Source organism: Lactuca sativa, chromosome 2 (assembly GCF_002870075.4).
Source record: "Lactuca sativa cultivar Salinas chromosome 2, Lsat_Salinas_v11, whole genome shotgun sequence".
Classification (NCBI taxonomy): domain Eukaryota; kingdom Viridiplantae; phylum Streptophyta; class Magnoliopsida; order Asterales; family Asteraceae; genus Lactuca; species Lactuca sativa.
In genome coordinates, this window is record NC_056624.2 from 230,190,614 (window position 1) to 230,260,282 (window position 69,669).

The 69,669-nt window shown below is 37.9% G+C and overlaps 8 protein-coding genes across 8 annotated transcripts; 2 read left to right on the plus strand and 6 right to left on the minus strand.

Annotated features, from left to right (window-relative positions):
• Nucleotides 1–598: 598 nt before the first annotated feature.
• On the minus strand, nucleotides 599–3,839 carry LOC111888456 (protein SGT1 homolog B). Its single transcript, XM_023884627.3, has 10 exons — nucleotides 3,554–3,839; nucleotides 2,943–3,012; nucleotides 2,618–2,742; nucleotides 2,282–2,441; nucleotides 2,087–2,183; nucleotides 1,894–1,959; nucleotides 1,611–1,749; nucleotides 1,261–1,337; nucleotides 1,065–1,169; nucleotides 599–959 (listed from the first exon to the last, which is right to left on the minus strand). The coding sequence occupies exons 1-10, from the start codon at nucleotides 3,711–3,713 to the stop codon at nucleotides 852–854; spliced, it is 1,107 nt and encodes a 368-aa protein (XP_023740395.1). The 5' UTR covers nucleotides 3,714–3,839; the 3' UTR covers nucleotides 599–851.
• A 5,189-nt stretch (nucleotides 3,840–9,028) lies between these two features.
• On the minus strand, nucleotides 9,029–10,346 carry LOC111888461 (probable NADH dehydrogenase [ubiquinone] 1 alpha subcomplex subunit 5, mitochondrial). The gene is made up of 2 exons (XM_023884632.2): nucleotides 9,934–10,346; nucleotides 9,029–9,449 (listed from the first exon to the last, which is right to left on the minus strand). Exons 1-2 carry the CDS (start codon nucleotides 10,259–10,261, stop codon nucleotides 9,268–9,270), a joined length of 510 nt encoding a protein of 169 aa, XP_023740400.1. The 5' UTR covers nucleotides 10,262–10,346; the 3' UTR covers nucleotides 9,029–9,267.
• A 2,954-nt stretch (nucleotides 10,347–13,300) lies between these two features.
• Nucleotides 13,301–15,127, minus strand: LOC111888454 (probable WRKY transcription factor 27). Its single transcript, XM_023884624.3, has 3 exons — nucleotides 14,612–15,127; nucleotides 14,162–14,272; nucleotides 13,301–14,043 (listed from the first exon to the last, which is right to left on the minus strand). The coding sequence occupies exons 1-3, from the start codon at nucleotides 14,971–14,973 to the stop codon at nucleotides 13,617–13,619; spliced, it is 900 nt and encodes a 299-aa protein (XP_023740392.1). The 5' UTR covers nucleotides 14,974–15,127; the 3' UTR covers nucleotides 13,301–13,616.
• Nucleotides 15,128–23,968: 8,841 nt separating this feature from the next.
• On the minus strand, nucleotides 23,969–26,129 carry LOC111888455 (pentatricopeptide repeat-containing protein At4g21190). The gene is made up of 6 exons (XM_023884625.3): nucleotides 25,889–26,129; nucleotides 25,528–25,627; nucleotides 25,049–25,147; nucleotides 24,830–24,973; nucleotides 24,525–24,737; nucleotides 23,969–24,416 (listed from the first exon to the last, which is right to left on the minus strand). The coding sequence occupies exons 2-6, from the start codon at nucleotides 25,612–25,614 to the stop codon at nucleotides 24,087–24,089; spliced, it is 873 nt and encodes a 290-aa protein (XP_023740393.1). The 5' UTR covers nucleotides 25,615–25,627; nucleotides 25,889–26,129; the 3' UTR covers nucleotides 23,969–24,086.
• Nucleotides 26,130–27,332: 1,203 nt separating this feature from the next.
• Nucleotides 27,333–30,328, plus strand: LOC111888464 (uncharacterized protein At3g49140). Its single transcript, XM_023884634.3, has 10 exons — nucleotides 27,333–27,554; nucleotides 27,788–27,980; nucleotides 28,216–28,318; nucleotides 28,406–28,473; nucleotides 28,566–28,739; nucleotides 28,825–28,950; nucleotides 29,064–29,390; nucleotides 29,658–29,810; nucleotides 29,907–30,002; nucleotides 30,079–30,328. The coding sequence occupies exons 1-10, from the start codon at nucleotides 27,454–27,456 to the stop codon at nucleotides 30,181–30,183; spliced, it is 1,446 nt and encodes a 481-aa protein (XP_023740402.1). The 5' UTR covers nucleotides 27,333–27,453; the 3' UTR covers nucleotides 30,184–30,328.
• Nucleotides 30,162–31,555, minus strand: LOC111888465 (protein SAR DEFICIENT 4). The gene has a single exon (XM_023884635.3). The coding sequence runs from the start codon at nucleotides 31,351–31,353 to the stop codon at nucleotides 30,334–30,336; it is 1,020 nt and encodes a 339-aa protein (XP_023740403.1). The 5' UTR covers nucleotides 31,354–31,555; the 3' UTR covers nucleotides 30,162–30,333.
• Nucleotides 31,556–55,569: 24,014 nt separating this feature from the next.
• Nucleotides 55,570–56,964, plus strand: LOC111888458 (40S ribosomal protein S10-1). Its single transcript, XM_023884629.3, has 5 exons — nucleotides 55,570–55,679; nucleotides 55,784–55,832; nucleotides 55,928–56,207; nucleotides 56,282–56,420; nucleotides 56,748–56,964. Exons 1-5 carry the CDS (start codon nucleotides 55,677–55,679, stop codon nucleotides 56,832–56,834), a joined length of 558 nt encoding a protein of 185 aa, XP_023740397.1. The 5' UTR covers nucleotides 55,570–55,676; the 3' UTR covers nucleotides 56,835–56,964.
• Nucleotides 56,965–59,374: 2,410 nt separating this feature from the next.
• Nucleotides 59,375–62,476, minus strand: LOC111888460 (heat shock protein 83). Its single transcript, XM_023884631.2, has 3 exons — nucleotides 62,090–62,476; nucleotides 61,234–61,514; nucleotides 59,375–61,132 (listed from the first exon to the last, which is right to left on the minus strand). Exons 1-3 carry the CDS (start codon nucleotides 62,367–62,369, stop codon nucleotides 59,579–59,581), a joined length of 2,115 nt encoding a protein of 704 aa, XP_023740399.1. The 5' UTR covers nucleotides 62,370–62,476; the 3' UTR covers nucleotides 59,375–59,578.
• Nucleotides 62,477–69,669: the final 7,193 nt, after the last annotated feature.

A 69,669-nucleotide genomic window follows, 5' to 3' on the forward strand; every position in this document is an offset into this window, starting at 1 on the left:
TATATATATATATATATATATATATATATATATATATATATATATATATATATATATATATATTGCCATTCTCTTACCTATACTAGAAAAATAATAACATTTGTTTACCTATAATGACAATCTATTTACGATTTTCTTACAAGTAATAAAGAATTTCATCTCCTATATTGGAAGATTGGGTAAAGTAAGTTGTTATTCTTTGCTATTTGCCCAAAAAAGATGCAGTCATATTATTGGACGATATTACCCCTGTGAGCCATATTATTGTGTTTTTTCATCAAACTTAATTTGCTTGTAAGATAATTGGATAGCTTTCAAGTAAAGTTGATGAAAGTTAACTAAATTTAAAGAGAATTAGTTTAACATTCTGATTCCATTTTTTCTCATTAGGTCGTTATACTTTGTAAAATCGCCTTATTTTAGTTGTGAAACATGTTTTGTATATGGATTGCATTGTATGGTAATCGATTGCTATTCTTTTTATTTTATTGTGCTTTAATGCTTTTTTTTCATTCATATGTTGTTTATTTGGGTAGAATTATAAGTAGAAATATATGTATATAGATTATCAAAAAGCAAATGTAAAAACAAAAAGATATGATAGGGACCACTAGAATTCATGAAAAATAAGAAAACCAAACAAGCAAAACAATCAAGCAAGTAAAGTATATGGAGTATGGAGTGAAAGCAGAGTTGGAAGGTGAGAGAGCAAATATAGATAGCATATCATGGTACATGACGAGAGAGTAAAAAAAAAAAAATAGCTCAAAAATCAAAGACAAGGCCAAAAAGACTTGCTCTATAATCTATATATAGACAGACAACTTGAAACCAAACCAAATCAAATCAAATCAATGCTCCCATTTTTTCAATTCCATGCCGTCTGGAGGGGTTCCTTCCACCATCTTTGATCCCACCTCTTTCCAGTTTGTTGACAACACTGTCCCATTCGACTCAACCTGTTGTTTCATTTTCACTTTCATTTATATCCTCTTTTCATTATATATCTATCTCTATAGAATATAATATAATATATACCACTATAAAGAATTAAATGATCTTACAAAAGATTTTCTCATGGCCCTTCTTGTATCATCATCTGCATCTTTGTAAATATCACGGAAAAACTTATTAAGAGCTGCATCCCCATCCAGTTTTTCATCTTTTTCCTGAAAACACAAAACCAAAAAACACAAAAGTTGAGAGAGGTATTGAGTGTGTGTGTGTGTGTGTGTGTGTGTTTGTGATCAAAGTGTATACCTCCTTTTTCACTTGGGCTTCAAGCTTATCCCAGTCTTTGGTTGGTTTGGAGGAAGGATATGTAGGTCTTTGATTACCTACACAACACAACACAAAAATTAACCTCTTTTTTTTTTCCTTTATTGAATTATCGACACCTATAAATTAAATGCCTTAATCCATTCAGCCAAAAAAAGATAAACCCCAACTTACATTTTACACATTCAGCAACACTACCTACAAACAACTTTATGTGGTTTTTTTTTTTTTTCAAAAAAAGAAGAGACAACATATTTATCTCCGAAGGCTATATATGGGTGTTTCTTTTTTACTTAATGCAGAAAAATCATTTATCCAGACAGCAATTTTACCTGAAGAGACATTGCTCCTTTGTGCAACCACATTGTTATTACCATATTCAAGAGATGTCCACTGAATAGGTTCAACTTTTGCAAGCCGGATTTCAACTTTGGTTGACAGAACTTCATATCTACACCTTGCAGGGACTATCTGTGAATTATCACAACAAAACATGCATATTAGTTATTATAGTTAAGAAAAAAGAAACAAACAGTGTTTTTTAATAAAAAAAAAAAAAAAAAAAAAAAAAAACAACAACAACAACAACAACAACAACAACTTTATGTGCATCACCTTCCCAAACAAGCGAGGCTGGAAAATGTAAGCATCTTCGCCAGGGACATCAATAGTTACACTTATCTGGAGAAAGCAGCAAGGAGTCAATTTAGTCAAATATCAGACCCACTTTTTTCTTTATGAAAGTTGTAGAAAAAAAAATCATGACAAATATATAGGAATAAAAAAGAGAAGTAAAATGGCAACATACTATTTGCTCTCCATAATTGATATACACACGGTTAGCTGCAATTCCCTTGGCAAATATGGTCACAACAACCTCCTCTGGCTTCTGATAAAATTCATGCCTGCAGAAAATTGAAGCACAGATATAAATCTGCAAGAAAACAAACACTGAAGGATGTTTTGAAACAAGTGAGGAAGATTTTGAGAAATAGATTCAGACCTGTATTTGGGTTTTGGTGGTGTTGTTGTGATGACCTGGCTAGATATATTCTTTTCTTCCTCAGCATCTTTTGTATTTGCATCGGTTTTTTCTGGTTGATGAGAATTAGAAGTCACAGAGGTTACATCTGATGACTGTGTTGTTAGCTCACCATTTTCCTCTGTTGAAAAAGTGAAACACAAATCAGAAAGGCAACAGCATGTAGATGTACACTTAAAGCTTAATAAGTTATGATGTAATCTTGTACCAACAAAACAATGTCCCTTTTATTGATGATATCAAAAATCAGATTCTATCAATGTTAGCATGCCTATGAAATTATGAATATTAAATTACCTGCAATGCACTTGTCACACTTTTTAATCCAATCTGTGAATCTTGTATCTTCTGGGGCAAATGTAGAGCCAGCTTCAAAGGCTGATTTTGCAGTCTGATATTCTTCAAGACTGAAACATGATGTCCTGTAAAACAGGAAAGAAAAAGTTACCACACGTTCAAAGATACAAAAACAGGCATGGGTTAGCAGCAGGGGCAGCATTGTGGAGAATGCAGTTAAATCCTTCTATTTAACCAATACAAGTGAAATACAAATACAATAAACATAAATGTCGTGTTTGAGAAACTAGATAGGAATTAACATCAGCTGTTCAAGCAAACTCACCCTTTGCGTAAATATGCCTTAGAATTTGAGGAATCCAGTTCAATTGCTTTGTTTGCATCAGCAACAGCTTCTGCTCCCTCGAAGAAAAAGAAGAAAAAAGTAATTTGTTATTAGGTAAACACCAAATACATACAAGTTAAACCTATTGCAAACCAACCCATGGTTCATATAATATTCCAATCAATTGCATATCCGAGCAAGTCAGCATACCATAAGATGAAGTTTCACAATAATATTAGTATGTGCCTATAAAGGGCGCCCAATATCGTAATGAACTACCAATCAATTGCATATCCGAGCAAATCAACATATCATAAGATGATGGTTCACAATAATATTTAAGAGCGCCCAATGTCGTAATGAACTACATACAAAATGCATCAAGTGAACCTAATCTGCTATCTCACATGCTTATAAAGCAAACACGAACACGAAGAAAATTAAAAGCAAGCGCACTCAAGTGATAAGCAAAAACGGAATTCAAAGGCATTATCTGAATTAGAAATCAAACTATAGACGATTACGAAAATCTCAGATTAGGTTAGAATTAACCGTAACATGTGATATCAGTGTGCTCTTCTCAATAGGATCATAAAAGAGTAGAGATATACCGGTGAAGTTTTTGAGTTTGATATTAGCCTGAGAACGATCGGAGAAAAGCTCGGAGTTCTTAGGATCGATGAGGATGGCTTGAGAATAGAGTTCAACGGCTAGTTCGAAATGGTCGTCGATGAATGCCTCCTTCGCCTTAGCCGCAAGATCGGACGCCATCGGAGTAGTAGCAGAAGCCTCTGGAAGATGATGGTTACTGGTTTGTAGGGGCAAAAAGCGAATGAATGAACGATGCTTGACTTGAATCGTTAACCAAAGAATGATTGGGGTATATTATTGAGAAAAGGGAACCCGAGGCCTTGATCTAAATATCTATGGCTTCGTTCACACAAGAATAACCAAGTCTACGTCAACGCTTAAATTATAGTAAATTTTAAGGGTTATCACTTATGAGTTATGGCCATTATCAAAAGAATATTCACAATAAACAAAACATAATCTAAATCGATATTTATTATAGAGATTTGAGATTTCTCTTATATATTAGATTTGAAATAGGTTTTCTTTCAATTATACATTTTGGAAACGTGATATCTTGATTTCACTTACATTATCCTAATTCAAACTTCTAGAACCATCTATTCTAAACTTCTAATTTAATCTAAACTTGTTTAAAAAAAAATAGTTGATTTTATACTTAAAAATAGCGAATGTAAACACCTAAATTTATTACTATTTTAAATGGTTTAGATTTCATAATTAGCACGACACCATATCTTTCTTTTTAATTAATGTTTACACACACAATATATTACAATTTTAAATGATTTTATAACTTAAATATTTTCTTTTATAGACATCATCATAGTATTAAACATTTGCTTATGAATAAATACAAAATCAATTCTCGTGCGTTCGTTTAGCGATAAAAATAGGAAAACTCATTAATTTTAAAACCAAAATCAATTTTCTTGTTTTGAAACATCGTTTTTTTCATATTGGTTGTGAAATAAATAAGTATTTGTCAACGAGTTTTTATATATATATTTTTTTTAAAAAAAAAATTGAAGAGTTTTTACCTTCAAGTTCTTTAAAAAAAAAAAAAAAAAAAAAAAAAAAAAAAAAAAAAAAAAAAAAAAAAAACTGAACAAAAGAAATGTTTTGGACACCCTTGATCATGAAATATCGATTGCTTGTTGAACACTGTAAACTGTGTGAAAGTAAGATACTCCAAATTTGGGAGTCAAACCCGACAGACTCATCATATAGATTTCGGCCCCACTAGCGAATAAAACCCTCGCAGCAAAACCAATCAAAAAAATAATAAAACCGGAACACCCTACTTTAAGTAAGAGTAGCGAGAGAGATTCGAACCAATACAAGCTTAAATATTTTACTTAAAACCAAACTATTCTAATCAAAAAGTTATTTTAAATAGCTTGCAAAGGTTTTAGGTTATTTTCCATGTAATTTACAACTAACTATTTTTATCAAACATACCATAATACAAAAATAGAAAATAACATTTACCTTTTTAAAACAATACAAAAAGAAAACGATGGATACATCAAAAAGACTTGGTCCGTTTTAGTCAAGTTGGCAACTTGTCTTCAATAGAAGGTAGGTAACTAGGTACCAAACAAAAAAAAAAAGAATGAAGGTTCGACGTAATCCCCCCTGTTCCTATGTAGTTTCGTTTTATCATCATCATCATCGAAATATTGTCTGCATTTCTTCTAAATCCTTTTAGTCACCTTAGGGGATGTTTGAAGGCCCGCCCCTAATATTTCTAATATTTCCGATGAGGTCAGAGATCTTTTACAAAAATTAAATTGAAACCCCATAATTTATTTTTTTGTAAACTCTTATTAAATAAATTCTATACCGTCATTTTGAAGGCCCGGTATGAAATATAAAAATCAGCTCTAAATATAATTTTTTAATATATAAGAAAAATCTGTTAATACTATGATAAGTCGATAAATAAGAATTAGTTTAGAGAAAAGACATATCTGCATTTACGACTTGCTGACAAAAAAAATAGAAATTAAGTTTCTGTATACGACTTTCTTTACAAAATACAAAAACACAAAAGTACCAAAAATAAAAATAAAAAGCTTGATGGACTCGTAATTGAGTTTAATGGGAATTATGTTAAAAGAGAATAAAAAAAAACATCATGGTTAATGGGACATGAATTAACAAAGAGGGTAGAAGTGAAACTTATTAGCAAAAAAATAAAGCATATGATGGACACAGATAGATTCGATCATTGGTGACATGAATTGGGTTAATGAAATTAACAAAGAGGTAGAAGTGAAACTTAATGACATAAAAAATAAAGGATATGGTGGACACGGATAGATTCCATCATTGGTCTACTGGACTTTAAAAATATAGTAGATTACAAATAAGATTTTAAAAGTTTCAGTTTTGAAATACTTCATTGTGCTGAAGCAATGGTAACGAGAACAATCAACAAAATTTTGTACGGTAGACAATAAACTAAACAAGTTTGTATCCTTATACGAAATTTATCATTCTGTTAATTGTATTATCTTCAATTGGCAAATTTTTATAACAAATTCAAGTTGGTGAATAAGTTATCATCGCCAACATCTAAGATATAACCATTTTGTAACTTTTCTTAAAGATTTTTATAGTTTGTCTTTAATTCGTTTGTATTCAATGTCCAATGAATGCAACTAATATGTTGTAAATAAGAACCCGAAAATGTTTTCATACTAATTGTATTGGTCAAACGTCCACTCTAATAAACCAATAGTTTGATCAAAAATATTAAATTTGCATTATTCTTGAAGTGAAAGTTTATGTACTAATTCCAGTAACTTAATGTCGCTCTTGACAAAAATGTTTTTCTCTCGAAAGTTTTCTTTATTTCTAAACAAATATTACATCAATTTCTTAGTCAGAAGCTATAACTTTTGCATAATTTAAAATCTTTTCAAACTCATGTTTTCGATAGTGGCATGGATATGAAAATCTATTTATATTGGTATCTAAATTCTAATTGATATCAATAATATAAACAAATTAATTTTTATCGTTAACCAAACATGAATTAGATTAGTCGAATGCAACTATTCTTGTAACGAATGTATTATTGTTTTGTCTTCTATTTTCTTTTTTGTAACATGGTATTAAAAGAAATTTTCAATTGGATGTCTCTTACAATGGAGGCTACGTGCGATCGCACCACCTACACTCCCTCCCCGAGGGGCCGCCACCAACTGTTTAGTAGCTTTTTAATTGAAAATTTAAGAGACACTCATAAATTTTCAGATTCAATGTGTTTGGTGCATTGTTGCAAAACTAGGCCTAGACGGCCGATTAATTAGAATCGAGTAGGGGCCGAAGCGCCTAATTAGGAGTCATCTAAAAAACTCGGAAATGGACAAACTCAGTCAAATTCGGTTAAAATCGGCTCCAACTCATCAAATCAGAAAAAACCAGAATGGGTAAAAATCAGTAAAAGTCGGAAAAAATCAGAAAAACTCTGAAATTTCGACTTCTTTTTAAAAAAATCCAAGATTGTGAAAATCGTTCGACGGTTGACTGTTGTCAAGCAATTAATCGGATTGGACGGCGATTAATCGATGATTAATTAGGGACCCTAATTATTAATAAAATTATTTAAAAAATTAATACATTCTAAAAAGTAAGTGTTTGAAAATTTAAAAGTTTAAAATTTTGAAATTTTGAAAATTTAGTATAACATTTTAAAATTTTGAAAACATAAAATTTTAAAATTTTGGTGTAATATTTGACCAATTTCCACCAAACACCTTAATTGTAATCGGTTCAAAGTTGATTAATTGTCGTTTTGGTTTATATATATATATATATATATATATATATATATATATATATATATATATATATATATATATATATATATATATATATATATATATATATATATATATATATATATATAATTTTCTATAATTAATTTTATATAATTCGTCAAATTCGAGTACTTCTCGAATACTCCCCGCCTAGACCGAATACTCGCTAGGCGCTAGTCGGCCACATTGAGAACGCTTAACGTGTTTTGCAACATTGGCTTGGTATTAATTTATTAAAAAAAGTTAAAAATTCAGATGTAAAACTATATGTGAAATTAAAAAATAATAATAAATAATTTTTTCTTGATAAATAAAGATCTTTTTGCCACATGTTACATTCTCATTTATTCTGTCACATGTAATTTTGTGGTTATTTTAAATTTATTTTTATTCCACATATCATTTTATGTTTTTTTTTTCATTTCATTAAATTATAGATAGTATTTGTATTCAATAATTAATGCATATCAATTTCATCAATTAATTTTCCTTCTAATTTCCAAATTACAAAATTAAAGATTCATTACTTTTCTTTATTTATTTATTTAAATTATTTGTTTAAATTATTATTAAAAAAAAAACACTTTAAGTTTTATAATTCAATATTTTCTCATTTTTCTTAGAAATTCATATTTTTCAAATGTTTAGAATTTTATATTTAATTTTTTTTAATAAGCTCATATAATAAATGGGTCTCATACCTAATAAATAATAAATTCATGTTTCTTTTGGGTGATAGATGACTATAAATAAATACATGGATTTTATGCTTAATTTGTCTTTCCCTCCCCTTTTTTGTTTAATTACAACGCTTTGTCAAACAAATACTCCATCACTTATAGTTTCTTTGCCCTCGTATAAGTTGAAACCAAACATTTTTTTTAAATTGTTTTGCTCTACACAAAGCAAACTAAAAACATGTAGTAACCTTGCTACAAAATTAATTACTTTATAAAAAATTAAACACAACAGAAGAGGTGAAAAATAATAAACAAAATGACAAAATTTAAAGAGAATTAATCGATCATTCAACATTTGGATGTGTAGGTGGGTTTTATGTATTAATTAATTTATTTCTTTTAAATCAAAAAAATATAAAATAAATAAATAATGATACAAAAATCATTTTACATGCATTAAGGACGAGTCATGCAAGAAATTAAAACAACATGGACCAAATGCATAACATTTTTGATCGTTGTCATTATCATACGACTTTTTGTAAAGAGACCAATTGTGAAATTGACTTAATTTAATAAAATGTAGTACCCATTTAATCTTATAATTTTGAATCATTCTTCCTTTTATTGTACATTTCGCTAGCAACTAGCTTTTATCTATGGCTAGTTAATCTCTCAAACATAGCCTAAGCCTAGTTTGTGATTTCTAGGAGCAAATCAACAAAACAAATGCAAGACTATTCTATAAAAGTAAATATGCCTTACTTAATTTTAGTTGATCGTTATTGTAAAGGGAAGCTCTAGGTTACTTTATTTATATATATGTTTTTTGCGTTAATAGAATTTTGGGTTTTCAGGATATAAATAAAATAATCCTCTAATCAACAATGTTTCAAAGTAAATTGTATTCTAGCAATTAGTAAATCCATTTGTTCAGTCAACAGGGTCAAACCATGGCGGGACAAAATTTTCAGTCTCAATCCAATAAGGAATATATAACTATATAAGATAAATTAACTGCCCGTAAAAGTACACTAAGTTTTTATTTGCTACAACAAACACAAGAAAATAGCCCATGAACAAATAACAGTAAGCCAAATGGCTGGAAAGCCAGAATGAATGTTGGGCTTATTTTAACTCTTATAACGAGTGTGTAATTGGCAGATAAAATCATGCAAAATGTCAAAAAAAAAAAAAAAAAATGATTATTCATAGTACATGGTGTCATTGTGAACCTGAGGAGGGGATTGCTGGTTCATCTTTTTTAGCCATGACAGCTTCAAGCGTCTTGTAGAACTCTTCAGGAAGAGGACCAGGCCGGTGTAGTGGCACGTGTTTTGGAACCGGGGCATCGTTTTCCACTACTTCACATTCATACTCATCAGGTACACCCCAAGGGTCCCACTCTAAAATCCAACACAAACAAACAAACATCTCAAATTGGTAAATTTGTTTGAAACATCTCACAAAATATACAAAACTAGAACTTGCATCCATTTTTAATACACAGACACATACTCCTAATCCCTGATTATCCAACAACCAATCACTTGATGTACTATGTACAACAGAATTGAAGGAAATTGAGTCAATATATTGAACTAAAAAAGCTTCGATTCCACTTCGAAACCCTGAATTTTATGATCCAAACACTACCTCTCACTCACTTGATGTTAGGGGATTTGTAATCTCGGTCTAATAGTTCTTCGGAGTTCGGGAGGTGAATCTGTAAGTGGAAGTGTTACACTTGCTGTGTTTATACTCTATACCTTTAAAAACTCCGAAATCAACAACCTAATTATTTCAATTCCAACTCGTCCAAGCTAATATGTGACTGAAAGATCCAGATTGACAACAAAAACGGAAGAGAGAGTAAGAGGTGGGGCGAACCGATCATTTTGTCGATGAGTTTGAGCTCATCCTGAGCCTCTTCGATGAGTTCTTCAACTTGCCCACAACCGAGTCGTTTCTCGATAGCTTCCCAATCCTCTTCCTCTTTGCAGACCTTGAGACGGTGGCGCGTGAAACTCTCAACGGCTTTTCGGTAACCTTCGTCTTCAGGTACACGCTGGATCTCCTTTAGGGTTTTATCATAAAGACCAATTAGTACCTCCCTAGCGTTTGGGACCACCTCGAGACCGACGATCCCCGTTGTTTCCTTCACTTTGGCCATCATCATCATCAGTGGCGACGGCCGTGCAAACCTCCGAAGAAACATCTCTCCCCGGCGCTCTCTCCGACCACTTCCGTTTGGTATATGTGGGACTGGGAGTCTGGGAGTAGTCTCTTTTCAGGAAACCCGTTGCCGTTAAGTCAGTTCAATAATCTATAGACTATAAATGATTAAATGAAGACAAAACTGCACAAATGGTCCCTATGGTTTGCTGAAAATCGACACTTTGGTTCAAAAAGTTTTAGACTAGCATCACAGATCCAAAGTTTTTATTTTGTTGTGAGTTTGGTCCAATTTACTTTAAAAAAATTTGTAATGACGACTCTACCCTTCTTTTTTGTTTGTTTTTCTTCAGTTTTTTAATTTTTTTATTTGTTTAAATATTTTCATAATTAAAAGAAAATAATTCACTCCCTCTCTCTTCTCTCTCATCTGAATTTTTCCTTTCACAATCTAAAATGAACTTAGGGCTTTTAATGGCATTTCCGTGTTTAATGTATGATCGGGCAATGGATAAACGCGTATGAACACAAGACAATAGAAGGAACGGAAACGTCATTACAAGTAAAGGAGAAATCGAACACCAACTTCGATTTTGGGGGGTTCGATCCTTGGTTCCTTGCTCGTCGCAGGCCAGAAAGGGGACCAAGGGAGGTATCGGTGATTGCAGATCGTGAGGAGAGAGAAGTCTTCGGATTAATGAGAGCGAAGCGACGTAGGTGGAAAGAAGCAGCGACCGGCTGTGATTTCGGGGCTGCTGGGTCGTGGATGAGTAAAGGGAAACACCTCGTTGTTTGAGTGACCCGAAGAAAGGAAGAAGAACGGAGCAGTAAGGTTGTCGTCGAACTTGGTGGGTTCAGCAAGGGCTGCTAAAGCAACTCTTGGTTGCTTGTTTCTGCTCCAGCTGTGGATCTCGAGGGGGAGGAGGCAAGGAACAATGAAACATCGGTGTAGGTGGGGAGGCTCGTGGGTTGGTCGAATGCTCACATGTCGTTTACTTCTTCTTCTTCTTCTTCTTTTGATAAAAATTGCTAGGTTTAAACAGGTGTTTGGGATTGATTCTTGACAAAATTTTATGTATGCAAAGGATTTTTGGGGTTAATGTTTTACAGGGGATCTATGGGAGTTTGTTTGTTTTGCTTGATAGAATTCAATGGGTTTAAATCAATAGCTTTAGGTTGGTGTTTTGCTTTGCTTGATAGAAATCGATGGGTTTAAATCAAATTTTGGTGTTTGGGAATGTATGAAGTTTGAAGAACAGCATCTGAGTTTCCAAGAAGCAAAGAGAGGGAAGGGTGAATGTTGGAAGTCTGGAACCCTTGATCGAGAGAGAGAGAGAGAGAGAGAGAGAGAAAGTGTGTGTGTGTGTGTGTGTGTGTGTGTGTGAAATGTATTTTCTTTTAATCATAAAAATATTTAAATAAATAAATAAAATTGAAAAAACAAAAAAGAAAGGTGAAATCATCATTATAAAAAAGTTTAAAGTAAATTGGATCAAACTCGCAACAAAATAAAAACTTTGGACTTGAGGTGCTAGTCTAAAACTTTTTGGACCAAAATGACAATTTTCAGAAAACCACAGGGACCATTTGTGCAGTTTTGTCTTAAATGAATAAGATGAGTAGATCACCCGTCAAAAGTTGCAAGCCCAAATCCAGCCCGATTCATTATGTGAAAATTTTAAAGTTAGTTTTAAGCCCATTTGCTTTCACTTATTTAATTATATGGTTAATGAATTGTAATGATTTTTTTTTGTCTATATTTAGTTATGTAAGTTTTTTTTAAAACATATTTTTACCATTAAACAGTCATTTTTATTTATGAAACATCATTTTGATCAAGTATTATAGAACTATGACATTTTTTGTCACATAGATTTTCTAACGACTCATCCAACCTGAAAAATTCACTTCTCTTTCTCTTTCTCTCTCTCTCTCTCTCTCTCAAAAATCACTTTACATGTTTTCTTCATTCTCAATACCACAAATCTCGATTTTTTTCTCTATATCCCTCTCTCTCTCTCTCCCAATACAAGAACTTGACTAATGTGTCAAGAATGATTTTTTAGGTTCATCATATGTGTATGAAGAGGGTTTCACTCAAGAACGTAAATTTGATTGGAACCTAGAAATATGATGTGTGTTTATATGTGTGGTTTCACTCAAAAACAAAAATGTGATTAGATGCAAGAAAATATGATGTGTGTGTTGTCATAAGTGTGTGAAGAGGGTTTCACCAAGAACACAAATATGATTGGAACCTATAAAACTAATTTGTGTGTATGTGTTCATGTGTTTGTGTGAAGAGGGTTTCACTCAAGATCTTAAGTACGAAAGATTTCTTGAGTTCTTAAGAAAATTTACGAGATTTGAGATTTAAATAAAACACACATACATTTGAACCTCAATTCTTTTTTAGTTCTTAACAAACCCGCCATAAATTTGGGTTTATTATGGAACACACCAAGAAGATTACTAGATTCTTGATAGAGATATCAAGGTAGTCGGAGATGCCAACCAAATAAGCATTAACTTAAAATACCCAGTCATATTAGTATAAATATGTATACAATGAAAAGTTTATTACCCTTACAAATCATTAACCGTTTATTGTAAGTTCATTTAATTTAGGTCCTCGTTTTTATGAAAAAAACATTCATCAAAAAGCAAGGAATTTTGTTGATCAACTACTTAAATAATGTCATTTTGTCTAAAACTCATTATATCATATATGTGAGGGATAACTTAGGGCGCAACACTCCTTGGCTAATTGCTCTCAATTCTAATCATTACACTCATTGTATAGTCACTTTGAAAAAGCAAGAAACTTTTTTTTAACAGCACATTTAGTATATGTCTGAAATTGAACACATAACCTCTTAGTTAGAAACTTATATATTGTGATATCATGTGTTATATTGATGTTATCTCATCAGTCATCACCCTTCTTTAATCAGTGAGTCAACGATTATGTTTATCGGCTTCTATTGGGAAATGATGCTATTAATTAATCACGTTAATAATACGATTAAGCATAGAATCTATATCAAGAGTGCCAGAGATTCTCATACAAGAGTGACAGATCTAATTGTGATTACTTAACCTTACTAATATTTTACATATATATTTAGACTACAAAATGTTACAGAATGTTGCAAAGTCGGTGAAAAAAAGCATTCATTACATAAATTGAAAAAAGTGAAGTATGAATAAAGAAATTTGCGTTTTAACCCTTTCTAAAATCCTTGTTGTTTGTAAGAAAATAAAATCTCTTCAAAAGTTATTTTTTAAATATGATAAAAGTAAACTATTATTTAATAGGACCTTTTTAAGTTGAAAGTCAATTTTCCAAATACTCAGTCGTCACCCTCCTCCATCGAACCTGGTGGTAGAGGATTAGATTAAAAGTTACCACCGCCTCCACTGCTACCGCCGCCGCCGCTCAGATCTCGGAACCTTTTTAATATTTCGTCATTCATAACAGTATTCGGAATGAGGATGTCTTCGTCGTATTCGTTTTCCTCGTTGATTTCACATTCGTCTTCCTTAGAAGACGTTGTAGGAGAAAAGTTTGAAGCATACGCCGGAGAAGAGGAAGAGCAGGGAGGGTGTTCAAGAACAGCTGAGGAAGTGTTGCCAGAGACAGGCGGTTTGTCTGTATTGAATTTGTTGCTCCTGGTACTGCCGGCGAGAGAACTCCGGTGAGTGGGTCTAGGGTGAATGTGTTCGCCGGAGTATGAAACTATAAAGATGGTTGCGTCCACAGGGCTCCGCTCCACTTGTTTCTTTGCCCCACATGCTTTCGTTGTGCTACACCTGTAATAATTTCTTTATTTTCCAAAACACAAATTAAACAATTAATAAAAATCCGTCGAAATTGTGTATTTGTTCATATAAATGGAACATTAAAAAATCGATAACGAAAATAGTAATAGATGAAGAGAACCTGGGAAAGGGGGAGCCTTTGATGGGTTTTTGACCATATTTCCTCCATGCCCACGCATCATTGCTCAACTCCTCTTGCGTCAACTGAAACACCCTCTTCTCCTGGTTCTTCCTACAAACGTAAATTTTGTTGCAACATTTAATTACAAAAATTATATCCCATTGTTTAACTAAATAATATATAAACCATAGATTTTAATACTATTTGTCTTCATATATATGACATCGATCTCATGTTTAAATCGAGCATCACTCTCCTTATGCTAGTTGTAAAACTTTGTGATTTACTAATAATTACCACCTCTAAAAATAACTAATATCATGGTTAAAATTAAGTTAAACCTAATTTACAATAAGAATGGAAATAAAAATGATGTAAATAAGGAATACAAGTAGAATATAATAAAAATGGAATAACTAGAGTGATCATTTTCAGTATGTAAATAACTACCTTTTTCGGGTGCGCGTGGACTGAGAACTCATGGTGTGCATGGAAAAGGAATGAGAATCTGTCAACATCGGGAGTTGTTCGTGAACAAATCCTTCTACAATATCGAGATCAATGGCTGCGGAGGTCGCTGGTTTTGCGCCGGCCGGCTGACCACAGCCTGCCTTGTAAACATCCTCCAATCCTCCGGAAACGTTAGCAAAACTCGGATATACAAAAGTGTTTCTCTCCTCGTTCCCAGAAGCTAAACTTTCCAAGTTATAAGAACCGTCATCGTAATCCTCGACGGTGGTATTCTTCACGTCTGCCGTGGTTGTGGTGGCGCAGCTCCTCACCACCGCATGCAAATCCCACTCGCCATCCATATAAACAAAAGAATTAATAGAAATGAGAATTAACAACTAGAACTAGTTATTCAACTCACGTATATATATAATACAACAGTTTCTCCGGCAAAGGAGGAGAGAGTCCACCGGCCGATGGTGGCGCTGACTTAAGTTGTAGAGAGAGAAAGGGTGGGTGACGGTGTATGAGTTAATTTGTATGTGGGTTATATATATAGAGAGACGTATGGTGGTGTGTCGGGACTAATGGAATCACAGTGTAACAAACAGTTTATGCTGATTTAGGGTTGACTTTTTTATATAATAGAAAAAAAAGTCAAAAGAGGGGCCGCTTTCTGCTTTGCTTTCACCAAGCCAACAATGCGAATTGATTGTATTTGTATGTATGTGTTGGTGGGTCTGGACCATATCCCACCAATTACACCATTAACCTAATAAATAAGGAGAGCCTGATTTGTGACTACATGTATTTATTTGATTCATGTCATCATGTGAATAATAATGCTATAAAGTTATTAGTGATTTAATTATTAGCATCAATAAGAAATGAGCTTTTTCAACAACCTTGTTGTTGCCACCTCATACTTAATCTACAAACCTAAATATGTAACAAACATATTACGAGATTTTCTAAAAACTTATTTATGGACCTAATGGTCCTAATCACAAAAATTTATAAAGAAAACTAACTTATATATATATATATATATATATATATATATATATATATATATATATATATATATATATATATATATATATATATATACACTATGATTTTAAAATCCATTCACTTCGGACAGTAATAGTAACTTTGCTAGATGATTATCTTTAAGTAATTGATAAATTGATATTTTTATCTTTTTTGTTATTTATATATTTATATTTTGTTTTTTATTTAATTTAATAGTTTATATAATCTTTTCTCACACCACCACCACAACCACCCAAAAGTTTCGTTCAACACCACCATCTAAAACTGCCATGCACCACCACCATATTCAAATGATATGAGCCTAGATTTAAATTTAATCATAATTCATGAATTTTCTTATTGTTTTCAGAAATGCTAATCAAGGTTACGAAGGAAGTATGGAAAGCATGTACGAACAAATTACATCATTGGGCGACCGTGAGTAGGGGTGAAGCTTTTTGAGGGAGCTGCTAGTAGAGATGCGGGTTTTATTAGTGAGTTAGTCATGAAGAGGGTTGTCAATGTTGTTGATTTGATGCACCTTCTACCACAGTTACATGACCTCCAGAGTGAACTCATTTTGCTTCGATCTTGCATGGGCATCGCCAAAATTTTCTTTGGCCTGAGAACGTGTCAATTCGTTCACATGGATGAGGCTTCTTTGTGTTTTGATAAAGGTTACATGAGTTGATTGAGGACATTGTGGTTTACGGGGTTCGTCGTTTGGAGACCTTCAATGGCAACTGGCTTTGTTACCAATTAGGCTCGGTGGTTTGGGGTTGTACTCAGCAGTAGAGGCTTCCTATGCTTTTGTGGCCTCACGAGCTCAATCGTGGGTGTTACAAGACCACATCTTACAAAATAGCGACATATGTGGTATGGATTCAGATTATGTTTGAGCTTTGGCTTGTCTTCGTGATACGATTCCAGGCTTTGATTTCAGTGGTTTCACTAATAAAGACACCGCCCCTCCAAAAGCCCAACATTCATTGGCGAGTGCCTTTTTTAGTAAAATTGTCCAAGACATGGAAATTCACTTCGACATGACGATTAGGCAGAAAGCAAGTGTCTAAAGGCCCCACATGCTCTGGATTTTCTTATAATTATTCCTATTTACGACCTGGGTCAGCATATGTCGCTAGCGGAGTATCGTGTCATCCTCAAGTATCGTCTTATAATCCATTTATTTCTGGTTGACGAGACTCGTCATGTTTGTCGCAAGGCATGCTTGGACTCCTTATGGGAGCATGCAGTTCATTGCAAAGAGCTCCCAGGTTTCAAATACCGACACGATCTGGTTAGCGATGTTCTTTTCGACATATTTAGGCGCTGGGGTTTCTGCCAATAAAGAGACACCTATGAATTTTCTAACTGACTCGTTGGAATGAATATTGACACTTATGTCAGCTGATGTTTCAGTATTTGGATGGGCTGGAGGAAAACATGCATGTGTGGATCTAACATGGGTTTTCCCTCTTATAGGCTTGGGGAGTGGGGTTTTCACTGTGGGACAAGCTGCTTTAAAAGTTGCATCAAGCAAAGTGGCAAAACATGAGAACCCATACATGAAAAATCAACACACGTTTATACCATTTGCATTTGATACTTTTAGTTTCCTTGCGCCAGAAGTTGTGGAGCTACTCAATAGGGTTTAACGGATCATGTATAGTAATGTTATGACTCTCAAGTCTATAGATATTTTTAAAAGAATTAATTTTGTCATCCAAAAAGGGATTGCGGCATAGTTTGTTGCTCGTTTACCCGCTAAGTTTATGTAAAACTTTCTTTATTTAATATTTTTCATCATTCACACAAAAAAAAAATTACATCATTTTACAAGATAATTCACAAAAGAATAAACCGATTGATTTTAGTTTCAAATGCTTGGCACAACACTAAAGATGAGATGGAGGATTTGTTATGGGTACAGGTGCGACCATGATATTTGATAGTAGTGTCCTTTTTTTTCTTTAAATTGGTTTGTTTAAAAATTTAGTATACTTAAAGTTAAATGAATTAAGCATTTGCAATGCTTTATCTTGGCTATTACTTAGTAATATATTGTCTTTCTACTGACTTCTGCTAACTATTATAATATTCAGCCGTTCAAAAAGAAATAATTAATATTTTCTGAAAAAAAAACTCAAACTAAATATAACAAGATACACAAAAACATTTTCAAAGTTTAATCTTATAATTGTGCATATATAAACTCTCTCTTTTTGTATAAACATTAAACAAGCTTTTCATTACTTTTGTGAATGGCCCAGTAGGATTTTCTGTGTAATGGTCCCACTTTATAGGTGCTCCCAACTTTTGTAGATTTTTCCGGAAGTGAATCCCACCCCATTTTCGGGAATCATTTCCTTTCTCTCTCACTCATTAATAACACATGCATAAATCTATGAATTAAATATGTTTTTAAACCTTTTCTTTCCGTTTCACGAAAATACCAAAAAGAAACAACCTAAATTAAAATGAATAGAATGGCCCTCCAAAATAATAATAGAAAATTGTAACAGGAAAAGAAAAACGTCGAAAACATCTAAAATAAGAATAGAAAAGTGTAGTAACTTTCAAATATAATAATAAATAGAATACATGAATGTCGCAAAAGAGGTTACACAACTTGGTTGACTCTTTAGTCTCAAAGGTTGTTAGTGTTGTGAAACATTGGTGGGATAAGATGGGGTTGGGTTGGGCCACGTTTAGTGGTAATGGGGTTGGGTTGGGTTTGAGACCACATCATGGGCACTTGCCTTGAAATAAATAAGTTGTAAATATTAATGAAAAATACAAAGATATATTTTAGTTAATTTATTTTATAAGATATAAAAAATAAACTTCTATATATAAAACATACTTGCACACTAAATTTTTTAATTTTGATTTTTTTTCTAATTCTGCCCAATATGGTTGTAGCATGCTAAGGATCACCCCCAAAAGTACATGTAATTCTTTTACAAAAAATATAATAGTTGTAATGGATCTACTATAATTTGGCACAACTATATATCTTATTATGTTACAAAAAATAGTAATTAATCGAAAATATGTTACCAGTAATATGTACTTTTAACCCATAAACTACTTAGCAATCTTCACATTCCTTTTCTTGAAATTCTATACTCCACTTACAGAAAGAGAAAAAAAACCAAATCTTTCCCCATTCAAATAAAATATAGGTTTGGGATAACCATCGACACCATATTCTTCTACCCAACTATAAAAAGGTACAATCAAACAATTTTTAATATGTTATAACAAAACTAGAAAGTAAATCAATAAATATCATCAAATTTATCCCTTTAAATTAATGAGTTACATAAGTACAATAAGATTTTATTCTATGTATATTATATAAAAAAAGATAAACATGTCTAGATTTTCTTTTATCATAGTAGTAAGAGCGTGTTTGACAAAAGTAACTGTTAGCTGGAAGTGGGTAGCGGTTAGCTGCTAGCGGGTAGTTGGTAGCGTGTAGCAGATAGCTGGTAGCGGAAAGCTGTACCTTTTATTTGTTATATAAATGTTTGGAAAAAGTAGCTGGAAGCTTTTGAAATATATAAAATTACATAAAAGGACAATTGATTAAAAATAAATAAATATATAAATATATTTTTAAAGGTAATTATGGAAATTGATTTCAAAAATTCAGGAGCGTTTTGTTAAACGTTATATGAAGTAGCTTTTAGAATCGGAGCATTTTGTTAAAACTAAAAGCTAAACGCTCGTACTACCAAACGAAGCTTTTTGTTTAAAATAGAGCGTTTTATCAACAGTTAAAAGCTAGAAGCTCCCAAACGCTTCCAAAAAATTTGTGCCAAACACACCGTAAATCTTCATCAAGTGCTGGATGTGTTGCTAAGATTAACTCTTTATTGATTTTCTTTTAATCACCATAATTTTAGTAAGAAAAAACTAACAATGAGTTAGCATATGAACATTACAAAAATATAATACAAATATACATATTTTGCAACCAACCTATCCGGTTACATTTTTTTGATCATATTGACAATCTAGAAACATTATCGTCAAAACTATATGTTTTCTTTGGATCGAGCGTTCTAAGAAAAGAGTTGTTGTGACACTTCCATAATAACTAAAAACCGATAATGATCACCGCATTAAAGCACTTGGCCTAGCATTCAAGTTAGAATTATCGATCAAAGCTACATATTATCAATAGAGTAAGTAGTGGGGCAAAGAAGATCCCACAAAACATACTTGAGAGTAAAGTTGAGCCTTCTAAGCATACTTGAGAGTAAAGTTGGAAACTTTACGTGTGTTTGCAGCCTTTAAGGACCATATATGTATTTTGGGGCCTTGTTTTAGTGAATAAGTGCTTATTGTTTAAGCCTTAACCTTTTAAGCTTAGGGTTTGGGTTATGTACCCATTAGGATGGTTCTTAAGGTAAAGTTGGAAACTTTACCCTTCTAGTCGAAATTTTGGTTCAGATCTGAGTGGTGGACCTTTTAGTTTTAAGATTGGTAACTTAATAGATTAAGAGGTGTGATTCCTGAAGAAACTCGGTGAGTTCATGGGTGAAATTGGCAAGTTGGATCGATTTTTCCCGATTCTGCTGATTAAAGGGGAAACTCGACGAGTTCATGGGTAAACTCAACGAGTTGGATCGACTTTTTGCGATTCTGTGGATTAATGGGGAAACTCGACGAGTTGAGTCAACTCGAAACGTTGACTTTGACTTTGACCACGTTTGACCTTTAAGGGGTTTTGAATTATTGATCGATATCTAAGGGATTGTTTCTGTTTAGGGGTTGAGTAGAGCTGATTTCTGGGGTCGGGACTTATCCAGTTATCATTCAACATTCGAGGTGAGTTTTCTTACCGGGTTTAGTGGGTCGAAGGCACCAATGCCAACCCATGTTTATGTTATGTTGATAGAATGCTAGCTATCTTTGTGACTCTTGTATGTACTTGAGTTTATATGCTTTTGGACTAAGGTCCGAGGTCAGGGGAAGCCCGATGACTATTTGTATGATGTGTATATTACATGTGTATGTGTTTATATGCTTTCCTAGCTCAGCTCGATAACCGAGCAGGGCCCGATGACCGGACGGAGTCCCATGACCAGGCGGGGCCTGCTATATGTTTATTGTATGTTTGGTATGTGGTATTTTGGGTGAACCCACTAAGCTTTGTGCTTACGGTTTTCAGTTTATGTTTTAAGTACTTTTGGTTCCAAGGGGAAGAGCTCCGGATGACTTCATTGCATACACCATTGGGATTTTGTTATGATGTTTTACTCTGATTTATGACAAATTGATACACTGGTTTATTTCAAATGTTTGGATGATATGGAAAGTTACTATTTTATCTATTATTTAAATTCAAAATTTTGGGACCATATTTTTGGATGTTACACTAACATTATGGGGAGTTCTTCAGCAACTGATGACAGGGTGAGGTCAGAAACCTAGGAAAGCCTAGGAAGTGTTTCAGTGGGTTTAGTTACGTTGTTTAGCGAGTACTTGGAGAATCAGTTTGAGAATGTGACTTAGAGGATTCGTGATGATTCTTAAGGAAAGTATGGATATGTGTGGAAGGTAGTATTGGGCCCGTACTACTGAAATCATAGGATCCATCCTTAAATTGGGGATTAAGGAATCTGTATGTTGGGTTATCAGTTGGAAGGTTTAGGGTTAAAAGGTTGTTTTCAGTTCTGATGGTAGAAAGGAGACCCTTATGATTGTGTTTTGGAATGGTTCTACCTGTGTGGAGGTCAGGCAAGTTATGGGGCTTCGAAATTATAGAAGTAACGTATTGGATCGACAATTATGGGATCAGTGATTTGTTTATCACTATAAGGTTTTGTTCAGAGCGTTGGTTTCCAGGAGGGCGGTGTGGAGTGATTTCAAGGACGAAATCTAATTTAAGTGGGGGAGAGTTGTAACACCCTGTTCTGAATCGTTTCCTAATTCGGGGTTGTGGCTCAAAGATCGGTTATCATTAGGCATAGGGCCTTTACAGAAAGATATATTTAGAACCATTTGGATGTGGTTAATGTAATTTAGATGATCTGGTTGTTTGGTTTGGGTTTTGGATCCAAGGAGTACATTGATAAAGTGGCAGTTCGTGCTTTTAAGGATCGTCAGAAACGGATTTATAACGAATAAGTTATGGCCTTCGGAAGTTGGTAGTGTTTAAGGCTAACCCTAGTACATGGGGCATACATATGGAGTACGCTGGGCGTACTAGGGAGAAGGATTGCAAGCATCAGTGAGAGTACGTTGAACGTACTAAGAGTACATAAGGCGTACTGCAGTTTCATGCAAACCCTAATTTAGGGTCTTGGACCCTATTTAAGCTCCTTAGCTCAACATCAAACCCTATTATCCTCATGCTCCATCCCTTTAAACCCGTGATCAAAACCCTAAGAGCTTGTGGTGATTTTTGAGCTTGAAAAGTGAATTGTAGGTGTTTTGTGGTAAAGAAGAAGAAGAGGAGGAACACTTGGAGGAGGGCTTGAGCTTGAAGATCTAGGAGTATCTTCTCATTTGCAAGCTTTTTAAGGTAAAAAGCTCATACCTTGATGATTATCTATGTTAGATCTATTTTATGGTGTTCTTGGGCATTTTTGAGTCTTTTGATGTAAAGATGAGCTTTTGATCTACTCTAGAAGTAATAGATGCTAGATCTAAGCTCCAATAAGGTCCACTGTTCATAAAAATACAAACTTTATGGAAGATTTTGGTTCATGTAAGTATTAAGACCCTATTTAACATTCTTTTTAAGTGTTGAGTCCCATTAATGCATGTAATAGAGTAAAGTTGGCAACTTTATTGGTTAAGACCTTGCCTACGGATCAAATCTATGTTTTGGACAACTTGACTTAACCCATTAAGAGCTTTTTGGGACTTTTGGCTTTCTGCTGAGTACAAGAAACAAAAAAATGAGACCCATTATCAGTGGTGAAGTGATAGCAACCAGACATCGAGGCGTATGCCACTTAAATCTTGATTTTTTTTAAGTTGTCGATTAAGGTTTTCAAGTTCTCTCCATTGTAAAAAAAGTAAAAATAAAGAAAATTATTGCTACGTATTATTTTTCAAATTAAGGGGGTGTTTGGATTAGATTTTTAGCTTATTGCTTATAGCTTATTTGTGGTGGGAATAAGCAATAAGCAATAAGCATGGGGAGATATGCTTATTAAAATTAGCTTATTTAGCCTAATAAGTTGGATTTTATCCAAACACTAAAATTAGCTTATTGTGGGAATAAGCAATAAGCACTCTTTTTTTTCCTATCCAAACACCCCCTAAATCTTTGCAACTTTCAGTATCTTCAAGATTAAAAAAAAAAAAAAAAAAAAAAAAAATCTTTTTGCTTTTGTATCTTCAACAATTCTGGTTTTCACTTACTCCCTAATATCAATATTTATTTTTTGTCATTCACGTAAACACATTGACCAAATGACTTTATTTGGGTTTTTTTTTTCATTACATTTTGTTTATGTTACTATAATTTTTTGTGTAAGGGTTGGTTTATTTCTATCCTTTCATGGTTATGTAATTTTAGTGGGTTTTTGAAAATTTAGTGTAGTTTTGTATTTACATGTATATGTATATATTTTTTATGTTTATTTTTAGGTTTATAAGATTAGTTATCTAACCCTTCATCTCTCATGATTAATAATTTTTTTTGTATTTTTTTTTAATCATTACAATTTAAAATTATGAAAAATGTTTTTTTTTCTCAACCGGTGGTTTCCACGGGTTTAAACCTAATATATATATATACATACAACAAAATATACTTATACTCTTACATTAAACCCATTAAAACCCCGACTCCAAATTATAGGTCCCTGTTTAATGTTTTCTCTATATTGGATCAACTAGTTTTATTTTTGCAGAAGAATCATTTTGGCAATATTTTGCTGTAGCTTTAGTTCATGTCCAAATTGAAATGAGTATTTGTTAGACACTGACAATTCAATACACAACACACGTTTTTCATATATGAGTTTTGAAAACTTATGTTCTGTGTTTATTCGTGTCGACACGTATTTCAAATTCATTTTTCATATCTTATACGGTCAAACACAAATTTGTCTGTTTAAACACATACAAGACATAGATAAAATTTGTCAAACACACAACCCATATAAACGGTAAAAGACACGAATTAATATCTTTTAAGAAGTTAGTTTTTCATGTACTATACTTTAATATAAACTCATGTAAATTTGTTTTTTTATATAATATAGCTACAGACGTGTTATTATTCGTGTCGTGTTAGCATCAAGTGTAATATATATGATCAGTTATGAGCATGAGAAGACAACCACACAACTATTTACTAACATATTTTGAAGTTCTATTACCAAACAACACATGATACAACAACTGTATGCCCCTACTCTCACCAAACAAACTACACCAGAGTTAAAGAGTACCAAAATATCATCTTTAATCACGATTCTGAAGGAGATATTTCTGATTCATCAAGTTCATCATCATCAACTTCTGAGACCTCACTTGCATCCAATTGAGATTCATCTGAATTCGACTCTGTAGTTTCATCCACCTCCTTCTTATAATTCTCGGGGGGTTCTCTAAGATTTTGTGACCGAATTTTAACACGTTTTCCTTTAATATATCTGTACTCCCATTTTGGTGGCGGGTATTTCTTCTTCAGCTTTTGGTACTTGTCCATCATCCCTAGTTTTTGGAACACCTCTCCCACCATATTAACTATCGATACAGTTGGTCGGATTCCAAGCTCTTCCATGTCAGCAAAAACCTAATGCCAAATTAATGTAAAAGAAAAAAAAATAGTCATATGATTTATTCATAGTTTAAACACTACCTTAGTATGTTCCAAATTAATGATTACAGAGAACAAAATTACCTCAAACATCTTGTCATGCAAATGCCGCCGAAAATAAATAGAAATCATTCTATCAAAGAATATTCGAGGCATACTTTCTAAATTATCAGAAAATAACCGTGTCCATAGCTCTTCAGCTTCATCAATTCTTCCATCTTCTGCTAAAGCATATAGTAACAAATAATAGCTCCCCATTGTTCTTCCTTGACCTTTACTCAGCATCCACTTGGTCACCTTTAACCCAAGGAAAGGATTTAACAAATTACTTAAAAGGAAACAACATTATAAAAACAATTTTTTTTTTTTTTGAAGTTATAACTTTGTACCTGAATTATTCTTTTCCATTCCTTCTCGCGTTCGAGTGTTTTTAAAGCCTTTTTCACTGTGATTAAAGGAAATTCCAAATCCCATGCAATGAAAGAATCAAGAGCCCCATAGACTTCCTCTTTGACATTTGATAATTCCTTTATCTGGTACACAATGGTGTTGATATTATACAAGTATTTATTGTAAAACTAACAATCAGATTGAGAAAAATAACTTACACATTCAACAAGTTTCAATGATTTGGAAACAGTTCCTATTTTTGGTTTGACTTTCCAGACTCGTGGATATCTTGGTCGAGGGCCTTTAGCTGCACATACCTGAAATTTGTGACAAATTTTGTGAAAAAGAAGACAAGAGCATGAAGTAGTTAAAAGTACCAACTGTAAAAATTCATACTCAATTCAAATTGATTTAACATCGATCTTCTATTGGTAACCCCTAACCTTACTTAGGTGGCCAAACACAGGGAATTAATGGCAATTCATAAAGAAAGACTGCATATTTTTGAGATGAAGTTAAATAATTGTAGCTAAAAAAACCTAATTTTTAGGGTAAATATAAATTACCAACCTAACTTTATATTTGTTCTATCTGATCACTGATTTTGATTTTAAGCGTTACAATGATCAATTCTAGAACGCACGTCCAAATAGCCCTATAATTCCATGCCAAAGTAATGGATAGGAATGAGGCTTACCACACAGTTGCTAACTGTCTTTGGGAATTTAAGGAATGGCAATCTTCCGATGAAATCCGGTGGAGAATAATACCTCAACATAAGCATCCTATCAAGAAAACTGAAAGAAAAAGTAATTACAACTCCATATCCGGGCAAAGTTGAAAGCAAGGATATGCATAATTTAGATTCCCGAGTTCAATTCAAAAATAAATTATACAGAAACATTGAGAGTAAACTCGTAGGCAAAATACCAAACACCTTATGTGCATACATATATAAAGCACATCAGACGCTCTAATACTCTGTTATCAGGCGAAGACTCAAATTGAGTCCTAAAATTCTAGAATACTGGAAGTACTTGAATTGTACGTAGATATACCTCCGAACGGTGGGAGGCAGAGTTTCACAAGACAAGCATTGAAGTAGTGACCAGAACAGATTTATTGCGATGTGGTTGATGAGTTCTGTAGTCGTATATTTTAGAGGATAAACGGCGAACGCGCGCGCGAGAAAGAAAGCTAAGATTTCCCCTGGTTTCGCTGGAGATTGTATAGTATAGGGTTCCTTGGAATTGGGAAGTTATTTTCTTTTTGGGTAGGGTGTTTGATTATAGGCAAATCGCCAAGGATAGAAATTTATTTATGTATAAATGGTAACCATATTTATCAAAACTAGCTTACAGCTAAAAGTTAGAATTTGTAGTTTTTGTAATGAAATTATTAAGTAATTGTATATTTTGAAATATATACATAATAAAAATTTCCAAAAGTTTTTAAAATTCATTTAAAATAGTTTTTGGATTATGAGTTTTTCATATCCTTTCTAATAAATGAATGTTTTTTTTGCCATTTATCATATTCTCATTAAATTTGTTAAATTTTATTTCGTGGTTATTTTAATTTTTTTTTCATATGTCATTTTCTGAGTTTTTTTTTTCTATTTTATTAAATTTCACATAGTATTTTAATGTAATAATTGCAAAAAATATAGTAATAAATAGATATTATTTTCACTAATAAACTTACTTTTAATTTCAAAATTCTCAAAATTAAAGCTAATTAGTTTCTTTTCTTTATTTAAATTATTTGTTTAAATTTAAAAGATAAACAATTACATTATAATAAATCATTATTTTTTTATAAATTCAAAGTTTTCAGATATTTTGACATTTATATTTAATTTTTTTTAATTAACACATGTAATATATGAGTCTCAAAACTAGTATAATAAAAACTTTAAGTTCGTACTGACAAAAAAACCACAAGGTGAAGTGTACACAAATTTTTATTTAGTTCTAGCAAAAAAACCTCAAGTTGAAGCTCAAATTTTTTTATTTCGTTCTAGCAAAGAAACCACATGATGGATCGTAAATCTATGAGATTTAGCTTTTGTTTGTGATGATTAAGGGTTCAATGGAGATGAAGTTTTTGGCATAGTAGTATCAGATCTATTAGAAAAGTGTTGTTAAACCAAGAAGTTGGAGGTTAAATTCCTATGATGGACAAATGTTTAGATTTAAGAATATGAGAAAGATTGTGGACAAATGTTTAGATTTAAGAATATGATTAGGATTGTGTCTTATAGCCATTATAAAATCAAATGAGAAGTCGGTAGATATAATCATAATTGTTAGAAATATATATAATCTCACAAAATTCAAAAGGTATAATTAAGTTGTATAAATTTTCAAACCATTAGCTTTTAGAAATGATTTGATTTTTGTGCTTCCTTTTTAAATTTCAATTTTCCTGTGTCGCGGTAGGTTTTATGGTCTTTTTGCATCCCCAAATAGAATATTCGTAAACAAAAGACACCCATCCTCCTTACGGAAAAAGAACTCTTTTATATATAATCGGATAAAACTGAACCACAATAAAAGAACTCTCCGGTCGACAACGACGATTACGGAATCTTTCTTTCACCGATCTCCAATCGAACACGGAAATGCTGGCAATTGAACCGGCAATCTCCTTCCGTATCCCCGCCGGCCGTTTTGCTCGTGATTGCCGCCTCCTCTCTCACTCCCGCAGCTTCGTCATTCCTTGGTATTGATTTCGTACAAATTAAGCTTTTTTGCTTTATCTTTTGCTGGAAGTAAATTATTTTATTGTCTCTTATAAGCTTTTAAATCTATCTGAATTTGATTATCAGCTGGTAAATGTTGAACATGAGCTTAGCTTGAGCTCATAAATGAACGAGCTTACTAAATTAACGAAAGCTAGAGGATTTTGGGGATAACAGTATTGAAAAGTGTGTTTTGCATTGGTTTTTTTGTCAGCAACAAGATTACGAGAAGGAACAATTTTACGAAGAACATAATTAGAGCTTCGGCGGAGGAGCTTTCAGGTCCAGTGAAACAAGCGAAGCCACAACGGTATCATCCGTCTGAGGACATTTCGGATTCTGAAGAATCGGATGAGAATGGAGACGCTATACTTGGACCTGCTGAAACTAGCAGGACTGTTATTGAGGTAATTCTACCAATATTTTGTTGAAATTTGAAAAGCAGCTTAATTTGGAAATTTCATTGTAGTTAGATCTTTATTAGAGAAATTCAAATGTTAGGATCAAAAATCCCATCCGCCTCCATCTAGAAACATGTGTGGTAACTGGTAAAATAGAACATTTTTTTGATCATCCCTGCACTGAAGATGTCCCATCACATATGAATGTATGATATTGATTGCAAACATGTCATTTTGTCAGGTAAACAGCAAAGCAATGCTTATGTTCTCAGGTCTGATAGGTGATGGAGGCCATGAGAATATCTTCTGGCCAGATTTGCCTTATGTAACTGATGAACATGGAAGTAAGTCACACTGTCAATATCCCCCTATCATATTTGATAATGTTAACCAATCTTTGTACTAAATTACTTGTTATAAATGCCTCTCAGATATATATTTCCGAGTGAAAAACGATGAAGACATTCTTCAAACTCTTACTTCCGAGGATACCCTTGTAGTAAGGAACTTGAATTTAAGGGTTTAGATTTCAGTTAAGACCGTTGAATTGAATCCAATTTCAAGTTAATTAATGAATCAAACTCAATGCAGCAAGTCATAATAGGCTTAGATACAACTGAAATGGTGAGTGAGATGGAGTTGATAGGTCAATTAGAGTCAGATTTCGATATGGAGGAAATTGATGATGAAGATAGTGGATCTGATGATGATGATGATGATGACAACGATGAGGATGAAGACGATGACAGTGGTGGATATGAAAATGTGATGGTTTCATTTCTTTATTTGTTTTTCTCTCACATCAAAAACGGTTACTATAATCGTTATTTATCATGCCTACATTTCATAGGAATGGGTTTCGCTTCTAGAAGATGAGGAAGATGATGAGGATTCTGATGGATCCCTTGGTGACTGGGCAAAATTGGAAACCATGCGGTCTTCCCATCCAATGCATTTTGCCAAACAGATGGCAGAGGTAAGAAGGGGTTGTTTTGTTTGTACTTTAAAAGGCTTTATATGGGTTAAGCACTTAATCTGGACGATTATATTTAATAAAATTTGATGTTTTTGGGTAAAATCCTTTCTCAGTTTGTATCCGATGATCCGGTTGATTACATGGACCAGCCTCCAGCTGGTCTTGCGATTCAAGGGCTTCTAAGATCTGCATTTGTTGAAGATAATTCTGTAATCAACAAACAGATTTTTGATGACCAATCTAACAATGAAGAAGAAAATCAAATCTCAGAAGAAGAAGAAGAAGAAGATTTAGGTGTTGTGAATGGCCATAGGCATTCATCTCAAGATGATTTGAATGCAGAACAGGAACTACAGAAAGATCAAGTCTCAGGAAATGGGACTTCATACTATAAGCTAGAGATGGTCAAAATCCATTTGATCTCAGCACATGGGAATCAGGTATTTTGGGATATTGATATTACATATTTGGTCCTTGAGTATAGATCTCTTAAAGTTGTCTTGCAATGTTGGTCCTTATTTGAGGTTTTTATGACATTTTTAGTCCCTATTCCAAGTAAGATGACAGTTTGCGAAAATTCGGGGACCGAAAATCTCCAAATAACTTGAAACAGGGACCAAAAACATAGTATAAGAGAACCTCAATAAGGACCAAAATTGCAAAAAACAGCTATACTTAGGGCCAAAAATATAAAATATGTTTTACAGACTTTTGTTGAAGTGGAAGATTTTAGAAGGGCACGACCCGATGCTATTGCGCATTCAGCTGCAAAAATCATATCTCGTCTCAAATCTGGTGGAGAAAAGACAACAATAGCCCTTAAATCGTTGTGTTGGCGATGTAAGGGTATTCAAGTGGAGGTAACACATATTTGCTTCATCTTTAAACATTCTAGAAGATTCTTTATAATAATTGTTGTGTGTGAGGAAGATGATAATGTGTGCAACTAATGACAGGAGGTAGCTGTTATTGGCGTTGACAGTTTGGGATTCGATGTAAGAGTTTGTTCTGGAAGACAAGTTCAAACATTGCGCTTTGCATTTAAAAAGAAGGTAAATTACCAACTTCTCCTAAATTTAAGTTATACTAAAAAAGACATGTAACAACATCACTTTTTGGGTTATGCAGGCCTCTTCGGAGTACAGTGCAGAGAGACAGTTGAATAATCTACTATTTCCAAGAATCCCAGGCAAGCAACAGAAGCAGAAAGAAGCACATCAAACAGAACTCTAATAAAAATCGTAGGCAAACCTTTGTGCTTATTGTGTACATAGCAAGCCATTTTTTGCTGCTTGTTTTCATCATTCTTTATAATCTACAAAGATTGTAAGCCAACACTTTAACAATCATCTAATTTTATTGTATTGTTGTTGTATCATGTCATTAATTACTCCGTTTGGTTGTTATGGTCTCGTATACTAATTGAGCACTCAACAGATCTACAACGGCTGACCCAACTGATACAAACACAGTATTCTCGATTTCCTCTTTTCTCCCAATCTTCTCCCCTTTAATCAACCCTACCAGATCACCTGCAACTTCATCTTCCTTCATCACGCCTCTCTCAAACGCTCCCACCAACTCTCCGGCCTCCACCAACGCCGCTTCATTGTCCACAAAAACCCTACCTCTCTTCACAGCTTCATCATCACATTCCATCATCGACGGCTTATACGATCCAACCAGATCCAAATGCGCTCCTGCCTTCAACCACTTCCCCAAAACCAGCGGCGTCTCGGAATTCGTCGCACAGCTCACTATATCCGCCATTGCCGCCGCCGGAGCTATATCTTCACAAACTTCAAACCGTACGCCTTCCATTCCGCTTTCCTTACCGATTTCTTCCACCAGTTTTTTCGATTTTTGTGAAGTTCGGTTCCAGATCATGACATGATTGATGCCCGGGCGTGTTGTTAGGTGAGCTTTGATCAAGTGCGGAGCTAACGATCCGGCGCCGACAGATAGCAAAACTCGAGAGTTTTTGTTGGAGAGATAGTGTGAGGCGACGGCGGAGACACATGCTGTACGGCGGAGAGTGAGTTCGGTTCCGTCCATTGATGCTAGGGTTTCGCCGGTGACGGAGTTGAAGAGGACGTAACTGGCATGGACTCCAGGTAGGTTTAGGGCGGAGTTGTTGGGATGGGTTGTGACTAGTTTGACGCCGATGTAGGGGAGGGTCGTTGAGGAGAGAGACCATGAGGGCATGAGGAGGAGGGTGGATGACGAGGACGTTTGGTGCGAATGGCGAATCGGGGATTGGATTACGGAGGAGGCAGCAGCGAGAGATGTTTGGAGGTGGTTAATTAGGGATCGGTAGGGGAGAACTGACCGGATTGTCGGTGCGTCGATGAAGATCGGCGATCTGCCGGCGGAGGGACTGATATTGCCGATCATGGTCGCCATTGACGATAGAGCCAACAACTAACACAGCATTCGTATTTGTAGAGAAAGTACCCATACCGTAGCTTGACTTGTGGATTATTTCGTAGTCAATAGTCGCCGTCCATTTCCATGCATAGGAGAAACAAAAATAGTAAATGATAAAGAGACATTAATTTTAGCCTTTTTAGGGCTAAGTAAAATGAATATTTATCATAACGAAAACAAATCTACCTTTAAAAACTTATATTATGGTTTTGAAAAATAAATGGCCTATCGACATTTCTTAATTAAATTAAATTTAGATAATATAATTCCTTTTTGAGCTCTAGTTGGAGTCCCAACTGTAATCGAGCAATTAATTTTTTATCTTAATTATTAAGTTTGAGTTTGTGTACAAATATGAGAAACCTGTAACGAATCGAATCGAGTTCTAACTTTAAAAAAAAAAAAGCTGCCTTCGATTCTTATTCCTTTTTTCAAACACTATACATGCTTCTGTTGATGGAGCTTGAATTCAACTTGAATTATTGAATATATATTTTATAGATGATTTCAAAGTATTTGAATTATTTCTATTGATCATTAGTTATTGTCTTTTTTTTAGAATGAGATTTTTATTAAAAATGGATAATACACTCAAAGGGTAACATAGTTTAAATTATATACATATTTAGGCATTTATGTTTTTTATTTTGTATATATATGATCATTAAGTTTGATGACCATATGTGTATAAAGACAAAAATACAAGTGGCTAAACGTGTATAAAAAACATAAATGACTAAATATGTACACAATCTAAACTATGTTATCCTTTGAGTGTATTATCCCTATTAAAAAAGAAAGAACATGAATATCAAGAAACTAGCCAAAACAAATAGGCATCAAATAATAGCTAAAAGGTTTTAAAGTCACCCAATCCGGTTAATATATTTTTTTAGGCCTAGCATTACACCAAAAGATAGTTTGAGTAACAAATTTATCGAATAAGTTTGCAACCCTCTGATTAGAAGAAATTTTTTTTGAGCAATTCTAAAGTTCTAAATGTGCCACCAAAGAGAAAATAAAACACCTTCCAACTAAGTTTTCACCACTCCAAAGTAATATAGAGAAGAGAACCAAAGGAACCAATCTTCATAATAAGAAATGTGATCATCAAGGCTCCACAATCTAAATAGCTGCACCCGAAGCTCCATAGAAAACTAACAAGAAAAAAACAGATGGTTGTTGTTTTCAATATACGTATCACATAAAGGGCATTGCAGGGAAGGAACATCCAAACCCCTAAAATCAAGGTTATACCGAGTGGGAAGCTTATCCAGAGAAAAAATACCACAAAAACACATTAACCTTGATAGGCACCAAGTTACACCAACTAGTCGAGGACGTAGAAATCGGGAGAGAATTCTCATCCAATACCTTGTCGACGCCACAAAAAACTCCCTCACTCCAGACCAGACCCACCTATCACAAGCAACCAATAAGAAAATCGAACCAAGAAACTCTAAAAAACACTCCCATTGGAGGCTCTCCGCTCCCCCCCAAAGAGACTCACGAAACGAATCAAGCAAAGAACCTTGCTCCATTTTAGCTTGAATTGCCACTTGCTTGTCTAACTCTAGATTAAAAAGTCTTGGGAATTGACTTTTTAAATAAGACCCTCCTATCCAAGATGTCGTCCCATAAAGAAGTTAAGGAGCCATTTCCAATCTTCTTATTACAAAACTATAACAAATTAAAGCCTTTATCTCTCAACTGAAACACAGATCTCAAAATATCAATCCAAATAGAACTCCTCCTCGAGGGCAAAAGATTACCAATATAAGCCTTATCACCATGAATAGGCTTAACAACTTCTGCCCAAAAAGAAAAAGGATTAATAAAAACCGTCAAACCCACATGAACAGAAGAGCTCTATTTAAAACAAAAATATTACTAACACCCAAACATCCATGTTTTTTCTAAGCTAACAATTTTTTTCCAACTAGTCCAAGCCATCTTTTATTCTTCCGACTCAACACCAAGGAAGAATTTGTTACGCATAGCTTCAAAAGTGTTCAAGATACCAATAAGAGCATTATACAAAAACATAGAAAAAGTAGGAAGAGAACCCAACATTGACTTAATCAAAGTCAATCTACCAGTCACATAAAGGGTTTTAACTTTGTATTTGGAAAGTTTAGCCATCGCTTTCAAAATAATCCCATCTAACCCGAGAGTTTATTCATATTACCTCCCACTATAAAAAATAAGGTGAGGAAAAGGAGTGAAACACCCATTGCCAGATACTTTTTTCCATCCCTTCATGTTGTTTTAATTGAGGTTTGGCCATTCACTTTAGGCGTACTAGCCTTGTACATCGGGCGTAAGTCATCAAATGAGACAAGGAGGAGGAAGGAGTACGTTGAGTGTACATGTGAGTACGCCAGGCGTACTCGTATAGTTCCTAAACCCTAAATTTTAGGGTTGTTGCCCATATTTAATCACATTTATGCCCCCTTGGATATCCTCTCATCCAGCCTCCATTCCCACTAAACCCTAAAACCAAACCCTAGCTTGTGTATGAGATATTTGAGGCTTGGAAAGTGATTATGGAGTGTTTGGTGCTAGAAGGAAGATCATTCAAGAGTTGGTGGTGCATTCTAGCTTGTAGATCCGGAAACTTCATCTTCTTGTGCACCTTTTCAAGGTATAAAGTTCAAACCTTGGGACTTATGTTGTTAGATCTTGTTTTGTATAGTATTATGTTTCGTTTTGTCCCAAAGCTTTGACCTTTGTGAGTATGGAGTACTATAGAGCTATTAAGTCGTTCTTTTGGCATTCTAAGACGTCTAAAGTCATAAAAGTGTTAGCTTGGCCATTTCCTTTATTCCATGCAAGAGATATGGGTCTTTAATGAAGTAAAAAGTTAGGATTTTAGGTTTTAGCTCCTTGTAGCCATTCAAAGGCTTAAAGTCAGAGACTTTATGGATTAAGACATTTTTAGGGCTAGATCTGAGTTTAGAATGAATGTATTAATAATTATTGATTAAGACGTTTAAGGAGATTTTGATATCTGCTTACGTCCGCTGAACGTACACCTGGCTACGCCCCAGCGTAACCAAATTCGAGCTTGTCCATCCTGCCTTGCGTTTTACACCCCGTGTAGAGTGGGTACGTCAAGCGTACTTGTCATGGGTTGACCGCTGACTTCCGTTGACTTTGACCACTTGTATCGTAGATGGATTGTGAGGGGTTTGTAGGGGCAAAATGGTCTTTTACTCTAAGTATAGGCTAGACTTGTCTTAGGCTTAGTAGTGTGTGGGGGAAATACTTTAATTATTAATTAAGGTTAACTAGTGTATTTAATTGGGTGGAGTCTAGTTTTGACAGTTCGGGTGTGAGTTATGTAACGTCCGGGTTTCAGGGCTAAGCATTTTTGACAATGTAATAGTCTAGGTCAACTCTTGTAACTCTTTTTGAAGTAATAAAGATCAAATATTTGAGTATTATGTTAATTATGTGTATTTATGTGCTTATTATTTAATTATAAATGTATAACTAATAAAGAATAAAAATAAGCGTCAAAATTAAAGTGTGAGATAAGCCCGATATCTTTATATAAAGTTGCAGTGGTCGAAACAAAGATTTCGGGGTTATAAAGAACGCCGAAATCCGAGTTATAACGAAGAAGTTATGACCCGTCGAAGTTTCGCGACAGAATCGGCACGATACCGGGAAGCGTAAATAGTGAATTTACGATAGAGCGAGATTTAGCTTTAGCGCTCTAAACAAAATTCGTAGAATATGTTAAACTAAGAGCGTCGATAAAAAGAACGCCCAAATCTGACTTCGTATGAAGAAGTTATGATTTTTCGAAGTTTCGGATTAACACTGTACAGCCCGAAATTCGAATATTAGATCGAGCGGTTTTTAGCCAACCCGACCTGAACGAGAATTGAAGATCTCGTTAAGAGTAGCGTAACAAGAAAAAGATGGGCGAAAACGGACGTCGGATGAAGAAGTTATGAGAATTTAACGGACCAATCTTGTCCCGGCCTATTAATAATATAACTTCTAAAATAGAGTCAAAATTAGCCGACGGAGTCTAAACGAAAGTTGTATAGTACGTTCCCACCTTCCCGTGGATATAAAGAACGTCGAAAACAGAGCTCGTATGTGAATGTTATGATTTTTAGAAGTCGGAGTATGAATTTGCGAAATCTGTTGCGAGATGGTGACGTGGCTCAATTAGGGTCGTCGCTTGCTGAACAGGGAGTTTCTTTGGATGATGACACGTCACCCTCGCTTACGCCCCGCGTCCGAAGTCAGTACGCTCCGCGTACCCTCGCCCTTATCCGTTCGAGACCGAGTGCGAGCCAGCTGGATCCACCTGTAACCTTATCCGAACTACGCCCCGCGTAGCCGAGGACTACGCCCAGCGTACGTCCGAGGCCTCGCAGCTATAAAAGGGGGTCGAGGGCAGCCTCATTTTTCACTCCAAAATTCTCTCTCTCTCTCTGATTTCTTTCTCTCTCTAGGGCTCTTAACCTCCCCTAAACCCTAAATAAACCCCTAGCTCCCGAGGGAAGCCCCGAGGCTCCCGGAGTCCCGAGAAAAAGTGTCTTTCGGTTTCGAAACGCTGCTCCAAATAAAGTTATGGTTTTCTTTAAAATCCGTTGTAAGTGAGCTACGCATACGCAATTTTTAATATAGCTTTCAAATAATTATAGTAATGTTATTAGGTCTTTAAAATAATTATTTGGGCTATTATTATAAGTTATATTGAGTGTTATTTAATGCTTATATAATAATAATAATAGCGAGACTATTAATTAGTCGCGGTTAACGTTATACTAAACCCTAGTGGTATTGATACTAGGTTTTATCGAAGGAAAATTGTTTTAAGAGTATCGAAGCGTTGTCCGAGTGCTGAGTCATCACCTTTCAAGTGAGTGCATAGTTACTTTCAGCTTACACATAGATATGAAGTATTTTATATAAATTACGTGTTATGTGTGCATATTATCTGAATACTTGCTATCTATGTTGGATGAACGTTTTCAATGATTTAAACTGTATATGTATTTTATATCTACAAAAATGTTGGGGTAAAACATGGGTAGATGTAATAGGTGATGTGTGATAAAACGATGAGAGGCCTCGATGTTGATGTTGTTGATTCCGTCATCTAGCGGAGTATGGATGACGACCACAAACTCTTCTAGACAATCCAGTGGAACACTAGCAGGCTCGCAACCTGTAGGTGTTTGTGAACGATGTGTTCACCGGTGTACTCCATCCCCCACATGGTTGCCTTTAGGACATTTATTGCTAAGGAATCCCCTTAGCAGTAGTGTCCATCTCGATGATGATCCTTAGGCTAGGTCCCTTATGATAGGTGTTTAGGGACGTAAAGTGAGGATAACGGGAATGGGTAATCGGGTTATTGTTGATTGATGAAATTAATAAACTTATTTATTGTGGGTTGAAAACCCTATGTGCTCACCAGGCTCCCCAGCCTGACCCACACAGTTTCTTGTATTACAAGTAGTGGCGCATGAGCATAGATGTGATGTTTGGATGAGGGATTACGAATATAGGCCTGTAGATATGAAATAATGTAGTAAGGCTTATATTGTATTGTTTATGCTTATGATCTGTATCGATGTAACGACCTGTTTCCGGTATGTTAATTAATTTTGTTTTGGGCTAAGTTTTCAAGAGGGACTCGGCGAGTTATAGCCTGACTCGCCGAGTCGGGTCGCGCATCTTGTGCACGCGGGAGCCGGCGACTCGGCGAGTCCATATCCTGGACTCGGCGAGTCCATCCGTCTGGGTGAAACCCTAACTCCCCGGGTTTTGCTCACTATTTAAACCCCATTATAGCCTCCATCTCGTCACTTTCCCCTGAGAGCACTGTGAGAAACCCTAAACCTTCCTCTTGTGAGCTTATAAGTGATCTTGTTCCATTTTGTGAAGGGGTGAAGAAGGAGAAGAAGAAGGAAGAAAGGAAACGAGTTCTAGTGCCAAGATCCAAGATCAAGTGTGAACTTATTGAGGTATTTTCGGAGTTCTCTTCTGGTTTCATGCTTAAACTTCCATTTGAGCTCTTTTAAGGGCTATTTGAGGCTTGTTCCAAGCTTTATGCTTGCTTGATTGTGTTATTGAGCCGAAATACCTTTGGATCTGAGTGTTGGGGTGTTGAAGAGTCCAGATCCACTGTCTTTTTGGAGTTACATTGCTTATTAGCCATGGATCTACCCTTTTTGTGCATATTTTAGTCTTATTTCCCTCATTCATGTGGTTGTGCACGTAAAGTTGGAAACTTTACGTGGTAAAACAGCTTAATGGACCTAGATCTATCATTTGCATGTGTTGGATTCAAGAGAAATCGAGTAAAAATATGTTGCATGGCGGCGACTCGGCGAGTCGGAAGAACGACTCGACGAGTCAGGTCGCGAGTCCCGAGTTCTTCAGTTTCTTCAGTGTCGAGTGTCCAAGGTGAGTTAGGGAGTGGGCTCAGCGAGTTAAGAGTAGACTCAGTAATGGAGGGACTCGGCGAGTTTGTTCATACAACTCGGCGAGTCCAAGGCAATCTCCTTGAGGATTAAGAACAACTCGTCGAGTCTGTTCATCTGACTCGGCGAGTCGGATGAAGATCATCTGAGTTTTTGGATCCAGAGGATACTCGTCGAGTCGATGCCACACTCGACGAGTAACAGCTGGTAAGAGTTGGACGGAGAGTCTAGGACTCGGCGAGTCGGGTATCCCGACTCGGCGAGTCAGCCCTGAGTAAGTCAACTTTGACCAAGGGTAAAAGAGTCATTTTACCCTGAGTATAGTGCTAGTGATTGATTGAGTATGTTTATGGATTTGTAGCCGAGGAGATTCAGGAGCAGCAGCCGTTAGCTTTCCGAGCCGCACCCTCATCCGCTAGCTTACGAGGTGAGTTTCCTTCCCGTAGGGGCGGGTCTAAGGCCACAATGCCGACCCGTCCAGTTAATAGTAGTTTCCGGACTTCGGTCCGATGTAGTAGTTAGTATGTTTGATGCCTTCGTGGTACAGACATGTCCTATGTGCTATGTGTATGTGTTTATGTTCCGGGCCACGGCCCGATGCAGTATGCAGTATAAATTGTTATGATATGCTATGCTATGCGCAGTCAGTCCCGGACCTCGGTCCGATGCAGGGGACACGGTCCCAGTTAGTTCCGGACTTCGGTCCGATGCAGTCAGTTCCGGACTTCGGTCCGATGCAGTTAGTTCCGGACTTCGGTCCGATGCAGGGGACAAGGTCCCAGTCAGTTCCGGACTTCGGTCCGATGCAGTTTTCCGGGTCCCGACCCGATGCAGTGGGCAAGGCCCAATATGTGTTTATATGTTGTTGTATGGTATGTGGTAAGTTGGGGGAGCTCACTAAGCTTCGTGCTTACAGTTTCAGTTTTGGTTTCAGGTACTTCCGCAAGCAAAGGGAAGAGCTCTGGATGACGGCATCGCACACACCACCGTTTCAGCTTTAGTTGGATTTGATTTAGTTGTTGTTTTGGATATAGCATGTTACATTTTCCGCACAGTACTTTATTATCTTTTGGGACATATCACGCATGGTTTATCTATATGATACTCTAATTATAGTTTTGATGGTATTAAAAACGAAATTTTTGGGTCGTATTTTTGGGTCGTTACAAGTTGGTATCAGAGCCCTGGTTTGAGGGATTCGGATACACTCTCGGGTGTATCTGAACTCAAACTAAAGGGAAATAAAAGATTTTTAATAAAACGTTTTTACAAAAGAATTTTGAAAACACTTAGAAGGAAAAGAATTGTTTTAAGAAAAAGGTGTGTGCATGCGGTCAACCGAGCTCAAGTAAGTACTCCCAAATTATCCATACAAGTTATTTGTTCAGTTTCAGTTTCAGTTGAATAGCATGCTAGTATAGGACTAAGGATCTAGGAGGATGCCTTATGTGTTACAGCTTTATGAGTATTGCATGCTAGTATTGAGTAGACAGCAGTAGGATAGCCTGTTTAGGTTATGCCTGATAGTGTGAGCTTAGCATCCTATGCTAGTGCAATTTCTTGTTATAAGAATAGCTTGCGTGAGTCTGTTTCCCTTGTCCGAATGCTGCTTGCTTTGTGCTTAGTGGGATTCCGAGTAATGGGAGTTAGCCATTAGGTGGACACGTCACACCACATGTAATCAGGTTTGAATAATCCCAGAGTGCTGGAACTGGCCCTACTGCACAGCTCTTGTTTGAGTCCAACCGTTGTAGGGACGGATCTTTTACTTGAAGGATTATCCGATCCTCATCACATGTGATGGTGTTCAGGTGATGGCTAACTGGCAGTGCAAGGAGACCTACAGCAGCTGAGGACCAGTCGTATTGAGCTCGAGTTTTCTCTAGGGCAAGCCTAGGGAGAGAGTAGCAGAAAATAGCAGCGGTAGAAGTGACTTGGGGAAGTCGAGGCAGTTCTTGAGGAAAGTACGGATAGATGTGGAAGGTAGTAGGGGCCCATACTACTGGAAACAGAGGATCCGTACTCGAATCAAGGAAGGCCAAGATTAGACCAGGAAGCTAGTAGTCGTATTATGATCCCTTGAAATATTCTGATGTTGTTATGATATGTTTCAGAATGGTAGTTTTGCGTCCGAGGCCAGCAGCCGGCAGTTCAGATGCCGGAGGAGGATCAGGATCGGGATCCGACCCGGAGGTCGGACAGATGGATGAGCAGACCAGAGAGTTCCTTTCTTCTGAGATTACTCGCATCATACTTGAGCAGACTCCTGTGATCTTCGGTTCGATTAAGGAGGGCATTTTGGAGATGATGGATGAGAGACTGAGTACCTTCCGTACTGAGATGGCGGCCGTGATGGGGTCGCGCACACTCACTTTCAGGGAGTTCAGGGCGTGCGGGGCTCCTGACTACCACAGGGCACGGGACCCCATAGCGAGTACCAGGTGGTTGGCGGATGTGGCCAACGCATTCCGCACTAGCAAATGTCCCGAGGGGGACAAGGTCAGATTGGCGTCCTGTCTCCTGAAGGACAGGGCACGTGACTGGTGGGAGGAGGTAGGACATACCATCGGGGATGATGCGGCATTGGATGCCATGACCTGGGCTGATTTTTCTACCAGGTTCAGAGCGGAGTTCGCACCGGTCATTGAGGTGCAACAGTTAGCCAGGGAGTTCCAGGATCTTACCCAGACTACCGAGACAGTGGCGGAGATCACCGCCAAGTTCAGGGAGCGGGCCCTTCTTGTTCCTCAGTATGCAGCAGACGAGGAGATGAAGAAGGCCCGTTATCACGAGATGTTGCGGAGCGACATTCGTATGTTTGTGAGCCGGTCCAGTTGCAAAACACTGGACGACATGATTGCTAGAGCCAGAGAGAGGGAGATTGATCTCGAGATGGAGAGGAAGAGGAAACCGGAGGCGGTTTCGGGTGCAGGCAGTGTGGGCAAAAAGCCCAAGGTTTCAGATCACAGGTCCAGGGGTCAGCAGAGCCACGGTCGATGTGGCAAGTGTTGGAGGTTGCACGAGGGGGCGTGCAAGGCAGGGAGTTCCGGCTGCTACAAGTGCGGTCGGACCGGGCATATGAGTAGGGATTGTACGGCCCCTGCCACTACGGTTACAGCATCGGATCTGATTTGCTTTCAGTGCAATCAGAGGGGACACAAAAGGTCCCAGTGTCCCAGATTAGCTGCAGCAGGGAAGGTGCATGCACCCGCCCCTGCTACTTTGAGGATCACAGATGGCCGTCAGGGCCGAGCTGATGCGCCGGTGGCGAAGAGCAGGGCATTTCAGATGACAGCAGAGGAGGCGCGAGCGACTCCTGATGTGGTGACGGGTATGTATATTTCTTTCATCTCTTAATTATTAATATATCGTTTGAATATTATTTGATGGTACGCTTTATTTAGGGTCGTTCTCGGTGAACGGCATCCCTGCTTTGGTATTGTTTGACTCGGGGGCCACCCGATCATTTGTATCGCTTGCGCTTAGCAAGAGATTTAGCAGAGCTCCGGGGGAACTGGATTGTCCGTTAGAGGTTGAGATAGCAGATGATAGGACCGTGAGGGTCGACAAAGTATATAGAGGGTGTTCCCTTCAGATATTTGAGGAGCAGTTTTTAGTGGATTTGGTTCCGATTCCCCTGCGCGGGAATAAAGTTCTTGTGGGAATGGATTGGCTAAGCCCCAATGGGGCGGTGATTGATTGTGAGCTTCAGCTAGTGAGGGTTCGCACTCCCAGTGGGGGAGAGATAGTGGTTCAGGGCGAGAGGCCCCAGCGAGGATTGACCTTCTGCTCTGCCGCTAGGGCGAGGCGCTACGTTCAGCAGGGCTGCGCCGGTTATGTAGCCTACGTCTTGGATGCCCGGGATAAGGGCAAGACGACGATCGATGATGTTCCTATTGTTCGAGATTACCCGGATGTGTTTCCCGAGGATTTGCCGGGGATACCTCCTGAGAGGCAGGTTGAGTTCAGGATCGATCTGGTTCCTGGTGCGGCTCCGATAGCCAAAGCACCATATCGACTTGCTCCCCCTGAGATGCAGGAGTTGTCTACACAGCTTCAGGAGCTGTTAGACAAGGGTTTCATTCGACCGAGCAGTTCGCCTTGGGGAGCGCCGATCTTATTTGTGAGGAAGAAAGACGGGTCGCATCGGATGTGTATTGATTACCGGGAGTTGAACAAGGTAACGGTGAAGAACCGTTACCCACTTCCGAGGATAGATGACTTGTTTGATCAGCTCCAGGGAGCGTCTTGGTTCTCCAAGATCGACCTACGCTCCGGTTACCACCAGATGAGGGTCAGGGATGAGGATGTACAGAAGACTGCTTTCAGGACCCGGTATGGTCATTATGAGTTTGTGGTGATGCCATTTGGGCTCACCAATGCCCCAGCCGCGTTCATGGATCTCATGAACCGCGTGTGTAGACCGATGCTGGATCGGTCAGTGATAGTGTTCATCGATGACATCTTGGTGTATTCCAAAACGCAGGGACAGCACGAGGAGCACCTGCGGGAGGTGTTGGAGACTTTGAGGAGGGAGAGACTGTTCGCTAAGTTCTCCAAGTGCGAGTTCTGGTTACGCGAGGTGCAGTTTCTTGGGCATCTCGTTAATCAGAAGGGTATTTTGGTTGACCCGGCCAAGATTGAGGCCGTGATGCAGTGGGAGGTCCCGAGGTCTCCATCTGAGATTCGGAGCTTCCTAGGATTGGCAGGGTATTATCGGAGGTTTATTCAGGATTTCTCCAAGATAGCAGTGTCGCTCACCCGATTAACCAAGAAGTCGGTGGTTTTTCGTTGGGGGCCTGAGCAGCAGGCGGCGTTCGAGACTCTCAGGCAGAGATTGTGCGAGGCTCCGATCCTTACCTTGCCAGAGGGTGTTGAGGATTTCGTGGTCTATTGTGATGCTTCGATCACAGGTATGGGAGCAGTGTTGATGCAGCGAGGCCATGTGGTGGCTTATGCTTCGAGACAGTTGAAGCCTCACGAGGCTAATTATCCTACCCACGACTTGGAGCTGGGGGCAGTTGTATTTGCCCTCAAGATTTGGAGGCATTACCTGTATGGGGTCCGCTGTACCATCTACACGGACCACAAGAGTTTACGATACCTTATGGATCAGCCGAGTTTGAATATGAGACAAAGGAGATGGTTGGACGTGCTGAAGGACTATGACTGTGAGATCCTGTATCATCCAGGGAAGGCCAACGTGGTGGCCGATGCCCTGAGCCGCAAGGTGTCGGCGGCCCCTATCAGGGATTTGTGTATGAGGATGACGGTAATCACTCCTTTGTTGGAGCGGATCAAGGAGGCTCAGATGGAGGGTCTCAAGGAGGAGAGGCAGAAGTGCGAGAGGATAGTGGGTCGAGTAGCTTCGTTCGACTACGACAGTCGGGGTTTGATGACGCTTCATGGTAGGGTGTGGGTACCGTACTGGGGTGGGGTACGGCAGGTATTGATGGACGAGGCTCATAAGTCTCGGTTTTCTATCCATCCAGGGGCGACGAAGATGTATCGAGATCTCCGACCTGATTATTGGTGGCCCTGCATGAAGCGGGACGTCGCTTGGTACGTTGAGAGGTGCCTGACCTGCCGAAAGGTCAAGGCGGAGCACCAGAGACCTCACGGCAAGATGCAGCCGTTGGATATCCCCGTGTGGAAATGGGAGGACATCACCATGGATTTTATCACCAAACTTCCCAGGACCGCACGTGGAGTAGATTCGATATGGGTAGTGGTGGATCGGTTGACGAAGAGTGCCCATTTTATCCCGATCCAGGAGAGTATATCGGCGGAAAGGTTAGCCGATATCTATATGCGAGAGATTGTGGCACGTCATGGAGTGCCGGTATCGGTAGTGTCGGACCGAGATGTTCGCTTCACGTCCAGATTCTGGAAGCGGTTTCACGACGAGATGGGTACTCGTCTCCATTTCAGCACCGCTTTTCATCCTCAGACTGACGGGCAGAGCGAGAGGACGATTCAGACTCTCGAGGACATGCTTAGGGCATGCGTCCTGGATTTTGGGGGCTGTTGGGATACGTATCTTCCCTTAGCGGAATTCTCATATAACAACAGCTATCATGCGAGCATTGATCGACCTCCTTTTGAGATGTTATATGGCAGGAAGTGCAGGACCCCGATTTGTTGGGGCGAGGTCGGTCAGCGGTTCATGGGGAGCACCGAAGTGGTGCTCAAGACGACGGAACTGATCCAGCAGGTCCGTAGTAGACTGCAGACTGCGCAGAGTCGGCAGAAGAGCTACGCCGACAGGAGGCGTTCAGACTTGGAGTTCCAGGTGGGAGACATGGTTCTTCTGAAAGTCTCACCTTGGAAAGGTGTCATCAGGTTCCGGAAGAGGGGCAAATTGGGCCCCAGATTTATTGGTCCTTTCAGGGTTTTGGCCCGGGTGGGTCGGGTTGCTTACCGGTTAGATCTTCCTGAGGAGCTCAGTTTGATACACAACACCTTCCACGTGTCGCAGTTGAGGAAGTGTCTAGTGGACGAGACAGCGGTCGTTCCCTTGGAGGATATCCAGGTCGATAGCGGCTTGAATTATATCGAGAAGCCGATAGCAATTTTGGAACGGAAGACCAAGACCTTGAGGAACAAGGTAATTCAGCTGGTAAAGGTGCAGTGGCAGCATCGGAAGGGGTCTGAGTGGACATGGGAGGCTGAAGAAGAAATGAGAACGCACTACCCGGAGTTATTCGTAGATCCAGCCGTAGCAGACTTCGAGGACGAAGTCTGAAACAAGTGGGGGAGAATTGTAACGACCTGTTTCCGGTATGTTAATTAATTTTGTTTTGGGCTAAGTTTTCAAGAGGGACTCGGCGAGTTATAGCCTGACTCGCCGAGTCGGGTCGCGCATCTTGTGCACGCGGGAGCCGGCGACTCGGCGAGTCCATATCCTGGACTCGGCGAGTCCATCCGTCTGGGTGAAACCCTAACTCCCCGGGTTTTGCTCACTATTTAAACCCCATTATAGCCTCCATCTCGTCACTTTCCCCTGAGAGCACTGTGAGAAACCCTAAACCTTCCTCTTGTGAGCTTATAAGTGATCTTGTTCCATTTTGTGAAGGGGTGAAGAAGGAGAAGAAGAAGGAAGCAAGGAAACGAGTTCTAGTGCCAAGATCCAAGATCAAGTGTGAACTTATTGAGGTATTTTCGGAGTTCTCTTCTGGTTTCATGCTTAAACTTCCATTAGAGCTCTTTTAAGGGCTATTTGATGCTTGTTCCAAGCTTTATGCTTGCTTGATTGTGTTATTGAGCCGAAATACCTTTGGATCTGAGTGTTGGGGTGTTGAAGAGTCCAGATCCACTGTCTTTTTGGAGTTACATTGCTTATTAGCCATGGATCTACCCTTTTTGTGCATATTTTAGTCTTATTTCCCTCATTCATGTGGTTGTGCACGTAAAGTTGGAAACTTTACGTGGTAAAACAGCTTAATGGACCTAGATCTATCATTTGCATGTGTTGGATTCAAGAGAAATCGAGTAAAAATATGTTGCATGGCGGCGACTCGGCGAGTCGGAAGAACGACTCGACGAGTCAGATCGCGAGTCCCGAGTTCTTCAGTTTCTTCAGTGTCGAGTGTCCAAGGTGAGTTAGGGAGTGGGCTCAGCGAGTTAAGAGTAGACTCAGTAATGGAGGGACTCGGCGAGTTTGTTCATACAACTCGGCGAGTCCAAGGCAATCTCCTTGAGGATTAAGAACAACTCGTCGAGTCTGTTCATCTGACTCGGCGAGTCGGATGAAGATCATCTGAGTTTTTGGATCCAGAGGATACTCGTCGAGTCGATGCCACACTCGACGAGTAACAGCTGGTAAGAGTTGGACGGAGAGTCTAGGACTCGGCGAGTCGGGTATCCCGACTCGGCGAGTCAGCCCTGAGTAAGTCAACTTTGACCAAGGGTAAAAGAGTCATTTTACCCTGAGTATAGTGCTAGTGATTGATTGAGTATGTTTATGGATTTGTAGCCGAGGAGATTCAGGAGCAGCAGCCGTTAGCTTTCCGAGCCGCACCCTCATCCGCTAGCTTACGAGGTGAGTTTCCTTCCCGTAGGGGCGGGTCTAAGGCCACAATGCCGACCCGTCCAGTTAATAGTAGTTTCCGGACTTCGGTCCGATGTAGTAGTTAGTATGTTTGATGCCTTCGTGGTACAGACATGTCCTATGTGCTATGTGTATGTGTTTATGTTCCGGGCCACGGCCCGATGCAGTATGCAGTATAAATTGTTATGATATGCTATGCTATGCGCAGTCAGTCCCGGACCTCGGTCCGATGCAGGGGACACGGTCCCAGTTAGTTCCGGACTTCGGTCCGATGCAGTCAGTTCCGGACTTCGGTCCGATGCAGTTAGTTCCGGACTTCGGTCCGATGCAGGGGACAAGGTCCCAGTCAGTTCCGGACTTCGGTCCGATGCAGTTTTCCGGGTCCCGACCCGATGCAGTGGGCAAGGCCCAATATGTGTTTATATGTTGTTGTATGGTATGTGGTAAGTTGGGGGAGCTCACTAAGCTTCGTGCTTACAGTTTCAGTTTTGGTTTCAGGTACTTCCGCAAGCAAAGGGAAGAGCTCTGGATGACGGCATTGCACACACCACCGTTTCAGCTTTAGTTGGATTTGATTTAGTTGTTGTTTTGGATATAGCATGTTACATTTTCCGCACAGTACTTTATTATCTTTTGGGACATATCACGCATGGTTTATCTATATGATACTCTAATTATAGTTTTGATGGTATTAAAAACGAAATTTTTGGGTCGTATTTTTGGGTCGTTACAATCGAACATGACATCCCGAGTCTTTTTTAATGAAATACATTTCTACGGAAATGCTTTTTAGAAATCTTTATCATATTTTGTTTTGGGACAAATTTCGTAACACTTTTATTTAAAATATTACTCTGATTTTTAAACAAAGCATAAACAAAATCGTTCTTTCCTGGCCGTGAAAATGAGGATGTCACAAGTTATACCAGTCATTAGTACCAGATGAGTATCCTCACTTATTCTTACATGTGTGGTATAATATATATATATATATATATGTGTGTGTGTGTGTGTGTGTGTGTGTGTGTGTGTGTGTGTGTGTGTGTGATCAGTTGGGTCTGAGTGTTATTACTGTTTTTGTGTTGCTTTATATCTGTCGAGACTTCGGGTAGTTCTAGGGTTGCTAATAACCCATATGGTGTGCTGGTTGCCCACTGAGACTTCGGTTAGTCTCCAAGGTTGCTGATAACTCAGTTGTTTATTTTGTACTGTGTTGTATGTGATATTTTGGGGGGCTATGTAACACCTCAAATTTTAAACCAATTTTTTTCATTTTTAATTTCCCAAAATAAAGTTTCACAAACTAATTCATCCAAAAACATAAGTGTCTAAGACAAACATCATCACAAAATATCAGAGTATGTCAAATTGTCCCAGTAACAAATCTCTCAGCGAGTGTGTACAATCAAACCTTCATCTTCCCACGAATCATGATCCTTATAAGTACCTAAAGCACATAAATCAACAACTGTAAGCACGAATCTTACTGATTTCCCCAAGATAGCATATACAACACACATAAATACACAACTATGGGTTATCAGCAACCACGAGGACTATCAACAGTCCCGGTGGGCAATAACACGCCATATGGGTTATCAGCAGCCCTGGAGACTATCCACAGTCTCAGTCACACATAGACAACATAATACAAAATACTACCTCCGTCCCAAATTGATAGTCCACTTTTGATTTTTGAGGTCTTTTTTCTTCAACTTTGACCTTATATATTTTTGTTTTTGATAGATAATAATTCATGCAAAATATATGAATGGATTGTATTTTAAATGTTTTTTCATTTTTATAAGTTTTATCAAGTAATATATAATACAAATAAAAATATTTAATGTTAAAGTTGAAGAAAAAAGACTTTAAAAGTCAAAAATTGACTATCATTTTGGGACGGAGGGAGTAACAGTTAGACCCAGTTGTTCCTCACAAATACAACTATTCTACCACATATGTAAGAATAAGTGAGGAGACTCACCTGATACTAACAACAAGTAAATCCCACACCCAAACTAGACTCCGCCTAATCAACGAAATAATTAACCATAATTAATAATTAAGGTCTAAAACTCAACCCGCGAGTCCAAATCCCACAACTAAGTCCTTTAAGGGAAAAAAATACAATTTTTCCCTTCTCATGGTCCAAAACCCTAAATCTTGACCAAAAGTCAAAAGTCAATTGCCCAACGCGTACGTTAGGCGTACTCTTTCTTACACGGGGCATACTACTCGAACAATAACCAATCGAGGATGGAACCGGCTATGCGGGGCGTAGCCAGGAGTATGCCCGACGTACTCCACCGATTCAGTTTTCACCAACTTTTATGTCTTGATCCGTTAAGACATCTAACCCAACTTCAGATCTGACCATCCTATGATGTCTTAATCCATAAAGTCGTCGACTTTAAGCATTTGCATGGCTAGAATGGACCCAATGCAACAAACTCTAACTTCCATCACGCTCAAAGTCACTTTACTCATGCATGGACTATAGGAAATGATCAAGCAACCATTTTTATAAATCTACAAGTCCTAAAATGCATTAAAGGACAACTAATAATATCTAGAGTGCTCTAAACTCATAAAGGTCCAAACTCAACCCAACCCATACAATGTGTCGACATATAACATATAATATCATATACAAATAAACAGACAATATCACAGGTAGTCATACAGATATACCAGACTAGCATATCAAAACTAGCATGCATATCTATATCATACTCAGTATATCAACAATGTTGGGTTATCAAACCAATGGGCAGGCCTTGGTACCTTTGACCCGAAAGTACAGTGAGGAAAACTCACCTCACAAGTAGTGTTGAACTAATAAGATTTAAATATGAATCTTATCAGTATGTAGGGTGTACCAACCTAGTACACGAGGCGTACTCCTGGATAGCTCATTATGGGCCTTGGGTATTTTGGGGGGTGGGTCGTGAGATGTTGGGTCAGATATGGGAAGGGTAAAATAGTCTTTTACCCATTAGAAGGATATGATATGTTTTGGGCATCGGATTTTAGGAAATTGTCTTAATTATTGACTAGGGGTGATTTGATTATGTTCAGTGTGAGGATATCAGGTGCAACAACGTGCGTGTTTCAGTTATTTTGGACTGAGGTGAGTCTCCTGACTGTACCAGTGGGTCGAAGGAACCAATGTCGGCCCAATAAGATCTGTTATGCTAGTTGTAACGCACGGGTTTCAGGGCTAAGCATTTTTGTCAATGTAATAGTCTAGGTCAACTCTTGTAACTCTTTTTGAAGTAATAAAGATGAAATATTTGAGTATTATGTAAATTATGTGTGTTTATGTGTTTATTATTTAATTATAAATGTATAAATTAATAAAAAAATAAAAATGAACGTCAAAATTAAAGTGTGAGATAACCCCGATATCTCTACATAAAGTTGTAGAATATGTATCAAGGTTTCCGTGCATATAAGGAACGCCGAAATCCGAGTTATAACGAAGAAGTTATGACCCGTCGAAGTTTCGCGACAGAACCGACACGATACTGGGAAGCGTAAATAGTGAATTTACGATAGAGCGAGATTTAGCCTTAGCGCTCTAAACGAAAGTCGTAGAATATGTTAAACTAAGAACATTGATAAAAAGAATGCCCAAATCTGACTTCGTATGAGGAAGTTATGGTTTTTCTAAGATTTAGCATAGCAGTGCACAACCCGAAATCTGAATTTTAGATCGGTCGATTTTTAGCCGACGGGATCTAAATGAAAGTTGTAGTACTCATAAATACCAACGCGTGGATATAAAGAACGTCGATAATAGAGCTCGTATGCGAAAGATATGGACGAAGCTTAGTCCCTACTTTTCGAGCGCGACGAATTCGATACAGTTTTGTAAATCCGAGATAGAATGAGAATTAGCCAACGAGGTCTAAATGAGAGTTGAAGATCTCATTAATAGGAACTCAACGGTAAAAATACAGACAAAAACGAAACTCGTATGCGAAAGTTATGGACGAAGCTTAGTCTCTACTTTTCGAGCGCGGCGAATTCGATACAGTTTTGTAAATCCGAGATAAAATGAGAATTAGCTAACGAGGTCTAAATGAAAGTTGAAGATCTCATTAATAGGAACTCAACGGTAAAAAAGACAGACAAAAACGGAGCTCGTATGCAGAAGTTACGGACGAAGCTTAGAGACTACTTTACTATAAAACTCCTATAAATACAAGGGTGAACTCCTCATATTTTCTTCACACCATAAGCCTCTCTTTCTCTCTCTAACTTCTCTCTAGCCTCCCTAAACCCCTCCCAAGTCTAGGGAACCTCCCTATCACGAGAAGAAAGCCCCGGAGCGCCCGACGGCTCCGAGAAGAAAAGCTTTCGGCTCGGAAACGCTGCTCGAACGAAGCCCGGTTTTTAATAAAAACCCATTGTAAGTGAGTTACGCCTATAATATATTTAATATAGCTTTTATTTAATTATAGTAACATTATTAGGACCTTAAAATAATTATTTGGGCTATTATTATGAGTTATATTGAGTGTTATTTAACGTTTATATAATAGTAATAATAACTAGACTATTAATTAGTCGCGATTAACGTTAAAACTAAACTCTAGTGGTATTAATACAAGGTTTTGGTCAAGGAAAAATTGTTTTAAGAAGTAACGAAGAGTTGTCCGAGTGCCGAGTCACCACCTTACAAGGTGAGTGCATAGTTACTTTCAACTTACACATAAATATGAAGTATTTATATATATTACGTGTTGTGAGTGCATAGTTACTTTCAGCTTACACATAGATATGAAGTATTTTATATAAATTACGTGCTATGTGTGCATATTACCTGAATACTTGCTATCTATGCCAGATGAACATTTTTATACATGTTTTCAAAGATTTAAACTGTATATTTATTTTATATCTACGAAAATGTTGGGGTAAAACATGGGTAGATGTATTAGTTGTTGTGTGATAAAATGAAATAATGAGAGGCCTCGTTATAGATGTTATTGATGATCTAGTCATCTAGCGGAGTATAGATGACGACCACGGACTATTCTAGACAGTCCAGTGGAACACTAGCAGGCTCGCAACCTGTAGGTGTTTATTCGAACTGTGTGTTTATTTGGACTGTGTGCTCACCAGATGTACTCCATCCCCCACATGGTTGCCTTAAGGACATTTATTGTTGAGGAATCCCCTTAGCAGTAGTGTCCGTCCCGATGATAATCCTTATGATAGGTCCCTTATGATAGATGCTTAGGGACGTAGTGTGAGGATAACGGGAACGGGTAATCGGGTTTGTTTAATTTAATGAAGTTAATAAACTTATTTATTGTGGGTTGAAACCCTATGTGCTCACCAGGCTCCCAAGCCTGACCCACTCAGTTTTATGTATTACAGGTAGTGGCGCTTGAGCATAGATATGATGTTGGACGGGGGATTACGGATATAGGCCTGTAGATACGAAATAATGTAGTAAGGCTTATATTGTACTGTTTATGCTTTTGATCTGTACGAACATGACATCCCAAGTCTTTTAATGAAATACATTTCTACGGAAATGCTTTTGATAAATCTTTATCATATTTTGTTTTGGGACAAATTCCGCAACACTTTCATTTAAAATGTTACTCTGATTTTTAAACAAAGCATAAACAAACCGGTCTTTTCTGGCCGTGATTTTGGGGATGTCACACTAGTTGTCTTTGTGACTCTTGCATGACATGTTGGGCTAGGCACACTATATAACGGGCTAGGCCCATTTGTATGTTAGGCTCATTGTATGTTATGTAGGATGCTATCTATCTATGTGACTCTTGCATTTGTATGTCGGGTTGGGCCTATTGGTTTGGCAGGGTTAGACCTATTATGGTGGGCTAGGCCCAAGATATGTATGGTTTGTGATATTTTGGGGAACTCACTAAGCTTTGTGCTTATGGTTTTATGGTTTTGGTTTCAGGTACGTCCGGTTCAAAAGGGAATCGCAGCACATCCACCCATGTTTCTGCAACTTTATGATTTTAGGATTCTACTAACTGTTTTGTTACTATATACTTTTGAATAACTGGAAAAAGGATAATTGGTGTTTCTGGCTGAATTAAAAATTAAAATTTTATCTTATATGTAACACCCAAGATTTTGAAAGCCAAGAAAGTAAAGGAAACCCTAAATTTAGGAGGGACTCGGCGAGTCCAAGGAAGGACTCGGCGAGTCGGAGCGGGATCTGGGTCGAGGAGTAAGTGACTAACTCGGCGAGTCGGCCAAGTGGACTCGGCGAGTCTGGTCTGTGCGAGGAAAACCTTAAATCCGGGGCTTGGAGCCTATTTAAACGTCTCAATCTTCTTCCTAGGGCTCCTTTACTGCCTCTCACACCCAGAACGCCGCACCATAAGCCTCCATTGTGATGATTTATTCTTTTGGCCATTTTTGAGTGATTTAGAAGAAGAAGAAGAAGTGAGAATCTTTGAAGCATCAAGGAGTGGCTTTGGATCTGAAGTTTGGGGAACATTTCAGAGCATTTGAACGTATCAATTCGTTTCCCTCCTTTAGATCTTATTTGGTTATGAGTTTTGGGGCTTTTAAGCCATGCCTAAGATCAATTTCAAGCTTGAGGTCCAGATCTGAGGTTGCTACCATGCTTGTGTTGGTTTAGAATCCCGTAAAGTACCAGCCATTGGGTGGATTTTGGAGCCTCTTGGTCTTAAACCCTAGTTATTGGTGCATTTTGCCTAGATCTCCCTCTCTACACGTAAAGTTTGCAACTTTACGTGAGGAATAGGCTTGGGAAGGGTAGATCTACAGTTTGGAGTTCATGCATGACTCGGAAGTCCTCTGCATGTAAGTGGATCTTATTGGACTCGGCGAGTCCTTCGAGTGGACTCGGCGAGTAGCTTGAAGATGAGGAGGAACTCGACGAGTGGGATGAACAGCTCGTCGAGTCGGATGAAGATGAGCATGAACTCGGCGAGTTGGATGAAGATTGTCGTGTGCTCGGCGAGTCTGTTCTTAGACTCGGCGAGTCAGGTCGCGTGGTCCCAAACCCTTCGAGTTAAGTCTCGAATCAGCGAGTCGAGCCAGGACTCAGTGAGTTGGTCAGGACAGGAATCGAGAATCAGTAGACTCGGCAAGTCAGGGCTGACTCGGCGAGTAGAGTCGTGAGTCAGGGGCTGACTCGACGAGTAGGGTTGACCTGGAAGGTTGACTTTGCCCAGGACGTTGACTTTGACCAGAGTTGACTTGGTTGACCTTTGAAGGTCAGTTAGACTAAGTGTTATGTTGACATTGGTAGCTCGGGGAACTAGCGGAGCAGCAGTTCGGAGTCAGTGGTCAGGTAGCGGTCAAAGGGGTTAGCAGCAGCAGTTCAGCAGTATCAGGTGAGTTTCCCTTTGTATGAATGGGTCTACGGCCACAATGCCGGCCCATGTAGTTATGAGTAGAAGACCCGGGGGTTAGCCCTAGGCACAGTATGCTAGTATGATATTCGGACGAGGTCCAATGATAGAGGGCGGGTGCCCAAGGAGAGGTTTATGTGATAGTTTATACTTGTTGCCTCTGTGTGATACTTGTATGTGCCTGGTAGGTAGGTGAGTGTGGGCGAGGTCCCATATCTCACCAATAGCATAATGTGGATGGTGTTCCACATCTCAGTAGCAGCAGAGCAGGGGCGAGGCCCAAGTTAGGAAAGGAGTGAGGGTGGGCTGGGCCCTTATCTCACTATCAGCAGGAGTATGGACGAGGTTCCATGACTCATCAATAGCAGGACACGGGCGGGGTCCAAAGATAGGCGAGGCCTTAGAGCAAGAGTTGTTAGTATATGTTAGCTTATGTGATGTTATGTGATATGTTTATGTGCTATTATATGTTAGTGGGCGGGGCCCTGTGACAGGCGAGGCCTAAGTGAAACAGATTTGTATCCGAGCGGGGCTCGAAGCCAGGCGAGGCCTGGAGCGGCGGGGCCGTTGTAGCGGGCGAGGCCCGAGGTAGAGGGCGGGGCCCAAGATAGCGGGCGTGGCCAAGTATTTTCAGTGTGTGTTAGCTGCAGCTAGTTAGAGGGCTTGGCCCAGTATGTGCAGTGCGCAGTTATGCGCATGGTATGTGGTAGGGTGGGGAACTCACTAAGCTTCGTGCTTATGGTTTTCAGTTTTGTTTTCAGGTACTTCCGGTAGCGGAGGGAGGAGCTCGGGGTGATCGCATGACACACACCATAGATTAGTCAGCCTGGTAATGTTTACTCTGATAATAAACATGTGTTTGAAAACTTATACTCAGATTATGTTTTGGAATGTTGTCTTTGGTTAAAGTAATGTTTTATTAAAAAGAAATTTTTGGTCTTGAATTTTGGGATGTTACATTATAATTTTTGGGACATTACAACTGGACTACTAAGTGTTGCTTTTCCAGTTAGGTTTTTTCTTACATTTAATGCTACATCTTCCCTTCATACAAATCGAAGAAACAAATATAATAAATCTAAGTTTAGTGCCAGGGGTCTTGATCTTATTTGAAAAAGGAGTATGTGTGAATTATTTATTTCAAGAATAGATTGGATCTAACATTCTAACCAGATGTACCTTTTCTCCCGAGCAGCTTACATTAGTTATCCTTCAAACAATTCCTTATGGGGGAGTAAGAACGTTTCCATTAATGCATATAGAACCATTCTCAAAATCTATGTGAGACATCATTTCCTTATTTGTTGGGTTGGTTCACTCGCGTGCAAACAAGCATCGGCTGCAACAGTAAGAAACTATGACCAATAGAGTAAGACAATTGGCTACATTTGCACAGATTAGGAATATGATTATGGTTAGCTCAATCTCTCAGTCTCGAAGTTAATTGTCTATATAGTAGTCACTCCCTGCTTTGATGAGTATCTTGCCTTATATTATAGTTGTGGCCATGGACCATGACTAGCAACGATGGGTGGTGGTAATTCTTAACCGGTAACGAAAGAGTGAGCTGGGAAATGAATAGGATTTGTGGGAGGAGAGTGGTGGTGGGAGGAAGAAAGGATAATAAAAAGGTGGACGAGTTATTTTGTAATATTTAAAATGTTAATTTAATTCTTTATATACTAATAACAAAGTAATTGTTTTGTCATGTGTTACCATATTAGACATCTTAATTAATGTCATGCCACTTGTCAACCTAATGATTATCAATTTCAAATTTTAAATATTTTAATTACATTAAATTAATAACATCAGAATAAAAAATAAAATAAAATTAATGTAGATTATAAAGTGATATAATTTCACGTATTTATTTGAATCAACTATTATATTTTATAACTAAAAAATATCTATTAATTAATAATTTATTTAAAATAATTGATTAATAATTTTGAGTTTTTGTTATGAATGTTTAATTAATTTTGTAACTGTGGTTTCTAAAGGTTATAAACTAGTTACAATAAGAAAAAAAAATCCAACAAATTTAGATAAATCACGAAACAAAATAAAACAACAGTCATATAAACTATCGAAATCATAACAACCAAAAATATAACGATTATGATAATTGTCATCATAAAATTCAATTATGTAATTTGTTTACGTAATTTGTTCTAAGATTTATTTAATATAAGATAAGATGATACTTTAAAATATGCAAAAAAAAAAAAAAAAAAAAAAAAATTCGGATTCCATTAAAGTCCGGCCCGCATACTCTACGGGCCATGCAAACGGGCTTTAAACTTGGCAACAAGTCTATCCACAAAAACGCTTACTATCTATTCTAGGGTTTTATCGACAAACACAAGAACCCTCCCTCCCGTCTACCAATCTCGAAGTGAAGCAGCAGCCATGGTAAATCTCCGCACTGTGTTTTTAATCTTGTAAAGCTGTAATGTTCTCAAAAATATTATGTGGATTCAGAGATTCTGATATCCGTTGGGTTTTGACTTTTTCAGATTATCCCTGAGAAGAATCGTAGAGCGATATCCAAATACCTCTTCCAAGGTCTCACTTACTCCGTTTGTATGCATAATAAAGCTTCGTATATGTCTAACGGCATTGATGATACTAATTGTTATGGGGATTTATTGTCTATGCAGAGGGAGTATGCTATGCAAAGAAGGATTACAATTTGGCTAAGCATCCAGATATCGATGTGCCAAATTTGCAGGTGATTAAGCTAATGCAAAGCTTCAAATCGAAGGAATACGTGCGTGAGACATTTGCCTGGATGCATTACTATTGGTATCTCACTAATGACGGGATCGAGTTCTTGAGGACTTACCTGAACCTTCCATCTGATATTGTACCTGCTACTCTCAAGAAGTCAGCCAAGCCCCTCGGCCGTCCCATGGGCGGACCTCCCGGCGATCGTCCACGGTAAATTAACATTTACATCTTCATTTGGGGTTTTGTTTCGATGGATTTTTGATTTTTGTGTTGTAATTTTGTAGTGGGCCACCGAGATTTGAAGGGGACAGACCGAGATTCGGTGATAGGGATGGATACCGTGGTGGTCCTAGAGGACCTCCTGGGGAATTTGGCGGCGAGAAGGGTGGAGCTCCGGCGGATTACCAGCCTGCTTTTAACAGGGTAATGTTTTCACTGCTTTTATGCTTGCATTTCTTGACGAAGGGTGTGTTATGATTGAAAACAGAAATGCATTTAGTTTTAAAGCTGAAATTGAATTTAGATCAACCCTTTCAAGTTGTTCTTTTTGCCATGGTCTATGGTGTTTCGTATAAGAAGTACATGATCTAAGTTCATATTTAATGTTGTTTGTTTCAAACATTCTTTAAGTATTCATTGATTGTTTGAGCCATGGAAAGTTTGGATTATGGATCTACATTCGTAACAAAAAAGTAAGCAGTCATTTATATTGGAAGGCTGTGATTGATTTGTTATGAACTGAATTTGCAGGGTGATGGTGGGAGACCCAGCTTTGGTCGTGGAGGTGGTGGTTATGGTGGTGGTGCTGGTGCACCACCAAGCTCAAGTTTCTCCTAAACCTTTTATTAGTTCCAGACTCTTATTTAAATTTGAGGTTTTCTGTTTTATGGTTTTTTCTTTGTGATATTATTGGAATATTGTTACTACCTTTTTGTCTAGATATGAATGCCATTTTGCTTTCATGATACATTTGGATTCGGATGCTGCTTTCATGTTTTTAGTACTCCCATATCATGTCTTCGAAATGATCAACAATCTTTAAAAGCCTCTATGCTGATGACCATTAGTCATTTATTACTTAAGTTTTATTTTGAGTAGATTATTATTCTAAAACATTTACACATGCTCATTAATAGTTTAACGATGATTTTCGTTAGTGAGCATTTCAATAAAGGATCACTTTGACGCCTAACATTATTCTTGTGCAGCTCATCGTCATGTTATGTGTTTGTTGCACATTAGTGTTTGGTTGACTCCTAAAGCAGCTAATAAAATAGCTTCTAAGTTAGGTTTTTAGTAAACCCATTTGAGATAGGTTTTTTGATAAACTAGTTTATGGTAGCATGTTGATTTTGAGTTGATGTGACTGTTTGATACGTTGTTAGTGACAACTTAGGTTATAATCTATTTATAAGACCAAAGGGTGTGGCAGCTATTTGGCCGTGGGTTTGCCACATTGGCAATGGGGAACATGGCTCCCACCATGCGGTTTCCTGCGCAGTTTGACTGCATATTTCTGGTTTTGGCCTCACCCTCTCTTGCTTTTTCTTTTCCCAACAATAAATGATCATTTTTAAAATTTGAATTTATTTATTTTTTCTTTTTTATAAAACCTTACAACCCTTAATTTACCAAACTTCGATCCAATTGTTCTATCTTTCAGTATTTTTTTTTTCAAAAACTCTCAACATGTTTTTTTTTCAACAACTCAAACAACCAAAAAACACCGATTAGAAACATCCTAAGACCTTATAATCAACCGATTTATTCGTCTTCACTTTATCACTATGGGGGTATGTTACCGTATTATTCACATCAATTCCTACAAACAGGACAAACACAAATACAAACCATAACCGACATGATTTTAATCTGTTTGATTTTTTGTTTCAACTAGAATTCGTTCAAGAAACTCAAGCACCAATTTCTGATTCCGAACCTGAAATCGTTTGACAAACTCAACCCACAAAAGCACCAAGTAAAAGAAAAGAGAAGACGGCAACCAAATGATGGGAATCCAAAGAAAAGTATTGGCACAATCATGAATCGATATTTCAAAAGATGCAAAGATAAAAAAAAAAACGAAAAACATAATCATTTTTGAAGGCGAGTTACAAAAAAAGGTTCTATAAAGAGTATCATTTTTTGAAGAAAGCTCTATAAATGTTTTGGAATATCGTAAAAGATAACAAAAAATAGGAAATGAGAAAAACATCCGACAAGTATATCGATACTGGTTCAAAGTGCTCAAGAACATTTGAATCAGACCATACTACATCAGATGCTCATGTTGGGTTCGACCTCAACAATGATGAACCCGTTCAAGTTACACCACCTTCCCGACCAATGGGAAGGGACAAAACAAAACGCAAAAACAAAGACAAAGCGGTAAATTTGGATGACATGAAAAGAATGGAGAACGATGTGAACGGTATAAAAGAAAGAATAGATATATCACATATGATCAGGGAGGAGCTTAAAATTGTTTTACTGATGAAAACTAATCTTAAATTCAGTCTTCACTGATAGATAGAAAGATAAATTCTGTAAAGCAACGAAAAGAGAAGGCTTGAAATCAAATCCACCTTAATACAAAATTTTGAAATAAAAAATCTTCCTTTTCCACTTCATGACCAGGAATTATAGGTCGACATTTCTTTCAAGAAAGGCACCTCTAGACGTCTGCTTCAACTTCAAGCCGGGGACCATGGATCAAGATTTCTGGTTCAACTTCGCAGTCTGCCACTATTAGAAGCTACTATTAGAGGTTTCTTTCCACCGGATATCGATTTATCGGGAGTGCTGCTCTTTCCATCAAAGCAATCACATCCTTAATTCACACTCATTCTTCAAATTCTTGTGTATTTTTTTATGCCTGTAGGTTTAAAGTTATTTTCTAAGTAGACTTTTTTAATGTCATGCTATTTTATTTTTTTAATTTTTAAACAATAAAATGTTTTTTTTTTGAAGTAATTTATTTAAATGCAGAATCAGTGATTCATCATTGCACAAAGTTGTCTTCACGGATAAAAATTGATAGATCGCAATCAAGTTTTCTTCGGCTTAAAAGAAAAAGCTCAAAAAAATGTCAATTTTTGCTAAAAGAACATGAATGCTTTAAACATATTGCAAAAAATGAAAAATCAGGTTTTTTAATTAATGGAAACAAGTTGGAGTTGCTCTTTTGTGTTAGCGAAAAGTCTGATTCAGCTCTTATCACTATAATCAAAGCTAAATGGCGCACCACAACATAAAATAATTTGACCCGTTTTTTTGTTTGGCAAGTAAGTATCATGATATATGATGATGTTATACGATATGAGATTTTAAAAAATGAATAATGAGAGCAGAAAGAAGAACAGGTCACCCAACAAAAATTGACAACGTTCAAGATCTTATATGAACCAGAATATGCACTTAGTACTCAAAAGACTCTTCATAACAAGTACAAGTAGAGAGACTCAAAAGACACTCCATCACAGGTACAAGTTGAAGTGAAAAAAGTAAAAGAAAAAGAATAAAACTGACCCACTGTAGACAACCATTTAAACAATTCAGACGCAGCACAAACCAACAACAATCTAATCGACTTCCTCCATCTTACTTTCCTCAGCAGCTTCTTCCTCCAAAACAGGCATCTCAGCATCATCCCCAGCTTCTTCCTCGTCAATGCTGAGCCCCAATTTCAACATCCTGTGGATCCTCCCTCCAAACATATTAGGATCCTCCAAGCTAAACCCAGAAGTCAACAGAGCAGTCTCAAACAAAAGCAAAACCAAATCTTTAACCGACTTATCATTCTTATCCGCCTCAGCCCTCTTCCTCAACTCCTCCATAATTGGATTATCAGGGTTTATCTCCATAGTCTTCTTGCTAGACATGTAAGACCCCATGCTACTATCCCTCAGTGCCTGTGCCTTCATAATCCTCTCCATATTAGCAGTCCATCCGTACTCCCCAGTCACCAAACAGCAAGGCGAGTCCACAATCCTATCAGACACCACAACCTTCTCCACTTTGTCTCCCAAAATATCCTTGATCGTCTTGCACAGATTCTCAAACGACTTCTTCTTTTCTTCCTTCTTCTGCTTCTCTTCCTCTGTTTCATCCTCAAGCTTCAATCCTTCCTTTGTAGCAGACACAAGCTTCTTCCCATCATACTCCTTCAGCTGTCCAACCGCATACTCATCAATAGCATCCACCATGAACAACACTTCATACCCTTTCTTCTTCAGTCTCTCCAAAAACGGTGAATTTTCAACAGCCTTCTTGCTTTCACCGGTTATGTAGTAAATATCCTTCTGCCCTTCTTTCATACGTGTCACATAGTCTTTCAAGCTGGTCAACTCATCTCCACTTTTTGTTGAATGGTATCGAAGCAAATCTGCCAGTTTAGGCCTGTTTTGGCTGTCTTCATGGATACCCAACTTCAGATTCTTGGAGAATGCTTCATAGAATTTGTTGTAGTCCTCTTTGTTTTCAGCAATCTCGTTGAACATCTCAATGCATTTCTTCACCAAATTCTTCCTGATAACTTTGAGAATCTTGTTCTGCTGAAGCATTTCACGGGAGATGTTGAGTGGTAGGTCATCAGAATCAACAACACCCTTCACAAACCCAAGCCACTCAGGGATCAACTCCTCACAGTTGTCCATGATGAAAACTCTCCTCACGTATAGCTTGATGTTGTTCATTTTCTTACGTGTGTCGAACAGATCAAACGGGGCTCTTTTGGGAACAAATAAAATCGCCTTGAATTCGAGCTGTCCTTCAACTGAGAAGTGTTTTACTGCAAGATGATCTTCCCAGTCGTTAGTAATGCTTTTGTAGAAGGAAGCGTACTCTTCTTTGGTGATTTCTTCCGGTTTGCGTAGCCAGATTGGTTTCTGCTTGTTGATGAGCTCCCATTCATGAGAAACCTCTTTGATCTTCTTCTTCTTGCCCTTTTCCTTCTCTTTCTCTTCGTCAACCTCTTCAATGTCACCTTCCTCTTCTTTTTTAGAAGACTCCTCATCTTCGTCATCACTGATCTCTTTCTCTGTTGTTTTTTCAGTCCATAGATAGATCGGATAGCTGATAAACTCGGAATGCTTCTTCACCAGATCCTTAATTCTCCTTTCCTCTAGGTACTCCAACTACACAAAGTAGAACATCAAACCTCGGTTTAGAAACTAATTCTACTATGAATCTCACTAACTGATAACTAAGAAGAATGTCAACTGAATTGTGCAATTACCTGATCTTCTTTGAGGAAGAGAGTGATCTTGGTTCCTCTACCGAGTGGCTCACCGTCAGCATCCCTGGTGACGGTGAATGAACCACCGGCTTGGGACTCCCAGATGTATTGCTCGTCATCGTTGTGTTTGGTGGTGACAATGACTTTTTCAGCAACTAGATACGCGGAATAGAAACCTACACCGAACTGTCCAATCATGCTTACATCAGCACCAGCCTGAAGTGCTTCCATGAATTCCTTGGTTCCAGATCTAGCAATTGTTCCCAAATTGTTCACCAAATCTGCATAGATCAAAGCACCACTTAGACTCTGTTTTTTGAATTTTGAGCAAAACGCCGGAGATTTTATTATTATAAGAAGCATAGTATCATCGAATGATGTAAATCATGTTAGTTCTGCTTAACTAGTGACTAGTGTTTAACCAAACGACCTATAGTTGGCCTTATCTCTGACCAGTTCGTCAGATAATAACAGCAGATGACACAGTACATTATTTACACGAACAAAGAAGAAAGTTTGAGAAAATATAATATACACTATAAACTTATCACCAAGTGCAAAACCTAAGTTTACTCCGCATAACCTCTGTAACTAGTTAGTTAAATCATAACTGATCCTTAATTATATGTTAGGTATAAGCTACATGCAAATCGTGGTATCATTTTAGACTATCCACAGGAAATTATGAACAGAAACAGAGCGGAGTTATAAACTTTAACGATAAAATTACGAATCGACGTAATAGAGGACCTAAATCTACGAATTAACACTATAAATTACGGAATGCACGATGTACAATATAAGGTGACAACAGAATCCATCGATTGAAGACGTAAAAACGAATACGATAATTTACCTGCTTTTGTCATTCCGACACCGCTATCAATGATCGACAAGGTCTTGTTAACCTTATCAGGAACGAGCCGGATGAAAAGCTCGGGTTGCGCATCCAGTTTGCTCTTATCAGTCAAGCTCTCGAATCGGATTTTATCCAACGCATCAGAAGAATTGCTAATGAGTTCTCGGAGGAAGATCTCCTTGTTGCTGTAGAAAGTGTTGATGATCAAACTCAGCAACTGGTTGATTTCAGCCTGGAAAGCGAACGTCTCTGCATCGGCCATCTGTACCTCCGCCATTGCAGTCTTATCAGAAAACGAAAACGGTGAAAATTAGTTGGAGAATTTGAGAGTGATTGATATAAGTAGTGAGAGATATTGCACAGAATCAGTTATGTGGAAGAGGGATGCGTATGAGGGATTTTATATGAAGGTGGTGGTTCTAGGTGCTTCTACGATACCTGAGGTTTTGAGTGAGGTTCGGGTCTGTTCTGGATGCTTCCACGCTTCCTCCAGTTCTTTCTACGACCTGGTAATACCTTCTCTGTTGTACAAGTTCATGACACGATGTCGTTTCCCTATCTTCTAGGCTCTAGCTAGAGACCGATCCAAACTTCATACAAGTTCTCATCCCCAGCCGGCCCAGCCCAAAAGGCTCTTAAGTCTTAAGTTTAACCACGATAATCCAATTCCATCTTTTACACTAATCCAAACTATTTTTTTTTAAATAAACATATATTATATATTATGATTAACTTTTACACAATTAAAAATTATAAAAAAAATATTATTTTATTTCAAAATAAATAAATTATTTATTTTTAATATAAAATTAGATGAAAAATATTGGACATTCAATAATCAGATTTAACAGAAAATATAAACCAAATTTAGCAGACTACTCAAAAAGTTATCAATATTTCAGTAATTAAAAAACAAAGAACTTTTATAGTTTTTAACATGTGAATAATCTATAGAGTCTTTAGCCGTGATCAAAACCATTGTCAAGTCGTGATGACAATGCCTTTACGTCGTGACAGAGTCCATCCAAAATAATCGGGAAAACTCATCGTCACGCCGTGACCCCCACATGGTCACGTCTTAACTACATCAAATTAGGACAAATTACTGCATTAATTCCTTAATCCTTTGAGTCTTCCATTCCAACTTTCTAAATGACATTCATACTCTAATACCATTCTAAAAATCGATGTTTTATAGACATGCATGTTTTTTATCACATATTAAGTCAAAATGATGAAGAAATGGAACCACACTCACATGATTGTTTTCAAAACTTAGCCAAACTTCATATCCATCATAAATAACACTCAAGGGACCTCAAATACCCATAAAGTTGCCAACTTTATAGAATCTATCCATCCAAACTTCCACAATCATTAAGAAAAAGGGACAAGAAGCCTAGATCTAGAAGCTAGCAACATAATGTTTTGATCTTGAACACTTACAATGGTCCATAAATGGCTTAAATACAAACTCCGATCTTACCAAGAGTTTCTCTACACCACAAGGGTGTTCTTCTTCCTTCCAAGAGTACTAAAACAACATGAATAAACTCACAGATAAATAGGAGGGTATTAGGGATTACTTCAAGGTTCTAGATGGTGATGGAGCTTGGAATTGAAGCCCTAAATCCGAGATTAGAGGTATAAATACGAAGGAAACCCTAAAAGATCATGGACTTAGGCTACAACCATCTTCACGTCGAGACCATATTGTTGGTGATTTTAGTGTCACCAGACATTTTATGTAACATGGCCTAACATGTAAGCTAAGGGGATTATCATTTGTACTCTATATTATATGTTTGGAGAATGCGTAATGCATGCATATATAAGATCGATTTATAAGCTGGTACGACATAATGGTGGGGGTCAATGGGGCGCGCCCCCTTGCAGGGTCTTATGAGCAGCGCCCCTAGCAAGGTCCAAGGGACAAAGCCCCTGACGGTGATCCCGATTGTCTTTGGGGCAACGCCCCCGTGGGATTCGAGGCAGCGCCCTAAAAGGTCTTCGGAAATTTGGATTAGTTACATTATGGAAAATCCGAATTCTAATGGGTGATTATGGTAAAATTGATAAATCTTATAAATTTTGGTGACCATTGATTATGTCATTAAATTCGTGATTCTCCTAACTAATTTAGAAGACGAAAACTCTAATCATTTTAGTATAAAATACGACTCCTTAATTGAGTCGTAATATATCCTTCTCAAATCTTCTTCTTCTACATGAATTCAAAACCTTCTAGCGATTTGGCTTGTTTTTTTTGTGCCTAGATACACAAGTGTTCTTTTGGATTATCCTAGACTGAATTTCATATAACCTAAGCATAAGGTGTAAATATTAGTTTGGAAAGTGAACCTACACAATCCAAGAGAAAATTGTTTCTCCACTATCATCCTACTCAAATATCCTTTAACACATACTCTCGTCACGTCGTGAGAGCCATCCGAAAACGCATTCTCATATCTGGTATGTCACGCCGTGACAACCTTCTTGTTACGTCGTAACATATGGTTTTCCTCAAAAACCATGCCTTTGACTCCTTTATGCCATACATTAATCTATTCTGGGAGACGTGTATTACAACTCCCCCCCCCCACTTAAATTAGATTTCGTCCTCGAAATCTGGCTCAGTTAGAATTTTAACTGCACTAACTCAATCCATATGATACTGCTAACCACTTCATATAATCAACGTATCTATATCAAACTCAGGAGACCATCCACTATGCAGTTGATTCCAACAAACAACCCAGTCGCTTGAAACACTTAATTGCATTAATTACCTCTCTTTCCAACTCTAAGACCTAACTCATAGCGAAAACCACTAAACAAGATTTCCCAAAACTGGATCTACTTGCCAACCCTATGAATGTACTACACAGAACAAGAAGCCCAATCAATTTTGTAAAGGCTTTGGGCCTTAATGAGGTGATGTTTAGACCTCTTGGAAGGAGGCAATGATGGTTGCGAGATCTTAACCTTTGAATTGTGTTTTGGGCCGAAAGGGTAGAAAATGGAAAGTCATAGGCCGGGGTCTTGCATGAAATATGGATTTTTGTTTGAGAAGTTTTAAGTCCAAGATACCTAGATAATATTGTAGGGCTCTTCAATACCTTTCCGTGGATATAAAGATTGTCAAAATGGAGTTGGAACGAAGAAGTTATGACTGTTAGAAGTGAGGGAGGCTTTGGGTTTAGCCTAGTACATCGGCATACATGGTGTACGTTGGGGATACTAGGCATGGATGATCATGAAGATTCAACTTGGTACGTTGGGCGTACCAAGAGTACGTTGTGCATATACAAGGCTGATGTAAACCCTAATATTTGGGTTTTGGGCCCTATTTAAAGACCTTAACTCATTCCAAACCCTTATTTCCTTCAACACCCATCCTCTCTAACCCTAACTTCGAACCCTAGTCCCATTTGTGAGATCCTTGAGTTTTTGAGTTCTTTGTAGTGTTCTTAGTGCATCTTGGAGAAGAAGGAGCTCAATGGATAAGTGTTGGTTGCTTTGGAGTTTGTAGATCCAGACGTTATTCACCTGATCTTTCCTCTATAGTGGATTCGCAGGTGCAAGTAGTGCAAAAAAGGGATCGTATCGTCGTGTCTTAGAGTTCTTCGATTTAGGTGAGTTTTCCTCATTGTACATGTAGGTCGAAGGCACCAATGCTGACCCATTAGGTTATGTATCTTGGTATATAGGATGTTGTTATGTAACGATGATCTGTTAGATGTGTATCCTGACATATAGGATATTGTTGTAATGCAGTGATCTCCTAGATCGGTGTATCTATCCTTATATGATAGAATGTTGTAGTAGTGGTATGCTGGTTATGTTGGATTAGTGTCTAAGTCCATAACTATATTTGGTATGTACTTGACCTGGTTGTAGCATGTTCCTTTTCGGTTGCCTTCATCAAAGCAACTTGAATGGATGATTAATGGAGAGAAAGGATATTATGGTTTAATTAAGATTGGTCAAGAACTAATTAAGAATTAATTGTGTGGCTAAAAGAGATTAATTAAACAAAGGGGACTGGTATTGTCAAGAACTTCGATGATCACGACCAAGATGAGGGATAAAGAGTCTGTCACTGCTCATCTGTAGAAAATTCAGAGATATGTCGTCCACCTGCTGAAGTTAAATGTTAACTTCGATGAAGAGCTGGCGATTGATATCATTCTTCACTCCTTGCCACCTAGTTTCAACCAGTTCCGCATGACCTACCACATGAACAAGGAGGAGGTCAACTTGAGCAAGCTTCAAGGCTTGTTGAGGACTGCTGAGAGCAACCTCAAGGACAAATCTGTTGCATCAACTCCCGCTACTGCTGCCCCCGTCTTGGCTATTGGGCAGGGGAAGGGTAAGAAGAGGAAGGCTCCTTCAAAGAGTCACCATAAAGGAAAGTCCCATGATGGTACCTCTTCTAGTGGAACCAAGGCTGGTCCCGCTGCACCCTCCTCCAACCCGAAGGATACAGAGTGCTACTGCTGCCATGAGAAGGGGCATTGGAAACGAAGTTGCCTGAAATATCTGCAAGATATCAAGGATAGGAAGATCAAGTCGTCCTTCGCATGTATTTATACTATTCAATTTAATAACTCGTCGCATGCTATTTCTTGCGTTCTTGATACAGAATGTGGTTTTCACATTTGTTCTGATTTGCAGGGCCTAAGAAGAAATAAGGATGTGGAGCATGGAAAGATAAACTTGATTATGGGGAACAGAATATCATCGCCTGTCACCAAGATTGGAATTTACTCTTTAGTGCTTAGTAGTGGGTTAGGACTAGAGTTGAATAATTGTTGCTATTCGCTAGAAATGGCAAGAAACATCATTTCTTTTCATGGTTTATATAAACAAGGATTTAGATTTTCGTTTGATAATGAAAAAGGTTCCATTAATGCTTTCCTTAATGGTGTTTTTTATTTTGAAGCATTGCCTTGTAATGGAATATATGAAACTATGATGGTTGTAGACAACTTAGGAAATAATGTGTTGTAAATCGACTCTTCCAATAGTTTGGACAAAGCATGTTTGTGGCATTGTCGTCTTGGACATGTCAATAAGAAACGCATAGCCCAACTCCAAAAGGATGGAGTTTTGGAGTCATTCGACCTTAGGGACGATGACGTGTGCGAGTCTTGTTTACTTGGAAAGATGACCAAGTGACCCTTCACTGGTTCTTGTGAAAGGGGTGAGGGTTTATTGGATCTCATACACACCGATGTGTGTGGGCCCTTTAGACCCACCACAAGGGATGAAATCCGCTTCTATGTGACTTTCACCGATGATTATAACAGATATGGGTATATCTACTTAATCAAGCACAAGTCAAAAACCTTTGAAAAGTTCAAAGAGTTTAAGCAAGAAGTGGAGAATCAGCTGGGCAGGAAAATCAAGATGCTTCGATCCGATCGAGGTGGAGAGTACCTTAGTCTTGAATTTCACGACTACCTCAAGGAATGCGGGATCGTTTCGCAATTGGCGCCGCTTAGGACACCGCGGTTGAACGGTGTGGCTGAGAGGCGTAATCGAACCTTGCTAGACATGGTTCGTTCCATGATGAGTCAGGATTCGTTACCTATCTTATTATGGGGGTATGCCTTAGTGACTGCCGCCCATATTCTTAACTTAGTCCTTGTAAAGAAGGTTGCCAAAATACCTCACGAGATGTGGACATGGAAAGCTCCCTCATTGGCACACATCAAGGTTTGGGGTTGCGAGGCTTTCGTAAGACGAGAGACTCACGACAAGCTCGAACCTCGTAGTGAGCGGTGTAGTTTCATCGGCTACCCATATAAGTCCTTTGGATATCTCTTCTATAGACCGAGTGACAATGTTGTCTTCATTGCGAGGAGAGGAGTTTTCCGAGAGCGAGAACTCATAAGCAAAGGGGACAGTGGGAGGCAATTTGATCTTGAAGAGCTTCAAGAATTAAGTGATGAAGGAACCTCTAACACTGGCGCTCAACTTGAGGAGGAAACTCCTGTTGAACCGGTTGATTAGTCCCTACCTCTTAGACGTTCCAGTAGAGTTAGTGTTCCACCGAAGTTTCATGGTTTTCATATTACTACCAAAGGTGATACGTTTATTAGTGATAATACACTAGTAAACTTGGATGAACCTAACAGCTACAAGAAAGCCATGAAAGGCCCGGAGTCTGCAAAGTGGAAAGAGGCTATGGACAGTGAGACCCACTCCATGTATGACAACCAAGTTTGGAATTTGGTTGACAATGTGTCGGGTCGTAAGACGGTCAGGTGCAAGTGGATCTTCAAGAAGAAGACCGATATGGATGGGAAAGTGCACACTTATAAGGCGCGATTGGTTGCGAAAGGCTTTACTCAAACTCCTGGAGTTGACTATGATGAGACTTTCTCACCAGTTGCGAAGATAAAGTTTACAAGGGTTATGCTAGCCATAGCTGCGTTTCTGTAACACCCGGTTCCTTGTACGTATTTAATTCCAAGTATTATTGTATTTTACCCTAGGACTCGGCGAGTTGAAGGCCCAACTCATCGAGTAGACTCGACATTACACGCAAATTTTAAGTGACCTACTCGACGAGTCGGGAGACCGACTCGACGAGTAGGAGTTGTCTGGACAAAACCCTGATATTTAGGGTTTGCAACCTATTTGAACACCTTAAGTGGTTCCCTTTGCAGCCTCTAACACCCCCAGACTATCCCCACGAAACCCTAGCCGTTTTTGAGTGATTTTGAGCTCTTTGTGCCATTTTGTGCAAGTTAGAAGGTTGAAGAGAAGAAGAAGGAGCTTAGGATTTCAGAAGGAGCAAGGAGATCCAGAGGTTTTGCTTCGTTTCCTGTTTATTGGAGGTAAAAAGTCTAGACCTTACTTCTCCTTTCATTAGATACTCTTTTGGAGTAACTTAGGGTTTTTAGAAGCCATTTTGGAGCCATTCTTGGACGCAACCACGATTTTGGGATAAGGACTTTAGATCTGGAACCATTGAGGGTTCCGATGGCATAAATGTGCCAACTTTATGGCCATGGGAGACCCATGTATCATATAAACCCCTTTTTTTATGGATTTTTGAGCCAAAAGCCCCATGCATGGACACCAAGTTTGTAGCTTTACGTGAAAAAGGGACCCTAGAAGGCCAAATCTATGGTATTGATGTGACATCCCCAAAATCTCGGCCAGAAAAGACCGATTTTCATTTATGCTTTTAAAATAATTTCAGAGTAAATCCTTTTGATTTGAAAGAGTTGCGGAATTTGTTCTAAAAAACAAAACGTGATAAAACAATGTTTACCAAAGCATTTCATAAAAGAACTGTATTTTCATTATATAATGAAAACTCGGGATGTCATGTTCCGATACAGACCATAAAGCATAAACGATAACATTACAAGTCATTCAACAAATATATACATATACAGACTTGTAAACAAAACAACTTGATGGTTCATATCTTCTTCATACGAACTCCGTTTGCAACGATCTTTATATCCACGCGTAGGTGAGACTACGCTCTACAACTTTCGTTTAGACTCCGTTGGCTAATTTTGACTTTATTTTTATTAATGATTTTTAGTAGGCCG

What these genes read in the sequence shown, in the direction of transcription:
- LOC111888464 (XM_023884634.3), top strand. Translation starts at nt 27,454, where the DNA reads ATGCTGGCAATTGAACCGGCAATCTCCTTCCGTATCCCCGCCGGCCGT. An exon ending in ACAGTGGTGGATATGAAAAT is followed by an intron (nt 28,740 to 28,824) that starts GTGATGGTTTCA and finishes TACATTTCATAG; the next exon opens with GAATGGGTTTCGCTTCTAGA. An exon ending in GCTTTGCATTTAAAAAGAAG is followed by an intron (nt 30,003 to 30,078) that starts GTAAATTACCAA and finishes TGGGTTATGCAG; the next exon opens with GCCTCTTCGGAGTACAGTGC.
- LOC111888461 (XM_023884632.2), bottom strand. Translation starts at nt 10,261, where the DNA reads ATGTTTCTTCGGAGGTTTGCACGGCCGTCGCCACTGATGATGATGATG. An exon ending in ACTCATCGACAAAATGATCG is followed by an intron (nt 9,450 to 9,933) that starts GTTCGCCCCACC and finishes GTTGGATTTTAG; the next exon opens with AGTGGGACCCTTGGGGTGTA.
- LOC111888454 (XM_023884624.3), bottom strand. Translation starts at nt 14,973, where the DNA reads ATGGATGGCGAGTGGGATTTGCATGCGGTGGTGAGGAGCTGCGCCACC. An exon ending in TCCACGCGCACCCGAAAAAG is followed by an intron (nt 14,273 to 14,611) that starts GTAGTTATTTAC and finishes TTACGTTTGTAG; the next exon opens with GAAGAACCAGGAGAAGAGGG. An exon ending in AAAGGCTCCCCCTTTCCCAG is followed by an intron (nt 14,044 to 14,161) that starts GTTCTCTTCATC and finishes TGGAAAATAAAG; the next exon opens with AAATTATTACAGGTGTAGCA.
- LOC111888456 (XM_023884627.3), bottom strand. Translation starts at nt 3,713, where the DNA reads ATGGCGTCCGATCTTGCGGCTAAGGCGAAGGAGGCATTCATCGACGAC. An exon ending in CAAACTCAAAAACTTCACCG is followed by an intron (nt 3,013 to 3,553) that starts GTATATCTCTAC and finishes TCGAGGGAGCAG; the next exon opens with AAGCTGTTGCTGATGCAAAC. An exon ending in GGGCCATGAGAAAATCTTTT is followed by an intron (nt 960 to 1,064) that starts GTAAGATCATTT and finishes ATGAAACAACAG; the next exon opens with GTTGAGTCGAATGGGACAGT.
- LOC111888458 (XM_023884629.3), top strand. An exon ending in CCTCCCGGCGATCGTCCACG is followed by an intron (nt 56,208 to 56,281) that starts GTAAATTAACAT and finishes GTAATTTTGTAG; the next exon opens with TGGGCCACCGAGATTTGAAG. An exon ending in ACCAGCCTGCTTTTAACAGG is followed by an intron (nt 56,421 to 56,747) that starts GTAATGTTTTCA and finishes CTGAATTTGCAG; the next exon opens with GGTGATGGTGGGAGACCCAG.
- LOC111888465 (XM_023884635.3), bottom strand. Translation starts at nt 31,353, where the DNA reads ATGGCGACCATGATCGGCAATATCAGTCCCTCCGCCGGCAGATCGCCG.
- LOC111888460 (XM_023884631.2), bottom strand. Translation starts at nt 62,369, where the DNA reads ATGGCGGAGGTACAGATGGCCGATGCAGAGACGTTCGCTTTCCAGGCT. An exon ending in TGTCGGAATGACAAAAGCAG is followed by an intron (nt 61,515 to 62,089) that starts GTAAATTATCGT and finishes TGATCTATGCAG; the next exon opens with ATTTGGTGAACAATTTGGGA. An exon ending in TCTTCCTCAAAGAAGATCAG is followed by an intron (nt 61,133 to 61,233) that starts GTAATTGCACAA and finishes TACTTTGTGTAG; the next exon opens with TTGGAGTACCTAGAGGAAAG.
- LOC111888455 (XM_023884625.3), bottom strand. Translation starts at nt 25,614, where the DNA reads ATGCTTATGTTGAGGTATTATTCTCCACCGGATTTCATCGGAAGATTG. An exon ending in CATTGAAACTTGTTGAATGT is followed by an intron (nt 24,974 to 25,048) that starts GTAAGTTATTTT and finishes ATTGTGTACCAG; the next exon opens with ATAAAGGAATTATCAAATGT. An exon ending in TGCATGACAAGATGTTTGAG is followed by an intron (nt 24,417 to 24,524) that starts GTAATTTTGTTC and finishes ATTTGGCATTAG; the next exon opens with GTTTTTGCTGACATGGAAGA.